The 72,089-nt window shown below is 39.7% G+C and overlaps 1 protein-coding gene, 1 long non-coding RNA gene and 1 other non-coding gene across 4 annotated transcripts; all 3 read right to left on the reverse strand.

The window, feature by feature from the left end:
* Positions 1 to 4,480: 4,480 nt before the first annotated feature.
* On the reverse strand, positions 4,481 to 4,587 carry LOC141624551 (small nucleolar RNA R71). The gene has a single exon (XR_012534357.1). It is a non-coding gene; the product is annotated as a small nucleolar RNA R71 (small nucleolar RNA).
* A 14,718-nt stretch (positions 4,588 to 19,305) lies between these two features.
* LOC141621364 (uncharacterized) lies at positions 19,306 to 23,328 on the reverse strand. Of its 2 annotated transcripts, XM_074437930.1 has the most exons (4): positions 20,098 to 23,328; positions 19,884 to 20,030; positions 19,723 to 19,805; positions 19,306 to 19,637 (listed from the first exon to the last, which is right to left on the reverse strand). In XM_074437930.1, exons 2-4 carry the CDS (start codon positions 19,959 to 19,961, stop codon positions 19,520 to 19,522), a joined length of 279 nt encoding a protein of 92 aa, XP_074294031.1. In that variant the 5' UTR covers positions 19,962 to 20,030; positions 20,098 to 23,328; the 3' UTR covers positions 19,306 to 19,519. The 2 variants fall into 2 exon arrangements, with proteins under 2 accessions (XP_074294031.1, XP_074294030.1); XM_074437929.1 differs by having other exon boundaries at positions 19,884 to 23,328.
* Positions 23,329 to 23,593: 265 nt separating this feature from the next.
* LOC141621365 (uncharacterized) lies at positions 23,594 to 25,878 on the reverse strand. Its single transcript, XR_012532261.1, has 3 exons — positions 25,552 to 25,878; positions 25,183 to 25,293; positions 23,594 to 24,217 (listed from the first exon to the last, which is right to left on the reverse strand). It is a non-coding gene; the product is annotated as an uncharacterized LOC141621365 (long non-coding RNA).
* Positions 25,879 to 72,089: the final 46,211 nt, after the last annotated feature.

The raw sequence follows: 72,089 nt of genomic DNA on the forward strand, positions 1-72,089 counted from the left end.
GTATGGAGTATCTTTCCATGATCTTAAATGTTGTGAGTGAGCAAGATGATTTCAGATTCCATCCCCACTGTGGCACTATTAGATTGAACCATCTCCTTTTTGCTGATGATTTACTATTATTCTGTAAGGGTAGTGCTCCTTCAATTATGTGGATGTGGAGGGCTTTCTCTACATTCTCTACCGCTAGTGAGCTATGTCTGAACAGAGACAAATCAGATATCTACTTTAATGGAGTAGCTGGGTTAGTGATGAGTGACATTATGCAAGTCTCAGGATTTAGAAAAGGTTCATTTCCTTTCAAATACATGGGTGTGCCAATTTCTTCTAAGAAGCTTTCAAAGAATGATTGTATAAAACTAATAGATAGAATTATAGCTAGGATCAGATCATAGGGTACTAAACATCTATCTTATGCTGACAGGCTTGCTCTCATAAACTCTGCTCTCACCACTTTGCACTCTTATTGGGCTAGTATATTCCTTATTCCCAAAGGTGTTATGACTAGAATTGACTCAATTTGCAGAAACTTCCTTTGGGGTGGGAAAGATTCATAGCTAAGAGCACCCAATGTACACTGGGATAAATGTTTCAGTCCTAAAGATGAGGGTGGATTGGGTATTAAAGCTTCTAAGATTTGGAATAAAGCAATGTTGGGAAAGTACATATGGTGGCTTGCTAACAAAAAAGATCATCTTTGGGTCAGATGGATAAACTATGTGTATATGAAGGATACCCATTGGACCAACTACTCTCCTCCCTGTGACTATAGTTGGTCTTGGAAAAAGATAGCTCATACTATGGTTACCTTTAAGCAAGCTACAATCAGGACTGTTGGTTAGCTACTGATAAGTCATATACTGTTTCATCTGGCTATCATTGGTTAAGGCAAGCGCACTCTAGGGTGCAATGGAGACATGTTTGCTGGAGTTCCATGAATATCCCCAAATGGTCTTTTATTTTTTGGGCAGTTTAGCTCCAAAGACTTTTGACTAAGGATCGTATGATACGTATAGGATTTGGATAAGATACTATTTGTGGGCTATGTGGTGGTGCTGATGAGAGTCATGTTCATCTTTTCTATCAATGTCCATTCAGTGCTCGTTGCATACACCTTCTACAGACTCTTCTGGGAGTTCAGTTTCAGCCTGAAGAGTTGTGTAGTTGGAGCTCCAATGGAAGATCAAGAAGTCAACTCAAGACAAAGATCATTAGTGCTTGTCATGTTGGTATCACTTATGCTATATGGAAAGCAAGAAACAAAGCTAGAATTGATTTGTGTGTTGGCAGCCCTCGTCATATTGTGCCAACAAACTGTTAAAGATGCAATCTCCAGATTCAGAGCTAGGAACACTTCAGCGGTAACAGTACAGGAGATGGACTGGCTTGCTCAACTAACTACTTCATAATCTGTATTACATTATTTTTTATCTCATATATTTTTATTTTTGAACAGTACATGGTTGCCCTTCATGTAAATTGTGTTTGATATCAATATATACTTACCTTTTACCCAAAAAAAAAGAAATCAAACCAGATAGTAGTTCTGAGCTGGCTTTCAGAATTGAGATCGAAAGTTGATAATTGGGATGGTTGTGTCCTTGAGGACTGCCTACGTATTCACGTGAAGTGAAATCAAACCAGATCATAGTTTTTAGTGTGTGCCTAAGCTATATTGTTCGAGCCTTAAAGTGCATGCGTCACAAAGGTAACAATCCTTTGGTGACTCGAAGAATCGATTTGAGATAATTCTATAACACCCCCCATCTACCAAGGAGCTTTAACAAGACCTTCCCTGACAGATACGGGCATTACCATCTCGGTTGCCCGAGGAATAGTATATATCATAACGTCAATAAAAGAACTATATGAGTTTATTACAAGTTTAACTGAACAAAAGAAAAGATACAACTGATCAACAACAACTATCAACTATGGTGATACGACGCCATACCAAGACTCGGTGAAAGACGCGTCCCTACAACGTACTCAGATAAGTGATGTGACCATTATTTGAGCACATTTAGTTCCCGAATTAGCCTCGTTCCTATGCTTTTTAGTGCATATTTGGGTCATTTACTATCTTTAGTCCTTTGTTTTGCATATTCTTTGAGGTTTTGTTTCCTTGGTAGGAGAGGAGTGCAAACCTTGCATTTTCATGGCAAAATAGAGCTAAATTGATCGAATCTAATGACCAAGCATCAAAGAGAAGACAAGACTAGAAGGCATTTGTACATATTATAGTAGATGGGCAATGATGAAGAAATCCTTGCATCCCCGACTAAATCTCGGAGGATTATTGGAAGAAGAGAGGAAGAAAAGAAGAAAAGAAGGCTGGAACAAAATCCGCCCGTCCAACCAGGCAAGACGCCCGTCCAACACTTCAGGAATCCGAGCGTCTTTGCCAGAGGGACGCCCGTCCAACCACGCCACAATCCGCTCGTCCAGCGTACCAATCCGCCCGTCCGGACACCATGAAATCCGCTCGTCCCGACCCCTTTGACGCTCGGATTCTCTTACAGGCCCATACGTCCTTTTCTTCCCTCCATGAAAGATGCGCATATTTGTGAAAGACCGGGAAAAAGGAGACTCGCATCTTTTCTGAGAGGAGTGATTCCTCAAGGACTTAATCGTCATTTAAGCCCTTAGTAAACCCTAATTTGTGTACCTAATCCCCACTATAAATATCCCATTAGATGAATCATGTTCTTCTTATCAATCTTTAGTGTAGTTTATATCATTCTAATCTCTTCTTAATCTTGTAATCAACTTCTAATCAAGTCTTAATACAAATCTCATTTCCTTAATTTCTCTTTTGTTCATCTTTTATTTTGGGTAATTGAAGATTATTTGGGTTATTATTGGGAGACTGACAACCTTCTAATCATTCATCAAGTACTTCTATTATTCTTTGCTTTATTTTGGAATCATTAGTAGGTATAATTCTCTTAATCCCTTTTTAATTATTGTTAATCTTTCTTACTTGTTCATCATGTTTTGCTTTGTTAATTTGATTGACAACCTTGTTAACTTGTTAAACTTGATAATGAGTGAGTAGTTTCCTTAACTAGGGTTAATGGGTAATTAGGGGAAACCAACATGGGGATGATTCATGCTTAATTTAATATGTTTTCATAATTTATTTGCTTGCTTGTTGTGATCTCAACTTATGCACATGTTATGTTTGATGAAATGCGAGCCTATGAATCCTTGCATTTTTTACCCATCACTTACCTTTTCAATGAGACTTGTAAGACATAAACCAACTCGAGTCTCATTAGACCATGCATATAGTTGAGTAGGGAGGATTAAGTCGACTTGAAGGTGTTGAACAATCTAATCGATTCGGCTCCGGGACCCAAACCTTCCTAGGATTGTAAGATATAGACAAACTCAATCCATCATAACAATAATTGCTTGCTTATAATTTGAGAATATGTTTGTATGATCAATTCCCTAACTCCCCTATGACCCCATGACACCCTAGTTCTTTTTATCAATTGTTTAATCTCATTTTAATCATCTTGCTTGTTTACTTTTATTGCTATTTAGTTTAGTGATCTTCTCATCTCAACCCAAATCGTGACACCCCTAGACACCGCTACTTGCAATCGAAAATCCTACATCAATACCCGTCCCTTGGGATCCGACCTTTAATTGCCTCTTTACTATTAGTAGAGTTGTTTGTGAAGTTATAAATATTGTTTTGGTCTAGGTGCTCCTAACGACAAGTAACCGAAAATTAAGCTCCAAGTGAGTCCGACCAAAAATGGCGCCGTTGCCGGGGACGGTGTTAACTTGATTTGATTTTCTTAGATTGTTATTAGTTGTGTCTTTCTTTGCCTTGGGGAAGTAAAACTCCTCAAGGTTTGTTCTAATTGTTTTCGAGTTGTTTGATATTTTGCATGTCTAGAAGATCACAAGGTAACTTGTTACCCATTGATCACGAAATTGAAAGGACTTTGACAAACAATAGAAGACTTGCTAGAGGTACTTTGAGAGGTATAGGTGAGGTTGTAGATATTCAACCAAATACTATTGAGTTCACCAACCCTTTTGCAAGATAAGGTGAGGAGAACCCAACACCAAATCCAACACAAAATCAACCACAATGCCTAAATTTTCATCACATTCCATACCAACCGAGGAGAACCTACCCAATGGTACTCCCACACCACAACAGTTAACCGGAAATTTCATTGCTAAATCCGCATTTATCCAATTAATCGAAAGAAGCCAATTTGGGGGAATGCCTAGTGAAGACCCTTACTCTCACATGGAGACTTTTTGTGACTATTGTGATGCGATTTCACAAACCGGTGTGACTCAAGACCAAATTCGATGGGTCTTATTTCCTTTTTCTCTAATCGGCACCGCAAAACAATGGTTGAAAGGCCTTGATAAGGCTACTCTTGGAATTGACTCTTGGAAGAAGTTAGCTCTAGCTTTCTACAAAAAATTCTACCCTCCGGAAAATACTAACCTGCTAAGAGCTCAAATTACGGGTTTTAAGCAAAGGGATGAAGAATCTTTGTATGAAGCTTGGGAGCGATTCAAAGGAATTTGTCGCTCATGTCCTCATCATGGACTTAGCAAGTGGTTCTTGGTACAACAATTTTGGAATGGTCTTTATGAAGACTCAAGAAACATTCTTAACATGGGATCAAATGGTATGTTCACCGAAGTTGACGATAATTAAACTTGGAACAAGATTGAGGAAATGGCAGTCCATAATTCATAATATAGTAGACCTCGCATGGCTACTAGAGGAGGAAAGCATGAAGTGGACTCTATTACTCAATTAGGTGCTCAACTTGGTGCTCATATTGATACTATTAACTTGAAGTTTGAAAAGGCTATGGCTAAACTTGAAGAAGCCTCAAAATCACCAAAGCATCATGTTAATGCCATGGTAGCATCTTCATCAATCCCAAGTGGGATATGTGAGAATTGTGGAACTTTGGGACATGACCAAAGTGAATGTAGGGGAACAAATGAAAAAGTGAATGCTTTTCAAGCATACAAGAGTGGTACCCCTTATTCCAGTTATTACAATGAAAACACCAAATTCCACCCAAATCTCTCATACAAAAGCCAAAATGTTCAAAACCCTCAACAAACATACACCCCACCTCCCATGAGAAACAAAAATCAAAGACCCTTTTTCAACCAAAACCAAGGTTACCAAAATCAAACTCCATACAATCAACAAAACGACCAAGGTTTTGACGTTCAAAAAGCGGTCCTCCAAATGCAAAAGAATCAACAAGAGTTTTTCACTCAAATACAAAAGGATAGCCAATCAAAGGACATCACCATCAACAACATCCTAGCCCACACAAAAATGTTGGAAACTCAATTGACCCAACTAGCATCTTCAAACTCTCAAAGACAAAAGGGGCAATTACCACCTCAAGGTAATCTCCCAAGACATGAAATGGTTAGTGCCATTCGCTTGAGAAGTGGCACGAGGTATGAAGGACCAAAGAAGCAAGTTGAGGATGAAGTTGTGGAAGCTAGTGACAAAGAATAAGTTGTGCAAAACTCTAAGGAAGGAGAACCAACAAAAGAAAAAGTTTCAAAGAAACGTGAAGAGAAGGCCAAGGAGAAGGAGCCCATTGTGATTAGACTTCCATTCCCAAGTCGTCAAGCTAAACCTAAGTTTGATGACCAACTTGGAAAATTTATGGAAATTGTGAAGAATTTGGAAGTCTCGATTCCTTTCACGGAATTAATCAATCACGTGCCGGCCTATGCAAAGTACATGAAGGACATCCTTACGAAAAAGAAGTCGATCCGGAAGCTTGAAACTATCGCCTTCACAAAGGTGAGTAGTGCAATCCTTCAAGGGAGTTCACCTCCGAAACTAAAAGACCCAGGAAGCTTCTCAATACCGTGTACCATTGGCGACACCACGATAAACAAAGCTTTGTGTGATCTAGGAGCAAGCGTGAGTGTTATGCCGTAGTGGGTTAGTAAAAGGCTAGGGATGGGAGAGCTTAAATGTACCAACATCACACGCCAAATGGCCGATAGATCGACGAAGACACCATTAGGGATATGAGAAGATGTTCCCGTGAGAATCGGCAAATTCTTCATCCCGGTGGACTTTGTCATCGTTGACATGGAAGAAGACTCCAATATTCCGATCATCCTCGGTAGACCTTTCTTGCACACCGCGGGTGCGGTGATAGATGTGAAGCACGGAGAGATTACTCTAGAAGTGGGAGACGAGACCATAACTTTCAATCTTGACAAGACCATGAGAGCTCCCCGTTTGCATGAACCATGCTTTATGGTTGATCACTATAGCCGGAAGAATGATAGGAAGAAGTCGGAATTCCAATGGAAAAAGAAAGTTGATGATGCTGCATTCAAAGAGCAAGAGAATAGCAACAAAGAGAGCTTGAAAAGCTCACCCATGACAAGTGAAGAGGATGGCCTCATTGGCCAAAACGAGAAAGAATGAGAGTTGTCTCTATCAACTAAAGAAATTTTTAATGATCAAGTAGACAAATTTTGCGGTCTCTGGGATGATGAGTTCGAAGGGATATTTAATCCCTACATTGGTAATGCTATGAACCAAGACCATCACGGAGAACAACAAGTGCAAAGATCTATTGAGGACCTTTATCATGACAATGAACAAGCTTTTGACTACTTCTTCAAGGTGTTGAGTAACATCAACAACACCTTGAACATGCCCCCTTGACATCTCACATTGGATGAGAGTTTGGTGGAGTCCTCCCTAAACCACCATTTGTAAATATTCTAACTCCCTAACTTGCATTTCAATTTTCACATTGCATTTTTGTCATTTTTGGATTTATATTTTTGTGCCTTGATCAAGATATTCATCATTTTTTAGAGAAGTGAGGGAGGGACTTATGATTTTATTGATGTGTAGTGCTTTGACTTAGTGTTGGGATAGCAATTGCCTAGGCTATTCATGCCTTTGTAGTGCCCCCACAATGAAGAACACGAGAATTGAAGAATGAAAATGTTACGGGTTATGCAGTACCCGCGGATGGACCTGAATCCGTGTGGACAAGGAGGAATCCGAGCGGCCAAGAAGAGAATCCGCTCATCCTAAGGAATCTGAGCATCCAATGTCACCAGACGCCCGTCTGGGAGAGCTGTAGAATTCAAAAAATGGTCTGTCACAGAATCCGAGCGTCGCAATTGAGAAGACGCTCGTCTTTCTGCTGTTAAATTTTAGTGAATCACCCTGTAACAGAATCCGAGCGTCTTTCAAAGAATCCGCTCGTCTCACATTGAGGAATCCGCTCGTCTTTCCTGAAAGACGCTCGTCTGTGCCGTCATTTCCTGAGGTAAAAACGAAGAATCCGAGCGTCCCAGAATGCAATCCGCTCGTCCCCTGCTGCTATTTCAAAATTAACGGGTCTTTTAAAACCCCTTTCCCTCATTCATTTTCATTTATTTTACATTCAAACACTACCCACTACCCAAAAACCCAAAAACCCTTATCCTCTTCATCACTAAAAACAAAATTTCCTCAACCAAATTCAACAAAATCAAATCCAAACTTCCTCACAACAAAAATTAATCACTCCTTTTGCAACAACAATTGATTCAAACACCAAAATCTTCAACCTTTGAGTCGATTTTTAAGATACAAAGCAACATTCTTTCATCTTAAATCGATTTGGGCATAACTAAAAATTGAAGATTACAATCATTCTTTGGTGTAATCAACAATGGCAAGAACTAAAGGAGGTAACAAGGCACCCCCAAAGAAGACACATTCAAAAAGGCAACAAACTCTTCAAGCAAAACAATTATCAAAGGCACTGGTAGTTCATGAGGCAATATTGGAGATTCAACAAGGTCCCCCTATGGAAGCTACAACATCAACAACTCCGGTCATTGAGCAATTATCCAATTATCTGGAGGTAATTTTCACTTCCGACTCTCATAGGGATAAATTTGTTCTCTTTGCTAAGAAGACCATCATGCCTACAAAATTTATCTGTGAAGATGCTTTGACAAAGTTGGGTGTTCTTGAACAAACCAAAACCTCACATTAGAATATTTGAGTTCCTTGAAAGTCACAAGGGTGGAGACTAGAACCCACATCGAGTTTCGTCTTGCAAATGTTAATAGACGCATCACTTTTGGTGAATTGAGTAAGATTTTAGGCCTTAGTGATACCCCGTACTATGAAAAGATCCCCGACAAGTATAACCCCGCTCCTATTTGGGAGGCAATTTCCGGAAAGAAATTCGTGTGCTTTCATGATTGTCGTGCTCTATTAGTCCACCATCCGGGCATTAGAGTGTGGCATAAGGTCATTGGGAATACTTTGATAGCAAGAAATGGCACTAATCATCTTACCAAGCTCGATTTTGTTCTTCTTGAGTCGGCCTTGAACATAGGAAGGGAATATACTAAGCCATATAATGCTCTAAGGCTTTTGGTTGAACGATGGCTTAATGTCGATTGTGGTAAAGAAGGCACCGCTTTCATTGTGAATGGAGAACTCGTTACCTTTTTGGCCAAGCACTTTAACCGAAATTTCAACAAAGACAACACTTATGTAGCGGTTAAAGGAGGTCATCCCATTGATATGGACACCATGATTCACAAGTTTAAGTGGGTCAAGCATGATCCTCTTGACACCAAACATGGGTGGTTAACCAATGAAGCTAGATCCTTCACTTTGTCTTCAAAGATTTGCCGATTAAGTGTTCACCAACCAAACTACCTTTTTCCACTCTCCGAGGAGACCGAGTATATTATTCGACAACAAAGAGGCGAGATTGATGAGCCCTCCTCCTCAATTGTCACACCACCCTACCCATTTGAGTATCACGAGTTCAAACCCAAGGATGTCGAGGTAGGAAATGATTACATGACTCTACTCATGAGGGAAATGCACAAGCAAGCTTACAATGATAGAGTGGATGCTTACAAGGCCCAATATCCGCCCCTCCTACATCTAGCTAGGCAAGGACTTCTTGATCCATCATGTCCTTTGCCTAGTTGGGCGGATAGGGAAGTTTTCTTTCCCAGCACCTCTAGTGGTGGAAGACCGGGTGGAGAGGAGATTTTTAATGAGGGTGTTGATGAATAAGGTGAAGAAGAAGAGGTTCAAGAGAATGCTGAAGAAGAAGAAGCTCAAGAAGAGGAAGAAGAAAGTGTGGAAGAGCAAGGAAGTGAAAGCGGGAGTGGAGATGATTCCACATCTATGGAGGAAGATGATGATAATGATGACATGATGGAGGATTAGCAAACTTTGGAGGCTCCTACATTCTTTCACCCTTCTTATGGTTTGTCTACTTCTTTTTTTTCTTTATTGTATTTTGATCATTTGTTTAAGGAGTCCTAGCATCATGGAGGACTAACACCTTGGCTTCATTAAGGTGTTCTTTTTATTGTTCCCACTTGTAAAATCCAAAATGGCAATTTGTATTTTCATGCATTGCATTCCATGTGCATGAACTACCCCAAAATTCAAGACGTTAGAAATAATATCTATTTTGGTTTGGGGAAGTCCATGCATATGCATCGGGAGGTAATTTAAATTACGCTCTCCGCCATAACAAAAACCATGCATCATGTAGTGTAGCTTAGTATAGTTTGCATTTAGTTTAGAAATCATACATCATGCTTGCATAATTTCCTATCGTATTGGCCATTGATGACAATGCCCATACTAGTGTGGGGATGAGAAATTATAACTTGACTTTTATTCAAAAATCCAAAAAAATTGAAAAATTGAAAAAAATCAAAAACATGTTCATTTCCTTTATAGTGTAGTCTTGTATATATTGTTTTGTATATATTGTGTTTGTTCATCCTTTTTCACATTGATTGACTACGCCATATCCGAGACATGAGGATATTGAAGACCGCATGGCATGATCTTTCCAATCTCCTTTTTCCTCTTTATGTTAATGACTATGTGGCTTTATTTTGATTGATGCGGTATAAACAATGTGAATTTAGGATTTCATTTAGATTATTTGGCATACTAGTTGGTAGAAACATATGCATTAGGTTGTATAAATGTTAGTTGCATCATGGCATGTAGTTTGCATGTTAGCAAAATTTTGTGAAACCGTCTATTTAGAGAGCTTGACAAGTGTATATAGGCCCTAGTAGATGCTTTTTCTTCTTAAGACTTTGCTTGTTAAAATACTTGTAAAACACCCTAGGATGTGTCATGCTAGTATCCTTTGACCCATGGATTAAGGCCTAGTCAAGAGTACCTTGTGGTGTGATAACTCTTTGGCTACCGTTTATTCCAAGGTGACCCTTGAAACCATGTAACCATCATTCATACATGTTCTACCATACATTTTGTCATCAAAGGGAATGGGCACAAAAAGAAATTGTTGAAAAATTTGAGTTCAAGAAATCAAAAGAAAAGAAAAGAAAAAGTTTGCAAAATGCATCAAAAAGAAAAGAGGAGTAACAAAAATAAAACTCCTATGCTTCAAATATAAGGCACCCTCGTTACTAATTGGAGTGACTTTGAAAATGTTCAAAAGAAAATGCAAAAGTTGAAAGTTGTCAAGTATTGAAATGCCAAAAATCAAAAGAAATGGCAAAAAAAAACTGTTCTCAAATGTCAAATGCCACAAGAAATTGGGGGGGGGAACAACAACAAAGCAAACTCCCAAATGAAACTCAAATACTATCGATCCCTTTATCCATCGTATCCATTTTTGTGCATGGTAGAGAGGGGACGACCCTTCTTCTTGTCTAGGCAAGAGGGGGTGATCCTCCAGTGTTTCTAACACCATAGGGAGTCTATTCTTGACAAAAGCATTTAACGATTGAGGACAAAGGTACCCTAGCTTGACACAACTTGGAGGTGATTTATTGGTATCCTTGAATTGCTTCCCTTGTAGATAATTTCCGCCACTTAGATGAGGAAAGTAGCTATTCTTTTGTAGATGCATTCATTACTTGATTTTGTGTGCTTTAATATTTGGATGTGTCACCATTTTGGCAAGACCCACCTTACCTTACAAGAAGGCATCCTACCTCATGGTTGTCTTGTTGTGAGTTGAAGGGGCAGAGTGAGACCTGCTAATTGTCTCATATCGGCTATATTAGTAGGATAGTTTAAATAAGGGTCCTAGTTTTGTCACCTCTTTATTCGGGACGAGCAAATGTTCGGTTTGGGGATATTTGATGTGACCATTATTTGAGCACATTTACTCCCCGAATTAGCCTCGTTCCTATGCTTTTTAGTTCATATTTGGGTCATTTACTATCTTTAGTCCTTTGTTTTGCATATTCTTTGAGGTTTTGTTTTCTTGGTAGGAGAGGAGTGCAAACCTTGCATTTTCATGGCAAATAGAGCTAAATTGATCGAATCTAATGACCAAGCATCAAAGAGAAGACAAGACTAGAAAACCTTTGTACATATTATAGTAGATGGGCAATGATGAAGAAATCCTTGCATCCCCGACTAAATCCCGGAGGATTATTGGAAGAAGAGAGGAAGAAAAGAAGGCTGGAACACAATCCGCCCGTCCAACCAGGCAAGACGCCCGTCCAACACTTCAGGAATCCGAGCGTCTTTGCCAGAGGGACGCCCGTCCAACCACGCCACAATCCGCTCGTCTGGCATACCAATCCGCCCGTCCAGACACCACGAAATCCGCTCGTCCCAACCCCTTGGACGCTCGGATTCTCTTACAGGCCCATACGTCCTCTTATTCCCTCCATGAAAGATGCGCATATTTGTGAAAGACCGGCAAAAAGGAGACTCGCATCTTTTCTGAGAGGAGCGATTCTTCAAGGACTTAATCGTCATTTAAGCCCTTAGTAAACCCTAATTTGTGTACCTAATCCTCACTATAAATACTCCATTAGTCTAATTAGATGAATCATGTTCTTCTTATCAATCTTTAGTGTAGTTTATATCATTCTAATCTCTTCTTAATCTTGTAATCAACTTCTAATCAAGTCCTAATACAAATCTCATTTCCTTAATTTCTCTTTTGTTCATCTTTTATTTTGGGTAATTGAAGATTATTTGGGTTATTATTGGGAGATTGACAACCTTTCAATCATTCATCAAGTACTTCTATTATTCTTTGCTTTATTTTGGAATCATTAGTAGGTATAATTCTCTTAATCCCTTTTAATTATTGTTAATCTTTCTTACTTGTTCATCATGTTTTGCTTTGTTAATGTGATTGACAACCTTGTTAACTTGTTAAACTTGATAATGAGTGAGTAATTTCCTTAACTAAGGTTAATGGGTAATTAGGGGAAACCAACATGGGGGATGATTCATGCTTAATTTAATATGTTTTCATAATTTATTTGCTTGCTTGTTGTGATCTCAACTTATGCACATGTTATGTTTGATGAAATGCGAGCCTATGAATCCTTGCATTTTTTACCCATCACTTACCTTTTCAATGAGACTTGTAAGACATAAACTAACTCGAGTCTCATTAGACCATGCATATAGTTGAGTAGGGAGGATTAAGTCGACTTGTAGGTGTTGTACAATCTAATCGATTAGGCTCCGGGACCCAAACCTTCCTAGGATTGTAAGATATAAAGCAACTCAATCCATCACAACAATAATTGCTTACTTATAATTTGAGAATATGTTTGTATGATCAATTCCCATGAATCCCCTATGACCCCATGACACCCTAGTGCTTTTTATCAATTGTTTATATCTCATTTTAATCATCTTGCTTGTTTACTTTTATTGCTATTTAGTTTAGTGATCTTCTCATCTCAACCCAAATCGTGACACCCCTAGACACCGCTACTTGCAATCGAAAATCCTACATCAATACCCGTCCCTTGGGATCCGACCTTTACTTGCCTCTTTACTAATAGTAGAGTTGTTTGTGAAGTTATAAATATTGTTTTGGTCTAGGTGCTCCTAACGACAAGTAACCGAAAATTAAGCTTCAAGTGAGTCCGACCAATAAGCTCCACATATCAACACCTGCTAAGCTTGACTGCTCACCATAATGGATCACGACAGACACATAACAAGAAAGAAAGACAAACAAATCACACAAGGTTAGTAACTGAAGAAAACACACAACACAAGGTACAACACACACACACACACACACACACACACACACACACACACACACACACACACACACACACACACACACACACACACACACACACACACACACACACACACACACACACACACACACACACACATACACACACACACACACACACACATCTCCAACTCCAATCATCCATCAATGATCTGACTAACCCGAAGGTAAAGTCCTACCAGAATATCTATCGTAACATATATTTCACACCGCCAGTGGGGGACCGCAGCCTTTCCCACCTAAGCCCCGCTCATCTCCATCGAGCGAATAACCCATGTCCATTAATGTGCACATCCTTCTTGTAATGGGAACCACAAGGGGCGAATCAAGGGCGTGAAGCCACTCCTGCAAGTGATTCTACTCAGCTAGGGATGCACCCCGTACACACACACAATAATACTATCACACAATAAACGATGCTACACACCACACAAAATAACCAATCAACAGTACTGAGTAGGAAAACCTACCTTTAGCAATTAGCAGCAACACCGCGTACATCCATAAGACGATAAGACAACCTCCATCAACACCTATCACAACCAGCAGGGGAAAACCCTATTAGTCACAAGCATAAGTACAACAAACCTAGGTGTGATGATGATGACTTACCTATGCTCGGCATTCCGGCGACAAGACCGCTACCCGACTCAAGTCTCCATCTCCATGGTGTCTCCAAGTGTAAAGGATCTCAAGGGGTTGAAGGTTGGTGCAGGAGAAGTTGTATCGTCGATTAGGTTTAGAAAGAAATGAAAAAAAAAAACTAATTTGGGTTTACGACTCACGACTTATATACTTATGCTGAACTCATCATACTCGATCGAGTATGTAACTTACTCGATCGAGTCACAAGACTACTCGATCGAGTAGCCTACACTAGATCGAGTTACACACTCCCAAAGGTCACCAAGTTCTAAGTCTATTTGTATAAAAGGTTCCAAGTGATCTACGATGTGTCAAAGGTAAGTCAACGGCAGCCAACGGTCCCTAACAGGGCGAGTATTACAGTCTTCCCCTCTTATAAATAACTTCGTCCCCGAAGTTCAACTCATCATCCTCCCACAACCGAAAGTGTATTCTAAGTCAAGATAACCAACCACGCCCAACCTCTCGTGCCGACTAATCATCATCATCCTCTCATGTGAACATACTATCAACCACAACTCCATTCCGAGTCATCATCCACGTGTTAACAATTAAGAAGGTACACAGCCACAAACTATTACTTCCATTTTACCAAAAGAATTTAACACCATATAACGTTATAAGCCATACACACCATACCGATTCGACACAACCAATTTACTTATTCAACAAACAATTAAACTATTAAATACTCTATGCACAATTTACCGACTAAATTATTCAACAAGTGTTTAGATCATCAAATCAACAATTAATATTATCTAGCACCTGATTAAATTACTTCACAAATAATTAAATTACTTGAACAACAATTAAATTATTTAACAGAAATAACAAATAAATTACCAATAAAGTGTTGGAGTATGTGTCCTCGACAATACTGCGATCACATGTTTAAATCTCATAATAAGAATACGTAAGGGATGACTCAATTATATAGTCAACTGATCAACATAAATCGGTAATGATTGACTAACTAGAGTTTGACATTACTGTCGTTTGACGGTGGTGATCAGTTGATCCCTTAAGGTCACACCTATAGGACAATTCCCTTAACTGATAAGTTAATTAATTGTATATCGATACAGATTAATTAATCCTTAAATTGAACAAATTTTATCAATGAGTGAGAGTTATATATATCTTATTGTAATTTGATTAAATAAGATTCAATTTAGTAATTAATATGTTAAATTACTAAAATTGATTAATGTTTATGAAACATTTGAGATAAGAGTAATTAGTTAATTATAATTGCAAAATGTTGTAGATTATATTAACTAGACTTAATGTGACCCATTTTATATACATGTAATTGTGAATTACTTGTTAATTTGTTAATTGTAATTTATTTAATATATAATGATATTTAATTAGTTAAATATGCATTTATATTACTATTGACATGTTACATGTCACATGACATAACATATTACAAATGACAAATTACAAATATGGAGGTCCATTTTATGTATGAAAACCGGTTTTAATAGGGGTTAGTGGGTGGTGATTTTGTCATTAGTTTATTGTATGCTTTAGACATCATCATTACACTATAAGCATGCTTTTAACCCTAGGACCTACTCTAACTTATGGGTAAGAACAAAAGATGTTTTGAGAAGAAAAATTATCCTTTCCCATGAGTAGAAAACCGGTCGCCCCTCCCTATTATAGAGAATTAGTTCTCTTATTTTACTTACTCTATGCTCATGAAAAACTCTCTCCCTCTCTCTACATAAAATTGTTTTATGCATAAAATTGTTCATGAATTCTAATATTAACACAATATTACTAGTGTAGTAATAATATGAATTTTAGAAATAATATTTAAGGTTACTAATTTTATTACCTAGTTAGTAATATGATTAGTGTTATGGGTAATTGTTTTGGGTGCAACAATGAGGAGACATTCTACTTTGAATGTTTGAAGTTTTTGGAGAATCATCCTTTTGTGATATAGCTCAAGAACAAGTGAAGGTAGGAGACCTTACTTGTACCCAAATTTCGGTCAACATGCATGTAAGTAGAAATCGATTTTTCTCCTTATTTGTTCATTTTATCATGCATGCAACTAGATCCACTTAAATATAAATTATAGGTAATTTATAAAATGATTAGGTGAGTCTAATAGGGGTATATGAACCTAACAATTGCTATCAGAGCTTTGGTGTTGCATGCATAATCGGTTTAGTTTTTCCGAGTTAAATGTAACTTAATTAAAACTAGATATTTTGTGATTTATAAGGATAAAGCCATGAAAATTATGGCATATTATACATTCTGGTTCTAAAATATTTTTAGGTCATATTGATGATTTATGGATGATTATTGCTTATTTTAATGATTTTTAGTGAAATAATTACACTTTATTGATTAAAATGAACTTTTATTTACTAAAAAAAAGTTAAACTTCATTACTGGACCTGTTTTTTTAGTATGACTTCACATACATATTTTGCATATTGTATGTAAAATTTCGGATCATTTTGATTAGTTTTGCATGTTTTATGATTTTTATGTGATAAAAATGGTATGAATGGAGGTTAAATGACTAAAAATAGTTAAACTTTGAAATAGGCCATGAAATATTAATATGTTGTCACATGCATATTTTACAGATTGTATGTAAAATTTGAGATAAATGTGATTTATTATGCATGATTTATAATTTTAATGGTTAAAATGATATAAATAGTGACTATTTTTAGCAAAAATAGCTAAAATAAATTTTCTGGCATGAAATTTTTCTCTAATGTTGTATATATGATATGAACATCAGATCTAAAGTTGCATGATTAATTTTGATTGATTTAGAATGATTATTGATTTTTATGTGATAAAATAGATAAAAGAGCAACTTTATTAGTCATAAAAATAAATTCGAAATTTTTGGTTGAAATCTTGCCATTTCCAGGTTCTGGAAATTATTTAAGAATGTTCAAAATTTTGATTTTGATTTTTCCATAATTTTTATGTTTAATTTGGATTAAATGGTAAAAGTTATGTTTTATACGATTTATTAATGAAATAAATTATAAACTAGTATTGGTACCCGGCTTCTCCCGGGCTACCTTTACTTACCATTAATTTTTTTTTTCATTAAATAAAATTACTTAAAGTTCCATAACCCATAAATTTGTCATTAATATATTTTTTTATAACATATCCTAATTACGATGAAATAAATTTTGAAACAAATTCACTACTCCCGCTATTAATATTTTACTCTTATTAATGAAACAATAGTAATAACATTTCACTACTTGCACGTAATCATTGTTACTTTCACTACTCCCGCCGTAATTATTGTTACTGTCACTACTGCCGCATTAATATTGATAATTTTACTACTCCCGCCGTAATTATTATTACTTTCACTATTACCGCATTAATATTGATTATTTCACTACTCGCGTTGTTTTTTCTACAACTCTCACTAATCTTGTTGATAATATTGTTACTTTTACTATTCAAATGAGTGATTACTATCATATAACTATATCCAATGTTACTAAAATTCTTTTCTTTACCGACGAAATTACTTATACTACTTAGGCATGCAATTTTAAGAAGATTATATATTTATATAAATATATTACATATATGCATTAAATCATATCGAAAGAATTATGCAATATTATATATTATGAAATCTAACTTGAATTATTTATACTTATTATATTTTTTGTATGTTAAATAATTAACATCTCTATACATCTAATAAATTATAAAGTTTAATAAAATTGCATAGATTTTAAATTTAATATAATTTTATGATGATAATAATTAATACCATAAGTGTGTATATTTATACTAATTTATCATGATATATTCTCAACAATATTTCCCTAATTAGATTATTATCATGTGCCCTAAGGGCACATTTTAGAAAAACCCTTAATTATTTTATTTTCAGGAAATTGACCATGTTCTAGTCTTTTATAAATATTTAGGAAAATTACTAGCCATCTTCTTTCTTTTAGTCTCCTTGAAATTGACCATCTTTAATTAATTATTTTATTTTAACGAAATTGACCATGTTTAGGAAAATTACTAAGCTTCTATATAATTTAGTTTTAACCCAAACTATATAATATTTGCATTGAGATCCCTTAATCGGGTCCATCACAGTGCTATTGATTTAAAACTATATAGTATAATTAATTTGTATAATTTTATTTAATTTCATTGAACTCCCTCAGTTTCTGGATTTAATATATAGTATTGATTGACTAATGCATATATTAAGTATTTATTTCTTTTTTTAATGGGTTGTATTTATCATTTCCCTATAAAAAAAATCGACAAATTTAATTATACTAGTACACAATAAAAAAGAGCATAAAGAAAAATCATTAATTTTTTATCGGTTTCAAAAATATTTATCAATTAGGAACGTAAAATTGAAAATTTTCACACCTTTTGAGAGTACAACTAGTTTTGGGACCCGTGGAAATCACGGGTTTCTTTGTGTTTTGTTTCTTGTTTGGGTTCGTCTTCTGTTTGTCTTGTATTAAGTCGTTAGTGGAGTGCTATTTAACCTTCTCGTATAGGTTGTTTTGTTATTTTTCTATTCCAATATAGTTCAATATATTTGTAGTTTTCGGTTCTACATCACATAATACCATTTCACACAACAGTAGATGTTCCCATCGGTTTTATTTTCCCTTTGTCCGGGCCAAAGAAAGTGGAGTAGTCAATTGAGTAAATGAGAAGTGCGATAGTGTTTGTCTAATTTGGACGGGCAATTTTAGTTTGATTTTGCTATGGTTGAGCAAAAAACTTTGATATTGTAGTTTTGTATGGGTACGATAGGAGACACGGTTTGTTGTCAATTGTTTCCCGTTTATTGGAAATGGTTTAATGTATATATGATACAGTTTTTTAGAATTTGCACCATATCTTGTTCGGGTAATATTGGAATAGTGTCTACGATTTCATGCCGGTATTAGTTTATTATTTTATTTGAAACGTTATTGAAAATAAATTATTTGAACTATTCAATTTATTTTGTTTTGTTACACGGTACACCCACAACATAACCACATCTCATTTTAGATCCTCAATTCTTCCTTCAACCCCCAATCCGATCTTGAATTTGCCATCCGAAGATGTTCGTATTCCATCACACGACCGATCAAGAGTGTTGTTATTCCTTCCCGTTTATGTTGTTTGTTCCGTACCATTACTTCCGGCGGGCATCCATTATTTTCCCCCGAAATCAATTATGTTTCGGAAAATTGGGGAAATTAGGGTTAGGTGAACATGTGAATTGATGCGAGTTTGGGAGCAGCGTTAGCGCAATTATCCGATGTATCAGCAATTAATGAAAAATCAGGCTATCGAATGTTCGGCAGTCGAGAGAGACGTGTCCGAGGTTGGAGAAGCATCAATATTAGTGACGGAGGTGAGGTCAACATATCAATTGATTCGGATCTGGTAGCTGCAGATTTGCAAATATTGGATGAATCACCAGTTAATGAAACATGAGGAACTCGCAGGTCCGCCAATTGTGAAGGACATATCCGAGTTGTCCAAATCAACCCGATTAGTGACCGACTCGATGATGAAGAGCATGCATGATGTTAGTAAGGCGAAATTCAAAACTAAATAGGTACTAATCTTATTGATGTTTTTGCTGATCTAGGTTTGAAAGACACGAGTATTGTTGTTATATTTGATCCTTTTGGTTTTATTCACGCTTTCTAAGTAGTTGCATTGCTTCTTTGTTGTTATCTGTTTCAGGCGTCGGCTATGCATTAGTCTTTTTACTCGAATCTCTGTTGTTGTTAAGCATGTGTTGCTTCTTTCACCGGCTCGGCGTGTGGTTCCTTCTCGCGACGTTGTCGCTTGTTTGTCTCCCATATGTTTTCCACCGGTTGCGTTGTTGTCTTGTCCACATCCTTCCTGTCATGCGATTATGGCATTATTACGTGGGTCTTGTGTATGTGTTAGTCATGTGGTGTGGTATTGCTGATTGGTTTGTACTTACCCTTCACTCATTTTTCCCTTGTCTTTTTCACGTGTCTTTGGCTCCATCACCATGTCAGTCCCTGTTGCTCCAGTATTTGGGTCCTGTAATATGGAAGCTGTATGTTAGTAGCTGAAGGAGATTTTTATGTGTTGTTTTGGTATATTAGTGTGTGTTTTTACCGCTTTTGGTTCGTCGCCCAAGTATGTCTTCACTACCTTCAGTTCTCTTGTATCTTCGTAGTTTGTTGTTCCGATCATGACTTTAAATGTGAATTGTCTCCCAACGCAGTCTTGGAGAATCTCGTATACCTTCTGCTTCCCTTTTTCCTGCATTTTAATTGTGTTATATCTTTGTTTCCTCGAAGTAGTGACCAAGTTTGTCTTTATAGTTTACCTTTTTGTAGATCTCTAGAACCTTTACAATTGGTTTTCCGATGACCTTTTCTGCTTCTTTATCAAAGATGACAATGTTTGCTTCCGAGTTTCCGTCATCTAGTGTTGCAAGTATTCTATACCTGTGGCAATACTTTTGTTCAGTTTGTTTTTATCAGATTTGTTTTGGAGTTGTCCTGGTTTAGCTTTACCTTTGGGTTGGGTATTGGATTTCCTCAATGCATTTTGGGCAGACGTTGTGTGCGTCAAGGCCTTTTTTGCATGTTGGGCAGGATATGTATCTCCATTCCACGTCGGTGCAAACACTTGTTATCACTCCTTGGCATGTGAATGTTTGTTTCTGTTTTTTTATTTATTGGGCATTGGACATTTACAGTCGGTCCTTTTTTTGTGGTGTGCGTTAAATAATTAATTTCTTCAAGTTGCTTACCGGGTCAGTGAGGTCCATCTCTGTGAGCTCCATTAGTGTTTTCCTATTTGCCAGCATAACTTCCTCCGTTTGTTCTTGTTTGTTGTTTTCTATCCGCTGTACAGTTCTTGGCTTTGCAATCCTGTTTCAATTTTTTGTTATATTTCGGTTAACATGTATTTCCTTTTCTTTGTCTATTTTTTATTTTTCCCCTGTTGTTCTTACCTCTCCGGTATGTTTTTGGCTTCCGGTATTTGGAGGTTGATGTAGACCTTTGTTCCGTATGTGCTACTTAGTTGGTATTCATCTGCGTTTTTTTTTGTGTTAGTTTTATATTTTTACGGCTGGTGGTTATATTTAAGGGTTTATTACCTTTGTAGCGGGCTACCCTCGTTGATGTGAGGACAATGATTTTGGTGACTCCCGGTTCTCGTGTATCGTCCTCGTTGATGAAGTTTGCTGCCTCTCCCCATAATGTGGCCCTGACATCATTCTGTCTGTGACGTATGCTTGTTAGGGTCTTCTGTTTTTTTATACGTTGTGTTTAAGTGGGTGGATTGTCTTACCTTTCATCTTCTATATAGATGTTTCGTATCTCTGTTATGCCTTTTTCTGTTCGTACTTCTGTTTTGTTTTCCACCCCACTTAGCACGCCTATGACATCTGTATTTTCAACATGTTGTTAGTTGTATTGGCGATGTTATTTTTCCCTAACCTTTGTGTAACCTTTGGTAATTTACCTATCAAATAGTCTGTCTTGTTGTTCCTTTCGTGAATCAATTCTAGTTGGTGAAACTCGAATTTGTGTTTCTCTATTTTGATTTAGTCTTCGGTTTTCTCAATGATGGATGTAAAAGGTGTGAATTTGATTAGATTTGCATTGGTGTGTACTGGTCTATAACCCCTATTGTTCTTTGCAACCTCAAAGTGTGTTACTTCATATATTCTTCCTTCCTGGATGTCATCTTTGAAGCTGCGTATCCACTTTTGTGGGATTGTCGCGTGTATATGATCTCCATGTTGACATGTATTGACCAATATCATTTTTGCTATTTTTTTTCTTTTCAACTGAAGTTTTATTTCTGAGTTTGTAAGTAATACCTGTGTGTCAAGCAGGACCTTGTCGAGGGATAGTGGCTTGGCGTTTTGGTTTGCTGCGACCTCCCATATACGTGTTGCTCTTGCCGTCAGTTGATATCTCGATTTCGATGGGACCATGGCTGCAATGTTGACAATTTGAGGTGCCATTTTGTTGTTGTTTATATTTTATTATTTGTAGTTCTTTTTGAAAGTTTTTTGTGGTGGAATGTGTCAGTTGAATTTGGTATGCATATTTATAAATTTTATGTTGTGTCCGTTGGTTTACCCTTGATCTGGCTGTTATGGTTTTGTGGTATTTCCCTTTTTTTTGGTTTTATGGTTTTTTTTTTTTTGTTGCAACATTTAACCTTCTTTACTACTGCCATTATTAGTTTGTATATATTCTCATCATGATTGGGTTTTTGTCTTTCCCTTTTTTAAAATGTGTTAATGGTGGTTCTATGGTAGTTATTGTATATGGTATATTTAAATTAATCCTAGTTATTGTTTTTCGTCTTACTGCATTATTCTTGGTTTTTGAAACGGTTGTCTAGTGAATGTTGTCTTGTCAGTCTTCTTTTATTATTATTTTGTTGATCCTTTTTCCCATTATTGTTGTTCGTTTTTGCATTTTTGGGTTATTTTTTTCTTTTTTCCTTTTTAAAAGAACGTAGTAATTATTTAGGTTTATTGTATATATGTTTGTTTTGTATTATTCTTCGTTTTCCTTTCAAATTCTCTCATTGGTTGGTGACGTCGTCAGTTACACATTAATAATGTGATCCCTCTTTAAGGTTGATTTAATCTTATTAGCTTTTGAATAAATGAACGCTCCTTTTCTCCGGATTTCTAATATTGACTGAAGTATAGTATTTTGTTTACGTGGCATAGTAGTCCTTCTGTTTTTCTGTTTGTAAAGTCACCCGTACGTTAAACTTCGTTTACTGAACAGTTCCGGCATTTGAGACGTTAAGTTGGTTAGTGTGTGGAAAATATGAAAAACTTGATAGAAATGACATATTGCGTAATGGTGGAGTCAGTGTCACATACTTTTTCTTTCGGTTTACATAGTTCGTTTGTCGCAGGTGAATAAAATTAAGATTGTTACTTAAACCTTCAGTTGATGTGTATGGACAATTTATCCTTTGCTATATATATATATAGAATTCTCCAAGATTAGTATGAGGTATTCTCTTTTAATTTATATGTTTTCCGTTTTGGCTTTTTGTTTATTTTTCGTTAGGAACGTTTATTTATATGCTATATAGTATTAACCGTGTGTCTCTCATTATTAAATTACTTTTAATTTATAATTGTATTCCCTCTTTAAATTAGACTTTTGGTCCTGCTAAATTGCTTCTTGTTGATTTTTGTTTCACCGTTGTGTTTTTTTTTGGGTGGCAATTTAGCTCGATAACGTAATATAAATTTGTTCTTAGATTAGATGATAAGAAAATTATATCCTAAATGGTTTGGTGCCGTCTCAGTGTTTTTATTTTTTTTACTATTCCCTTCAATTAATGCTTTGTTTACATTGGTGTTATTGTACGTTTTGTGTTGTCCTGGTTCTTTTTTTTAATAGTAGTGGTTATTTTAATTCTTTTGATTCTTTTGTATGTTTTTATTCTCATTGAATTAAATATTAAATTGGAGTTACTGTTAGAAGTCCTCTTATATTTCAGTTTTTCTCTTCCCTTTGTAACGTTGATTTTTTGGTTGTGTTGTGTATTTAAGACGTGGTTATTATTATCGTGGTTGTTCGCATTCTCTTTTATTAATTCTGCTGATCATTTCTCTTTTATTATTTTATCTTTTTGTCTTTTTAGATTCCATTAATTGGTGGTGTTTGATATATATATATATATATATATATATATATATATATATATATATATATATATATATATATATATATATATATATACATATATATATATATATACATATATATATATACATATATATATATACATATATATATATATATATATATATATAACCTATTTTATTCCAAACATATTCTGTTGTATTCATTTTTTCTTTTTGAAGTTTCCTTTTCATTTGTTGTTTATTTTCCAGGTTGATTGTTGTCTCTGCGATGGCCCGCTACAGTGTTGGCGACGTAGTGGAGGTGATGTTTTCCGAGCCGGGTTTTATTGGTTCCTACTTTCTTGCAACCATAGTATATTTGTTGGTTCCTCTCTCTCATCCCAAAACATCCAATTTTATTAGAAATCAAGTTGAAGTTGATAAACGGTTTCTACAATGAAAGTTAACAATCATGATGTACCATCATCAAGGGGATCGTATGATAAATATTCTAGCGTTCTAATTTTCTTGGGGGCCATTTAGCTTAAGTTAGCTTAAGTTTACGTTTCTTTCAAGTTGAACTAAAAATAACAGCAGGGCTTAGAGACTATCGATCAGTATAATCTTGTTCCTCGGGTTACAAATATTTCAATGTAGTACCATCTTTAGGGAAAAATCAAGGAACGATAAAATAACGCCATAGTTAAATTAGTAATAACCAAAACAGTCCAACAGACGGTTCTATGGAATTGTACGAAGTGAATACCTCCAAGGGGATAACGTAGCTAGATTCAGCGTAATACCGTTTCGCAACCTGCAGCAACTGCATTTAAGGCAGGGAAAAATTGAGACGTTGAAAGTGGGGTGAGAATGAAACAAAAGGAAAACATGTATTACGTCTAGAATTCTCCTACAAATACATTAGATAAGTAGATAATTTAGTCATAAAAGTAGAGCAATAGCGAAAAGAAGGGAAGCCAACCGAGAAGAAATTTGGGAATGCAATAAACTAACAAATCTATACAATAGCAAAAACAAAAAAAGGTCAAAGCTTTGCCAATGTGATATTCGTTTGGTTCAATCAAATCCATATATACCTTATGCTAGATAACTATCAGCTTAAAAGTGATCCTTAGCCAGTAAGTAATTTTGTCCTCAATCTAGCCCACATATACACCATTCGGTTAATTGTACCGACGATGAATGTATGTACTGATCAAAATTCAAGCAAATGACCCACCATACAAACAATAAGTGTCTCTTTATTAGGAAAGCGGAAGCTATGTGGCTCGACTTAAGTTTGAGGCGGATTGTGACCTTCTTACACGAGAATTTGTGCCATTTTAAAAGCTAAACATATGAAGGCTTTGGGTGGTTTGATCAATTTGGTTCATGCTAGCCCATATATACAATATCCTTGTGACCGTCTTAAATGAGAATTTGTGCCATTTAAGAAGCCGAAAATGTCAAAACTTTCAGAGGTATGATGAATTTGGTTACTGCTAACCCATGTATAGTTGTATACAATGTCCATGACACATCTTATGTCCCCGACTTAGGCTTGAGACGGATTGTGACCGTCTTAAATGCAAAATTACGCCATCTTAAAACATGGAAATATCAGAATTTTGGGAAGTATGATCATATAGAATATCTATCACATTTTATGTCAAATCACATTAACCACAAAAATGCCAATCTACTTCTACAGGTAACAAATCCAAAACACACAACAATCGTAAATAATTCATATCGGGAGGAAGAGGAAACCATAAGAAAGAAGCATACGTTGGAGTAAGCAGCTGGTCTGAATTTCTTGATTCCTACTTTTGGTCGGACGTCTTCAATGTTGTAACTGAGTGGGGAGAATGGCGATTTACTACTGCTACTGCTATACTTCTTTTACCACCTCCAAGCAAAAACCGAAAAAGTTCAGAACTTGGCCAATTTGATTCTCGTTGGTCATCAAATCAACATATACCCGATGCTAGATAACTTTGATCTTAAAAGCGTTCCGAAATCAGTAAATAATTTCATCAGCAGTCTAATCCACATATACACAATTCGATTAATTGGAAAGATATGTAATTTAAGCAATTGAGAATAGAGCCGTTGATTTAAATTAAAAGCGAGGGATGCGTCGGAACAGAGACATACCCAGTACTGACGTTGTATGTTGTGGACAGATCTTGGAGGGCGGCGGATTGGTGGCTGGGAAATTGCGGTGGATTGGCACAACTTGGGCGGTGGATTGGCCGCTGGGAAATCGCGGTAGGTTGGCACAGCTTGGGTTTCGGTAATCTTTGTTAGTTGTGGTTATATACATGAGCTTCCATTTGAGCAGGTATTCTGATAGTCGGTAATCAACGGTTTTGCTTGCTGAAGGGGAAAGGATTGTGAGGAAGTTGAAAAAGGTTGGAGTAATGAACAGGAAGGAGGTGGTATTAATGTTGTGTTAATAGTGTCCTTTTGTTTTCTTCAGGTAAACGGATGCGATGATTGTTAATTGGGGACGGGTTAATGGGATTGATGTATATTGATGCAGCTGGCAATATTTAGACAGACGTGGCATTCCGTATTCAGACTTGGCTTTTCTTAATCCTACATGGATTTGTCTATGTGGACTTATGAATTATTTTAGATTAGGCTTTTAATAGTATTGTATAGATATCATGTGGGCAAATTTTATTGAGTTTTTGGAATCTTGGTAATATTCTAGTATTTACAAAAATGTAATTTCGAATTTTTCCAATTTTTTATGACTTATTGGGAATTATTTCATAATTGTTATGATTAAAAGAAGTTTAATAAGCAATAATACAAAAACAAGTTGAATTATTGTCAAACATTGAGTGAAAACTAATTTTTGAGTCCTAAGAGAGTTAGAGTAATTAACTTGAGCTTAAATTTGATTTAAGTATTAATTTGTGATTTTAATAAGTTATTATCACGCAGTTCCATAGAACCGGATTATATACGATATAAGGATTGAGTAGGGCGATTTGGCACATTAATTTGGCATGTTAATCACATTTAATAATGCTGCATTTCATTGATGAATGTCATATTTTATTTTGTAATTTTGAATTATGTAATTTTATCTTAGTATAGCCTTAGTTTTTAATTGGTATTACCCGTAATGAAAGGGAATATCGATTTGGTTATAATTTTAATGTGATTTCGCATCACTGTTTTGTAATTTAATAGATTTAAATTTTTTTATTACAAATGTATAATAGGAATAGCTATGTATTTTTATTATTATTTTGTCATTCCGGAGTTTTCTCAAGACGAAGCCATTCGGAAAGGAGTTCCGGTCATGACGGTGTTTTCCTTGGGAGGCGTGTCACTTGAAGTTCAAGGGACCAATCGAGTTGGTTTCCGAATTTGTAATAGATTATTAGATTTTCTATTTTAGGAAGGTCATACTAGGAAATTTATTGTTTTGCATTATTCTTTTATATGTTTGCATGCATTGCCAAATCGCCATAAACAACACATGCATATCATATCAAGTATTCGACCGTGTCAATTATGATTATTGTTAGTTCAAAAATTTAGTTCACTTAAATTTGATAGATAATAAATTGACTCGACCTCTCACGTTATTAAAAATTGAGATTAAGCCTTACCAAATAGTAGGACCCATGAATCCCCGTGACATTTGAGGTAGGTTCGGTTTTCCCGGGGTTCTTTCATTTATCATTGGGTAAGTGGGGTAATAAAACGTTATTACACGCGAAATTTGGTTGGACTCAACGGGACATGAAGACTAGTCTTATGTTTCGGGGCTGGAGATGAACTTAAAGTAATTTCATCGACCGAGAGTTCTAAGTGTAGAATCGGTTAAAGAGTTAACCCACCGAATTATATTAGTAAGGGATGTATCAGTTTCCCCATGCCCAAGTTAATATGGATTTGGATCTCGGAATCATTTATATAATTGGGTGGAGGTCATTATATAAATGCTAAAACATGCTAAAATATTTTCATATATTAACGATGAGTATTTCTTTTCCCACTATTTCGTTGTTTTATGTTGTTCTTTATCATTTCTCCTTTTAAATATGTGATATCAATTCGATTGTAACACGAGTCTCCGCTAAACCACTATTGCAAACGACAAAGGATATCTTTCTAAAAATGAACCGTATCATAGATTGTGGACTAGCTCCATAAGAATCGTTCTATTCGATAGAACTTCATAGGAGTTGTCCTATGTTATATAAGATTAGCATTTTAAAATTCCTAACATACCTATGTATGATTTCTTGTGAAGAAATATGACTAGAGGTAATGATTAGTCAAAATATGTTTTGATTATATCTTCTATGCATCCATGGTTCAAAAGTCTTATTGCTCGACCTAAACACTTGTTATCAAGCACTTAAGTTGTTAAGAATATGACAATGTTAAATTGGTAAATTGATTTGTTAGAAATTTTGATTGACCAAATACCACAATAGAGTTCATCCTTGTGATGGATTAACTAGGAATTTATATGAAGAGTCTTCATCAAGTAGAAATTCTTGAAGTGAGTGGGAGCAATATGAAGTAAAGTTCCTATCTTAATTGTTAAGGATAGAACTAGGCTCGAAAGAGAAGGTGTTAGACACTAAAATAGAGACAAATCCCAAATAAGTAAAGATCAAGGAAGTTGGTCGTGTGACTCCAACATATTCCTTCTTGAATATCTATGACATTGACATTGCATTCTTGCTAATTACCACATCATGTGTATTTGATACAAATTTGTGGATTTTATCATAATATTTGAAGTTATCGTGTGACGACTAGCAAGAATAAATTCAGAAATTTACATGAATGGAAATAGGGTAGTTGTCATTTCATTCATGGACATATAAGTGTTATAGTGTACTCATTTTAGTTTTGTATTTAGAAATGTACCTCAATAATTGTTATGATGTACACTAACTCTAAATAAGAATATAATTCAAGTTTTGTATACAACGCAAAGGGTTTCTCTATTATGCAATTAAAACAAGCGTTGTGCCCTTACATAGCACGATTAAGTTTATGGTGAGACCATACAAATCATGGTAATTATATTCAAACTAGAAATAAATGTCATATTTACAAGACTCAAGTTGGTGACCCCAATCATTTCTCAATTCTCGATTGAAAATCGCATTTATAAACTAGTTTTAACTAGTTTCCCAAACCATTTGATTGGGAATCTTATGGTGTATGCGAATCTTGTATTCGAAGCAAGTTAATTCATGTTTTTTAAGGAATAGGATTATGAATATAATAAGTTATTCACCAAATTACACTTCAATGTGTATGGTCAAATATATTTTCAATCTGAGAAGCTTATTATTACTTCTTCTCTTTTCCCGACGAACTAGGTAGAAACTTGGTATCGATTTAAGGAGGTAAGAAGAGAAATTCTTTGAATAAGTTCAATGAATGTTTAAAAGGTATTAAAACCTAGATATTATAAAACCAAAGTATTAGTACTTTTTTATAATAGGGAACAATAAAGTGAAGACTTTTATATGCACCAAAAGAAGTGTGATATGGTATCACAAGTTCACTTTCATGATGATATGATTGAATCTTTACTATAAAGTTGGAAGTAGTTTCTATCACAATTTGTCTAATATTTATTTATTCCACTAAAACCAAAACATTAAAGCAATCAAGTACAAATCATATGAGATATGGTTAGGCATGGTACCTAAATTGTAGCTTGTTTCGATAGTAAACATGTGCTCATTTTCCCTACAAGATCACGAGAACGAAGGGTTTGTGGCTCGTGATGCTGTCTATTAAGAAATTGAGATTATTTCTTAAAGACAGAGTGGGAGAAAATGTTCAAGAGCCCTAAACTGAGAATAAGACGTAGGAAGATATTCCTTCTTGGTCAAAATCAGTAATTATTTCTTCGAATCTAAAGTGGACAGGAGTCATGTTATTTTTGAAAGTAACAAACCTGTAACTTATTAAGATGCTTTATCTAGTTTCAACTCCGCAAAAGTCCGAAATGAGCATAAACATGAAAAAGTTTATTTAGCTTGGTTGGTTGGTGGCAAAGGGTTTTGCACGCAACAACAACGCTTCATTAAATTTGGATTTTATAGTTGGATTTTAAAATCATCTTGCATGAGTTTTGAAAATCGCAACTATCCTATGGTTGGATGAAAACTTAAGAAAAGGTCTTAAGTAGAAGTTAAGGAGTTAAATTGTATGTTTTGATCATGTAATAAACTTTTCTCGATTTGTCGAGTAGTTTATACATGGAGTTTAGTGGGAGTAAGGTGGTGTTACTAGTCTTATATGTGAGGGACATATTGATCATTGTGAATGATGGAAGACATAGGAGAAGAATAATACATCTCTAAGGTATCCAGACCTATAAAGATAGTTCTAAGAGGATATTAGCGTTGAATGAATATTCTTATGTTAAAAAGAATCTTGACAAGTTCAAAAGTATTGAACATGTAGAAATTGTATCCACATACTTCCGCTGCGGGATTAATTCATTACGCTAAGATGTATCACCATTCTTAAATTTCGTATACTTGGAGTATGACGAGATGTTACAAATCGAATCCTTGAGATAAGTCTCCATGTAGCCATATAGTTCATTGGTTAGTACTCAGAAAAGTACTAAAGAAATGAAGCTAAGAATTTAGAATTGAGATGGATTTATGTGCAAGGTGTTACACGATAACCATATTCTAATCACATAAGGATGGTTGGAAAACCATCTTGGCTATATTATTTAGGGAGGATATCTGCTAGCACATCCTAGGAAGTTGAACAATGAGATACACAATGGAAATTGAGTACACTTGCAATAATGATATATGCAAGAAGGAAGGGATGATATTAGGATTCGGTTTTATGAATTGGAGGAACTATGGTAGTTCATTCCAATAACCGAAGGTCCTATCCCTGCACATGGTGAAGACAGTGGGAGTTACTCAAAGGCAAGAGAGCCTATGTCCAGATTGGATCTAGACATGTACTTAAAGAAGTTCTTATAATACAAGATTATACAAATGAATGGGAAATAGTATATAGTAAGGTTAGGAAAGTGCAAAGTGTTGCTAAGACTTACTAACCAAAGCCTTCTCATAGGGTTAGCATGATAAGTCATGTCATTTCAATTGAATTGAGATGATCAACTATATACAAAATTAAGAATGAATTATAGATTATGAAGTAATTGATATTATATCAATTTTACATATGTGATAATGCACTCATCGTTTGAGTTTTATTTAAAACTCTTTTCTTATAATACTTTGCTTTCCAAATAGGTTGTCGAGACAATATTGAACCCTATTAAAGTGAACTGGATTAACATAGTATTGGCCCCTAGTTGCTTATATGAGGTGATGTCTCGAAGTGACTAGAGTGTGATGCGATTGATGGCAAGTTCAAGTGCCATAGAGTCATAAGAGATGACTGGTCGATCACATAGGCAGACTGTACTGGACACTCTGTCGGTGTAATACTACGGTTTTATGAGTCTCTGGGTACTCTATCGAGTGGGCCTTACTCTGTCGAGTAAGGGTGTGTTGCGTTTTAAAATAGTTCCTGACCTGTTGGGTACTCGATCGAGTAACCTTGATACTCGATCGAGTAGCAGGCACTCGATCGAGTATGTCAGCTACTCGATCGAGTAGCCGGTTTACGAGGGGATGATTTGTCGGGTTTTGTTAATAATGCGATTTAGTATATAATTATTTCCGTCACTTTCTTTAAACACTTTTACAACCTAATTGCTTTCAAAGAGAAAACAAACTACGTTCTTCGCATCAATCGCATTGTTGGCAAATCCCGGAGCTTGGAAGGTCGGATTTCATCTTTCTTTATACCTTTGTAATCCTTGCGTCGAGGGTAAGATCTTGTAGATACCCGTATCCGTCGATATTGGAATTTATAGAGAACCCGACAAACACCCGATGATGATAGGACACATGTATTCTTTAGTTGTCATTGTCATTATTTGGGCTCGTTTTACGATGTAGAATGAGCGTTGTCGACGAAGTATTTTATTAATTTAAATGATATTTAAATTAAATATTTTTTTAAAAAAGTGAATTCATTTTATTGTTTTAATTTGAATTTATTTTCTTAAATTTATTTTATTGAAAATAAAATATTTTTTTGATTTGAAAAATCATTCATTTTAATGTGTTATTTGATTTGAAAAATCGAATTTGAAAGTTGAAAACTCGTTTTAATCACACGTTTTGGAGCTCGATTATAGCTTGGTTTTTGAGCCCGTTTTCTTTACGAGTTGGCATGAATCTCGAGTACACTAACCAACCTAGGATTCTACCCATCGAACCCCAGTTCGAACCCTCATACCCACGTCCTAAATCACGACCAAAACAGCCAATACAAACACCCCAACCCGCGTTAGCTCTTCCCCTCCTTCACCCCGTTTTGTGTGCTTCAAAGCTTGACCCAAACCCGCCACAATCAACACAATTCCTGCTCCTCATTACCCACAACAACCCATCACTAAACCCACCATGATACCCATCCAATTCCCGTCCCAAATACTCCATAAACGGCCCGCAAATAACACAAGCAAGCCCCCTTTTTTGCGTGCTCAAACCCGAGTCCAAAACCCGCTCCAAACACCACTTAAACCCGTGCCCATTAACCCTAAACCATACCCTAGTATCCTACCCATATTAGCTTAACCACCAAGAAAACCCCCCATACAAACCCTAAAAACCCCACGAAATAGCTGATGGACAGCAGCTATGCAAACCGAGCCCGACTGCTTGTTTCTCTCTTAAACCCTATTCTAACTCCCTATAAATACCTCCCATCTGCCATACTTTCATTCCTCTAAGTTCTCCATACATACTACCGTCACTCACAAGCATTAAACTCCAGAAACAAACCCTAATTGCCTCTCAAAACCCTCGACAAAACCGAGACATCCAAACTGAAACAGTTTGTGTCTCTCTCGAAATACAATTCGTTTCCCCTTCAAATATCCATTAAAATTCGAGTTTCTTGTTCCTAATTAACCACATAACATCCATCTACATCTTAAACAAAGATTCACGAGCCAAATTGACCTTGAGAGTACACGAATCCCCTCGAAAAACAGAGTGTCATACACTCTGTTTTCGCGGCTTTTCCTGTCTATCCAGTTCTGTTTGTGCTCGTTTTTCGTGCCCAATAACTCAGAACGAGCGTGTTTGAAAGTTGCTGTCCAGATTTGCAAAAAAACGTGTTGTTGCCTTGTTCCTTCGTCGACGACGGCCTCTCGAGATAAAATCTACGATCGATTACGACCCAAGACGATGTCAACGATACATGTAGGTTGAGGGTGCATCAAATCCTCCTCTTCTCCTTTTTATTTCGTTCTTTTTTATGTTTGATTTTTATTGTTAGTTTTACGTTGTTTATCGTTTTGTTTATCATTTGACATCGTTAACTATGAAACTAGTTTAGTCCGAGTACGAGTTAAAGTACCACCAAGAACACCCGCGTTGACTTGAGATGGGAAAGAAATCCGCCACATCGGTCGGTTGTATCCCCCGTCTCATTTACATATCCTCGTGTTCAAGGTAGGGCATTAATAAAACGAATCCTAACTTCGTTCCTCACTTTTGACCCCTTGCTTGTTTCGTTCAATTCGACCTACCCTAGGACCCTTCGCATGTTAGTTCGACCTCTGATTGTTAACATATGACTTATTTAGACGGTATTAAATCAACTTAATAACCTAATTAGACATGTTAGGTGGCTTCGACACAAGCATTAAAATCGGTTAACAATTCTCTAATCTAATTGAATGCATCTCTCTTTTCACCCGATTTCTCGCTAGTATAAGAGTGTGTGATTAGCACCTTCTTATTAACACTCGACGAGTTAATTTAATTAGCGAACTTGACCTAATTAGACCCTTTAGGCCGTGTAGAGCACTCGGTTTTAGGCGAAGCTTTCTGACCTCTTTTATCATCGTTTTCTAATGTACATCCCGCATCGCTTTGCAAATCTATCTAACCTAATGAATTTAACCTAAGGATTAGGGTAGGCTAGGATATGTTGGTCATGTTTGGCCGTGTTTTTGTAGTCCTTTTCTCGCTCTTTCTTATCTTTATCTCGTCATTCCGTATCTTGTAATTATTTTTGTTTACCGAGTCGTGTTTTGTAATTTGTTTGTAATTAGTTTTCCGTCATCGAGTCAAATGATTTCTAAAAAACCTTAGTCTTGTTTGGTTAGATGGTTGTGCTCCAATTCATGTAAGAGAGTAGTAAATCGCATGTTGTTTAAAGCGACATGGCCCGATTTATGCTAATGCATGCTTTGGTATGTGGCCCTATGTCTAATTCGATAAGATTAAGTGAAAGCATGCATTATGGGGAGTGACCTAAGGCCGTGAGGCATGTAAGCCGTGGGCCACCCCCCTTGTGCACGTTTTCCTAGGCCGAATTGGCCGTGTAGTGTGTCGCGTACGGTTTTGTGTATAGCGTTGTATTTTAGATCGAGTTGTATCTTTAGTTTCTTGTTGTGTCGGCATGAAATGCCATGGTTGTAATAGGATAGATCCCAACGGCTCCCCCATTCCCCTTAAGCCTTGTTTGTTTCGTTTTATGTGTTGTTAGATCAATCAACCCACATGCTAAATTACAACTTTGACAAAGTTAGTTTAGTTGCATCTAAAACGACATAGAAATTGTTGTCACATGTTAGGGTTTTAAAACGATGTTTGCATATCATATATCACAGTAGCTACGACCTTATTTGAAATCCGATACTTGACTTAGTAGAGGCCGTTATTGACGGGCGGGGTTAGGTGTCCTTATGGGCTTCCTAACACGTACCCTCACCCCTTACTCAAGATTTATGGTTTGTGGATCCGTCTAAATACCATTGGATTACGAGAGTCATTCAAATCGAGTGATATAGGGTACAAGTCTTTATCTTTAATCACTCGTAGTCGATTGGCTTTATGCTTTTCGATGAAAGGAGTAAAGTTGACTTGAACGGTTCCAAGTTCCCATAAAACTTGGTGGCGACTCTAATTTGTCTTAATTCGATTCGAAGGAACCTCGAGTCGATAATGCCTAGTGTGGATCCCGCGGACGCAGTTCCCGAGGGCCTTGTCCACAGTTTGGCGACTCCGCTGGGGGAAAGAGGACTAGTTACACTTTGTTTCTAGGGTCTTTTCCTCCGAGGTGAAACTTGAAAAGAAAGTATTGGAAAGTAAAACATTACTCGTAGTGCTAAGATTCATGCATAAACCCTTAAGGACTTTCCCAGGCCGTCCCAGCGCTTCTTTGTGACGCGTGGGGGGCGACGTCCCACTATGCCAGGAACTTGCACATTGCTTGCTTCCACTCCGCCTCGTCCTGGTTCTTGATGGTGGGGATGCTCTTCTAGGTACTCTACCTAAAGGCCCTTGCTCTATAAGACCCAAAAAGGATGGAGGGCATAGACCTTCTTGTAGAATACTTGTCGAGACTTAGAGATGTCTAGGAGCATACATCCTTATAACATGAGAATGACAATGTGCGAAATGAATTTCCCGAGTCTTTTCAAATTTTCCGTATCGATTTCAAAATTGAACTTTTGAACAACTTACTTTCAAAATAGCATGGTTTTAAAAACGCGGAATGCTGCCCAAGTAGGACTAGATTTTTCGGCCCAAAATAAGCTTTTATAGCCGGCATGCTGCCCATTTTAAATATCATTTTCAAATCGATTATTCGTTTTTTTTTTCAAATTCAATCCAAAATATTTCTCGAACTTTAACCAAGCATGAAATGCGTCGAGTCGTGTCCGGGTCCTAGCCGTGTTAGGCTAGGCGTGTTTTGTCCCGAGAGTCTAGAACACGACCCTGTTGGGTCACCCAAGCTCACCTCTTGGGATTCGAGTCATGTGGGTCGACCAATTGGTCTAGGATAGTCCACAGAAACGTCCAAGCTAGGCCATTTCGGGCATTTCACTTAAACCTATGGGCTATGTTAGTCCAATCACGGGTTTAGTCACACCGAGTCCAGTTTAGAATCGAGCTATGACAGCTTGAGTCATGTCGTTTTGTCGAGTCTAAAATGAATCGAGGTCTAAATCCAACCGTGAGTCGAACCTTTTTGGTTAGTCAGTCTTAGGCCGAGTCTTTGCTTGAGTCAAGTTGGTGTCGTGTCCTTAAGTGTGCAGGGGCTCTTACTTTAAATATTGACTCGGTTCGGGGTTTTCTTGAAGAAAGGCCGCCAAAAACCCGACGTCAAGCAATGGAAGATGCTGTTAACAAACTCACTGAGGTCGTGAACCTCATGATGGCCAGAATGGATGTGATCGAATCAAAGCTTGGTGAAGATTCCCCTTTATCTACCCCACCTCTGACTGATCTGGAGAAACGGTTCAAGTTCATTGAGGACCGTCTGAAACTCTCACAGGGGAAGAACATCCACTACGAAAATGCTAGGGCCTATGCCCCAGTTCAGGATAAGTTGCCTACAAACATGGTACTCACTGATATCCCAAAGTTTAAGGGCACAGAAGATCCAGTCCACCATGTTAAGGCCTATAAGGGGTACTTAGCATTGAAGGGAGTACCTGCGACATGCTCTCGAAATTTTCGCTCAATCTACGGATGAACACCGAAGGCGTGGTTCTACAATCGAACCTTAAGAACTTCCCCACTTTCGAAGATATTACGGTGGAGTTCTGCAAGCACTATGCCGATATTGTCGAGATTCAAACCAACATAAGAACATTGGAGGTGATGACACAGAAAGAAAAAGAAGGCTTTACTGAATTCCTTGCAAGATGGCACGCTGAAAGCGTGAAGTTAGCCAAGAAGCCTGACGAAGTTGAAATGGTAGATAAGTTCGTAAAGAATCTACGACCTATTTACCGCAATGCTCTGAAATACCAGAATTTTGGCTCTTTCAAAGAATTGATAAGAATCGGGATAAAGGTAGAAGATGATGTCATAAGGGCAGAGGCTGAAAAGCCGAAAGGGTACCAAGGGGCGTCATCGTCTAAGGGCAAGGCCCAAGCAGCGGCCCATATTGATGAAGCCATCAATCTCTTAGAAGGGCAATCGAAGAAGTCGCAGTGCCAAACACCTAGGGCATTCACCGATATCGGATGCACTTATACATATGCTCTCCAAAGGCTCATAGCCCAAGGAAAGCTGAAGCCTATTGGTCCAACTCCGGACCCTCCTGCTGATCAACAAGGTAAATGGTATAAACCAAATGCCTACTGTGCCTTGCATTAATGGAAAGGCCATGATACTGAAAGGTGCTATCGACTGAAGCACGAAATCCAAGACATGATTGAGAATGGAACACTCCCGATCCCAACTATTAAACCCAATAACATCACCAATCCATTTGGCGATCACGCCAACTTTGTTTCTGTCAAAGACAATGTCGATTATTCCCATCTTATCCGCCCATGTCACTTGAAAGGGGTGTTTATCGGGAAAATATTTGTGGATTGCTTTGAATTCTTGCCAAACTCGTAGAATGAAATTCAAGTCGGGAGTCTTGCTCTAGAATGTACTCCTCTCGTTAACGAAGTTAATAAAAGACAATTCGGTTCACCAACCTTTATCACTGGCGTAGATCCTCAGAGCACTACCTCGGGATGGAGGCAGACCATCAAAGGGATCAAGGACCGAGCCGGGCATCTAAGCCGACAATTTGAACAAGAGAAAGCTCAAGACCAGATTTGAAAATTATGAGTCGGGATCTGTTTTCTTATCTTAGTCGAGTCGAGTCTAGAAGTTTCTTTTTTTGAATTTGAGTCGTTTGTTCCGCGATGACCTAGGATGTGTCCTAGGAATCGTTTCTTCGAGTCTGTTAAGCATTTCTCATTCCAATAAAAAAGTTGCAGTTTCGTTTCCAAATATGTCTTGTTTCCAATCCTCAATCATTCCGAAACATGATAAAACGCACAACACACTCAAAGGAATCCCTGGGGTAGAAATATGTCATGTTTCAAAATGTAAGGTACACTAGGATCCCGTGTTTGATTCCTTTACCTATTCCATGTCTGGTGGTAGAAAACCTCCATCTGAACCAATGTTTGTGACAAGCTTTTAGATGATTCTATGACAAACCCGGACTAGCTCCTTGTTTCCCCTATCGATGATGGAAGGCAAGCCTTTTCCCCAACAAAATCATCCCATCTCGAAGAGAGAAGATATCAACCCGTTCTAACAAGGAATTGTTAGTTCCTACCCAAATTAGTTGGCGAAGCCCAGTTTTCAAGGTGTATCAATTTATGACTAAGAGAATGAATAGAAGATCATTTTCAAAGAGAGAAAAAAGATGAAAAAGAATGAAAAATGAAAAAAAGAGAAAAATGAAAAAAAATGAAAAAAAATGAAAAAAAAAGAAAAATGAAAAAAAGATGAAAGAAAAAGAAAAAAGGAAAAAAAGATGTTGAAGTTATTGCGGAATGCTTTTTGGTTGAATGTCGAAGTTACGGAAGCCAGAATTCAAGTCAAGTACCCATAGTTGAGGTTCAATGGGCGAAGCCCAAAAGCGTAAGTAGTGACCTCTTTACCCTCTAAGTCCTTCCCGAGACGATTCAAAGGGATAGTCGGGAATTTTGAGAATTATTCCGCTTGTGTTGTTACACCCAGCCTTTAGGGTCCAGACATGGAAATTTGAACCTACATCATTTTTCAACCCATTTGCACTCGTGGTTCATCAAACCCGAGACACCCATTCCAACAACATCAGCAGCCATAGCCATTTGGCCTTAGCACCACAAAACAAACCTTCAGAATGATGGTTAAACATTCGAACTTGTTATTACCAAGCTCCACATCCCAAAAGATCCAAGCCTTTTACACCTAACCCTAAACACGGGATTTAACGGTACTTTACAGGCTAGAATGGGATATGACATGATACCTTAGGTGAAACCTTCGAGTGTGTACACCCAATCAAAATGCCATGTTTATGCACCATGATCGAACTACGTCGGATTTGATTTCGCTCCACGCGAATACGTAGGCAGTCCTTCTGAATAAGGGATTCAATCCACTCCTCAACCAAGTTGTCATCTTGTCGGTTTCTTACGGGTCTTAACCAAGTCCAAATGAAGCCACCTTTGTCTGAGTCAGTCTTAGCACTCGATGTAGGCTAGGATAAGGATATAGGTTCAGATGAGTAGTGTCAAGTCTCGGAATGAGCTTTATCTAACGGTGTAGGCAAAGATGCTCAGTCAGATAGATGTGGGTTTTTGTTGGGAACAGAAAATATGAAAAACCCGCTGAAAAGAAAGAAGGCGTGGAAGAAAAATAGTAAAAGCCCGCTGAAAAGAAAGAAGGCGGTGGCAAGAAATGATGAATACTCATTTGAAAAGAAAGGAGGCGAGGAGAAGAGTGGCAGAATGTTCCCAACAAGAGTGATGTGTGATGTCCAACTGTTCTCATAAAATCAGTCTGTGTTTAGTGTCTAGGCGAAGCTAACGTTGTTGCTCCATGAGTTTAATTCACCTTGTCAATGCCAAGTGATCTTGATTCTCATGTGCCCTTGGGAGCACGCCCATGTCATACGATATCTCCGTCCCAAGTCCGACGACCTTGTGATTCCCATTTGCCATTTTTTGGCGCCAGAATGGCCTATTTACATTTCTACCCCCAACAAGTCCATAATTGAATTAAAACCCGTGCACACTTAGGGTTTTATTTTCCTTTTTTGTTTTACGGTAGCGGGCTACGCCCACGTGGTTCTCGAGTCATACAGAGTGTCTGAGTCGTATTTCATGCTCACCCATCAAGGTTCGATTTCAAAAAATTTCAAAATTTCAAAATTCCAAAAACTTTTTGCGAATTATGGATAGATGATCCAAGTAGTGGAATCTTCTTGGGTCGATGATCCAATCCTTCGAAATTCAAAAAAAAAAAAAAATATTCAAATTTCAATTTTTGAAGGGTCGATGGCCCAATACTCTAAATAATGACAAATTCGAAATACGGGTCGATGACCCAATTATTCAATTTTTTTCAAATTCAATTTTCGGGTCGATGACCCAATATTTCAAATGATCCAATTTTAAGATCGATGATCCAAATGTGCTTAGGTGATGATTATTGCTCGTCCATTTTCTATGTTTCAAATATAGCAGGATATGCTTCAACTGGGGGCTCTAAAGTCTTCGACTTTAGAGCCATCACAAACTGGGGGCTCAGAAGCCGTTGGCTTCAGAGACCATTCTCAAGATGTAAAGGATGGCATCCGCCAAGAATTCAATTCAATACAAGAGTATGAAATGGAAGAATTCCTTAGCTGAAAGCAAATGATGAAAGCGGCGGCAACCTCCTCGGAAAGTCCCGTCCCATTTGGGCACCCGCCAGCAGATGATAAACTTTGGGCATGTGTCAGCAGTTGCCGAACTACGAAGCGGGTTTGATTCCGTCAGAAACGGATACGTAGGCGCCTAAGGATAAGGCTCAATCCACCATATATGCAATTTATGGGTCGACGACCAATGATGACAATTTGACGCAACAGAAGCAAGAGTTAATCCCCGACGAAGTTTCAGGTATGATCTCTTCTTATGGCTGGCGAGCTTATATACGCAAGTCTAATGGACTATAAACGACCCATGAGAATCCTCGGGTCGAGAGGGACTGGGGTATACTTTGACTTTCGCCTTGTCCAAGCCTCGGTCAAAGTGGGGGCTCAGAGATACCCGTATCCGTCGATATTGGAATTTATAGAGAACCCGACAAACACCCGATGATGATAGGACACATGTATTCTTTAGTTGTCATTGTCATTATTTGGGCTCGTTTTTACGATGTAGAATGAGCGTTGTCGATTTAAGTATTTTATTAATTTAAATGATATTTAAATTAAATGTTTTTTTAAAAAAGTGAATTCATTTTATTGTTTTAATTTGAATTTATTTTCTTAAATTTATTTTATTGAAAATCAAATATTTTTTTTGATTTGAAAAATCATTCATTTTAATGTGTTATTTGATTTGAAAAATCGAATTTGAAAGTTGAAAACTCGTTTTAATCACACGTTTTGGAGCTCGATTATAGCTCGGTTTTTGAGCCCGTTTTCTTTACGAGTTGGCACGAATCTCGAGTACACTAACCAACCTAGGCTTCTACCCATCCAACCCCAGTTCGAACCCTCATACCCACGTCCCAAATCACGACCAAAACAGCCCATACAAACACCCCAACCCGCGTTAGCTCTTCCCCTCCTTCAACCCGTTTTGTGTGCTTCAAAGCTTGACCCAAACCCGCCACAACCAACCCAATTCCTGCTCCTCATTACCCACAACAACCCATCACTAAACCCACCACGATACCCATCCAATTCCCGTCCCAAATACTCCATAAAAGCCCGCATGCAAATAACACAAGCTGACCCCTGTTTTGCGTGCTCAAACCCGAGTCCAAAACCCGCTCCAAACACCACTTAAACCCGTGCCCATTAACCCTAAACCATACCCTAGTATCCTACCCATATTACCTTAGCTTAACCACCAAGAAAACCCCCCATACAAACCCTAAAAACCCCACGAAATAGCTGATGGACAGCAGCTATGCAAACCGAGCCCGACTGCTTGTTGCTCTCTTAAACCCTATTCTAACTCCCTATAAATACCTCCCCTCTGCCATACTTTCATTCCTCTAAGTTCTTCATACATACTACCGTCACTCACAAGCATTAAACTCCAGAAACAAACCCTAATTGCCTCTCAAAACCCTCGATAAAACCGAGACATCCAAACTGAAACAGTTTGTGTCTCTCTCGAAATACAATTCGTTTCCCCTTCAAATATCCATTAAAATTCGAGTTTCTTGTTCCTAATTAACCACATAACATCCATCTACATCTTAGACAAAGATTCACGAGCCAAATTGACCTTGAGAGTACACGAATCCCCTCGAAAAACAGTGTCATACACTCTGTTTTCGCGGCTTTTCCTGTCTGTCCAGTTCTGTTTGTGCTCGTTTTTCGTGCCCAATAACTCAGAACGAGCGTGTTTGAAAGTTGCTGTCCAGATTTGCAAAAAAACGTGTTGTTGCCTTGTTCCTTCGTCGACGACGGCCTCTCGAGATAAAATCTACGATCGATTACGACCCAAGACGGTGTCGACGATACATGTAGGTTGAGGGTGCATCAAATCCTCCTCTTCTCCTTTTTATTTCGTTCTTTTTTATGTTTTATTTTTATTGTTAGTTTTACGTTGTTTATCGTTTTGTTTATCGTTTGACATCGTTAACTATGAAACTAGTTTAGTACGAGTACGAGTTAAAGTACCACCATGAACACCCGCGTTGACTTGAGATGGGAAAGAAATCCGCCACATCGGTCGGTCATATCCCCCGTCTCATTTACATATCCTCGTGTTCAAGGTAGGGCATTAATATAACGAATCCTAACTTCATTCCTCGCTTTTGACCCCTTGCTTGTTTCGTTCAATTCGACCTACCCTAGGACCCTTCGCATGTTAGTTCGACCTCTGATTGTTAACATATGACTTATTTAGACGGTATTAAATCAACTTAATAACCTAATTAGACATGTTAGGTGGCTTCGACACAAGCATTAAAATCGGTTAACAATTCTCTAATCTAATTGAATGCATCTCTGTTTTCACCCGATTTCTCGCTAGTATAAGAGTGTGTGATTATCACCTTCTTATTAACACTCGACGAGTTAATTTAATTAGCGAACTTGACCTAATTAGACCCTTTAGGCCGTGTAGAGCACTCGGTTTTAGGCGAAGCTTTCTGACCTCTTTTATCATCGTTTTCTAATGTACATCCCGCATCGCTTTGCAAATCTATCTAACCTAATGAATCTAACCTAAGGATTAGGGTAGGCTAGGATATGTAGGTCATGTTTGGCCGTGTTTTTGTAGTCCTTTTCTCGCTCTTTCTTATCTTTATCTCGTCATTCCGTATCTTGTAATTATTTTTGTTTACCGAGTCGTGTTTTGTAATTTGTTTGTAATTAGTTTTCCGTCATCGAGTCAAATGATTTCTAAAAAACCTTAGTCTTGTTTGGTTAGATGGTTGTGCTCCAATTCATGTAAGAGCGTAGTAAATCGCATGTTGTTTAAAGCGACATGGCCCGATTTATGCTAATGCATGCTTTGGTATGTGGCCCTATGTCTAATTCGATAAGATTAAGTGAAAGCACGCATTATGAGGAGTGAACTAAGGCCGTGAGTCATGTAAGCCGTGGGCCACCCCCCTTGTGCACGTTTTCCTAGGCCGAATTGGCCGTGTAGTGTGTCGCGTACGGTTTTGTGTATAGCGTTGTATTTTAGATCGAGTTGTATCTTTAGTTTCTTGTTGTGTCGGCATGAAATGCCATGGTTGTAATAGGATAGATCCCAACGGCTCCCCCATTCCCCTTAAGCCTTGTTTGTTTCGTTTTATGTGTTGTTAGATCAATCAACCCACATGCTAAATTACAACTTTGACAAAGTTAGTTTAGTTGCATCTAAAACGACATAGAAATTGTTGTCACATGTTAGGGTTTTAAAACGATGTTTGCATATCATATATCACAGTAGCTACGACCTTGTTTGAAATCCGATACTTGACTTAGTAGAGGCCGTTATTGACGGGCGGGGTTAGGTGTCCTTATGGGCTTCCTAACACGTACCCTCACCCCTTACTCAAGATCTATGGTTTGTGGATCCGTCTAAATACCATTGGATTACGAGAGTCATTCAAATCGAGTGATATAGGGTACAAGTCTTTATCTTTAATCACTCGTAGTCGATTGGCTTTATGCTTTTCGATGAAAGGAGTAAAGTTGACTTGAACGGTTCCAAGTTCCCATAAAACTTGGTGGCGACTCTAATTTGTCTTAATTCGATTCGAAGGAACCTCGAGTCGATAATGCCTAGTGTGGATCCCGCGGACGTAGTTCCCGAGGGCCTTGTCCACAGATCTACGTACTATTTTTATAGTATTTCGTTAAAGTTAGTTAAACCCTAATATTGGGATTTTGTGGTTTTGTTGTGTTTCTTGATTGGTAGTAATTATGTGATTGTATGTTAGGAGGAGGATTCGTAGAAGAAGCCTTTTGATATCAGCTGTGAGATCGTCTGACTGTGTTGCTTTCCAGGTAGGGTTTCCCTACTCAGTATTAGTCCCATAATATGTGGTGGTGATTTGTGGTTGTTGAATATTACCATACTGTGGACAGCGGGCCGCCCACGGGGGCGCTTGGTGAGAAACGGGGACAAGCGTTTGCATTTTGTATGGAGTCGCCACCAATTTTTATGGGAAATTGGAACCGTTCGAGTACCTCATGTCATGTCAAGACACAAAGTAGTGGCATGAACACTAAGCAATCGTTACCCTTAGCATTCTATGTCTAGAATGACTCTCGTGGATGCCAATGAACACGGGTGCTCACGGAGATCTGGAGTAAGGGGTGAGGGTACGTATTAGGAAGCTCTTTTGATCGAACACCTAATCCCGCCCGCCTCGATAGCGGCCTCTACTAATGATTAGGGAAGTTATTCGTACTCGATATATCGTCGGCTATATGCATGCAATGCAACATCCAACGTTTTAATCCTAACATGTGAAAATTAACTAAGTCGGTTGACACGTAATTAGCATACAATTGGGTCGAAGTTGGAATTTAATGCTCATTTACATGTGAGAAACATACAAACGATGAAAGAAATACAATGATGAAAATTACAATAATGAAAATTACATTAATTACATTGGATTAGACGATTTATGTCGAAAATACCTTTAAAACGGATAATTTGAGAAAAACGAATAAAAGAATAAAAAGAAATAAACTAACGAACAGAAATTAGCGATATTACGGATAATAGTTAGTTAATACGTACTAATTAAACTAGGTCAAGGCAACAACGGAGTTGAGACGAGAAATCATCCTGGAACAGCGCGCAGCAGATCTGCGCCCCTCGGAAGAGGCGCAGCGATTCTTTGCGTCTGTTCCAAGGGTGAGTTCGGGCGTGAAGCCGGAAGCGCAAACCGTTAATGTCGATTGGTAAATTTAATGATTGATTGATAATATTTACTCGGATGAAAGTGATTAGCGAGATTAATTACATATGAATTAGTCATAAAAGCAATAAACATGGATGAGACGGAATTAACGAATTAATTTACAAGAAGGAGCGATGTTAATGAATGAGTCCTCTATTGAAATCAATTAACTAGGTTAGATATGACGATATATGACGAATATACAATGAACATGTGAATAAACAGATGCAAACTATATCAAAGACGAATTCTAGAAACCCAATATGAACAAATTGAATCTCTACAACCCGGAATTGAATTTAATGACGAAAACCCGCGAATATTGGATTATAAGGGATTTAAGTCGGATTTGAATAATTAACACATGTTAATGATGAAGGAATTATGTGATACAATATACATGTGAATATCAATGATGATGAACGAAGAATTTAAGAAAACAAGTGAAAAAACAAATAAACAAAGACGAATTACAGAGGACGAGGAAGAAGAAAAGAAGCAGGAACTGCGGCAGCCTCACGAAGAGGCGTAGCAGGAACTGCGCTCCTTCGAATAGGCGCAGCAATTGCTGCGTCTTTTCTCGACGTCTGTCTACTGGAAATCCGCAAAAACAGGTTTTAACAAAGGGTTTTAGAAATCGATTTTAACGGTGTTTTCGACATAAATCTTACATGAGTGATACAATAAACAAAATACAATAAATAAAAGAGGATTATACACCCTCAGACTTACATGTTGACGAAACAAGATGAACTAAGAATCGACTAGTGAATGCTCGACGCGAATGCAAAGAGAGTGCCCTCGTAAGAGGAAAACGATTGATTAAATTAAGTTGATTAAGTGTAGTTGGTCAAATTGGTCGGTCATGCAACGGAGAGGCTGGTACCGGGAAGGATCCGAGCTTACGTGGTCGGAAGTCCAAGCACGTAGGCTCCAATTAGTAAGAACGAAGTCTAGAATGCAAAGGGAGAAGAGAAGGGCGGACACTCGCGTGAGAAATATGAGGAGCGAAGGCTCCTATTTATACTAATCACGTGAAGGAATAGGGTTTCGGAGACTCTTTGGAAGTTAATCTCGGAAAGATATAAAAAAGATACGTAAATCATGCAAAGAAGGGCCTGGGAAAAGGCGGAGCAGCCACTGCGTCCCTTGGAAGAGGCGCAGCACCTGCTGCGTCTATTCCCAGGAGGTTTTCTCCTGCTGAAGAAAGATTTCCGCGTTTGTGTTATGGTAGGACGGAAATAATTCGATTATCTTATGAATATTACGGGATATTATTTGCCAAAAGATGAAATTTATGAAATATGGAATAGAAATATCCGGAACATTCCAGAACATTCTGACTCGGGATTTAACAGTTATCAGAAAATGGAGACGGTTTTTGACCCGGACTCGAATGTACTCTAATTCTTGCCAAAACGACCGTATCAGGACGTAGATGACAACTAAGAGGTCGACATTAATATTTGAGCAAACACTTGACGATAATCTTACGAACTGTCACAAATCGTTCCGCGAATCAAACATGCGGCCCAATCATCACCGGGTGGTTTGCGAGGGTGCGTAAACGAGGTGTCTCTGAGCCCCCACTTTGACCGAGGCTTGGACAAGGCGAAAGTCAAAGTATAGCCATCAGGTCAATCGAAGATTACAACCTGACGACTATGGCGACGCGAGGCGGCTCGAGGGGTCTGAGCCAAGGACCTATCGTCGGGAACATTTTAGAGTCTGTCGACTATCGGGGAGGGTCGTTTAAAGTCCATTAGACTACGTAAGGAAGCTCGCCAGCCATAAGAAGAGATCATACCTGAGACTTAATCGAACTTCGCGGGGAAACAAGAAATGTTGAAAGCAGCAGAACGTCGGTAGAAACTGCTGGGGAATCCGCTTGCGTCGGTCTCAAGCGAACTCTGGCAAAACTTGAGGTTGAATCTGCTTGCGTCGGTCTCAAACAAACTCTTGCTGGGGAATATTGTGACGACTAGGAACATCTTGATCGTCGTGAAAGAAATCTTGAGTGAGCAGTACTGCAAAATACTACTGCGTCGGATAAAATGATTTGAGTGAGCAGTACTGCAAAATACTACTGCGCCGGACATAATGATCTTGAGCAATACTGCGAAATACTGCTGCGCGGGATAAAATGATCTTGGACAATACTGCAAAATACTGTCGCGCGGGATAAAATGCGGACCGGAACGAAAGAAAATCGTCGAAACGGACCAAAAGAATATAATAGCGTTGAAGAAGAGGCGCACCAAAGATGGGCCCACAAATAACGAACTCATAACGAATTTTTGAAAATTCGTATGGAGGGAACACAAGGAAAAGGCGCAGCAAGAGCTGCGTCTCTTGGAAGAGGCGCAGCACCTGCTGCGTCTTTTCCCCAATTTGGCTATTTCCGCGTAAAAACGCGAAATCAGAAGGATTATGTTTCATTATTTCGAAACTTAATTCCTTCAATTTCTCTCTCAAATCTTCACCATTTCCGTCGAGGTTTGATTCGAAAGCTTGCTTTAAACATGACTAATCGAGGTATGTGTCTTAATCTTGCATTAATCATTTACATTTGTCGAATTTTGAGCCGCGAGAATTAGGATTTTTCGACCCTTTTGATCGAAAATTTGGGGCTTTTCCCCAAATGGATTTGCTTTGCCAAATTGATGCTAGAAATGGATAGTAGGCAATGTTAGGAACATGACCATGTATTTGCTTTGAATTTTCATCGAGTTTTGAGCCCTTGAGCGAATTTTGAGACGGTTTCACAGCTGAACCGTAAATTGCTTCGAAAATAGCCTTAGGATTGTCCATTGGCGATGAAATTTGATATTTGGGATCCTTGGATGATGGGCAAACTTCCTGCCATCTCGAAATTTTGGTTTGTGACAACTTTTTCGGGGCACCTTTCTAGGGCATAATCGCCGTTATAACGAAATGCTGCCGAATTTTCGACTTGAACCCGGAACTAGGCCTTGACTTGGACTTGACTTGACCCAATTCGTCACATGAGTGATTGGGTTGGTGGGAATATGGCCAAAGATGGCACGGAAAGGGCGTTTTGGGGCCCTGGAGGCTCGAAAACTCCTTAACAAAGGCTTGTCGTCATGTGACGCGGCCTAAATTTACTTTAACGTTGCAGGTGATGAGGCTTCTACTTCTGGGAGGACTCCCATGGAGGTAGACGCTGCTGTTGAGGAGGCTTTGGAGCAGGTCTTCACCGATGCGGCGATGGCTACTGGAGACGAGGCTCACGAGGAGGAGGCCGTCGAGGAGGAGGAGGAGGCCCCGAGACGGGCCAACGTCAGGCGAGGAGGTCGTCAGCTGAGGGGAGCTCCTGCGTGGGCCGAGACCTGGGAGAGTAGGCACCTCGTGTGGGCTGCAGAGGGTCACCTTTCCTACAGGATGGTGAAGAGCTTGGTAAATAAGAATTCACTACTCATTACCTATTCTCTTTCATTCTTTTTGTCCAAACTTCTTGCAAATTTCATTCAAAACTAAAGATAGCTTTGTTTCAAATCATAATAGGAGGCCGGGAACATCAGGTCGTTCTCGGGTTACACGACAGCGATGGAGCACTACGAGCGGCTGTCGGCGGAGGAGAGGGCCATGATCGAGCGTGGAGCGTTTGGTCCTCTGGTTCAGGTCTGGAGGGATATCGTGAAGAGGAAGTTGCGGGCTAACCTTAGCCTGGTCCGCGCTTTCTTGGATCGATTCTGGGATACGACTTCCACGTTTCACCTGCCTTTTGGTGAGGTGGGAGTTACTCTGGAGGATTACGGCATGATTTATGGTCTGCCGTGTGGGACCGAGGAGATGGTGTGGCCGGAGACTGCTATGAGGGCGGATTCGGCCGAGGCGAGGAGGTTGATCGGCTGGAACTTATCGCCGAAGGCTGTTGCAGTGCCGGGCTTGGTACCCAGTACCTATGTCCGAGACTACTTTGCGGGGAAGACCCCGGAGCTGGTGACGATCGATGGGAGGGAGACTGCTCCTCCTCCTTGTACAGCTGAGCAGAGAGCTCGTCTGTGGCTTTGGTGGTTCCTGTCTTCGATTTACCTCGGAGACAAGGGCGAGAGGCTATCGACGAAGCTTTTTCCCTTTCTTTCTGACCTGAGTTCCTAGGGCGCTGGGACTGGGTCACTGCTGGTTTTGCGGTCCTCATCCGCTTCATGAGGGCCATGGTTCGTCCGGAGTTGATGGAGAAGGGGACTTATCCTGGCGCTGTCGGACCTGGACTAATGTTGGAGGTATGAACCTTCCTCTAGACCAAAGTAAATTCCTTTTTTTTATTGAATCACGAAAGATCGTTATTGATTATTCTGTTTTATAGGCATGGGTGTACTCTTAATTCCCGAGTCTCGCGCCCAAGAGGACAGAGTCGCTGGAGAAGGCCTATCCCGTGGTGAGGGATTGGGTGATGTGCCGGACGAAGAGCAAGCGCTCTTCTCACAATATCTACCGGCGGGATGTGAACGCCCTTCAGCTGAGCAGCGTGAGTATCCCACTCGTATTTATATTTCTTGTACTTTGCTTTTAATTGATCATAGGAATGATCTTTGCCTTATCTTGTCGCAGTGGATGCCCAGACCTTGGGCGGAGTACGCTGGAGCGCCTCCTTTTGTCGCTGAGGTCCTTCGACCTAGGAGCCCGAGTCGGCTGTTGTTGTGGACGTCGATGGGTCCTGTGTGGTATCTGGGCGAGCGTTTGGCTCGTCAGTGCTCTCGGGGCGCGTTGACGGTTCCCATTGACCATCCGAGGACGATGTTCAGGGAGCCTACCGAGGCTGAGAGGGAGGCGGACTTGGCTGGTGCCAGTGGCGACGACCTTCTTCTGCCTGGCGAGGACTACTCGGCGTTCCTTTACGGGAGGTTGGCGTACTGGCCAGTAGTGATGAGTATCCTTTATTTTTCTTGATTTGATTTCGGGAATTACGACGAAAGATCGTCGATTAATGAGGGCTATTTGTCTTTGCAGGAGGTTGAGGCGGCGGGCATCGAGCCGCCAGTGTACCCCGAGACTCTTGAGTACACTGACGCGACTGGGAGGACGACGATCTCCGAGTTGCGTGACTTCGACGTAGCGTGACGGATCTTTGGCCTAGACGGCGGCAAAAGATCGATTCGGAGGGTGAGCCTCCAGCTTATATACCTTTCGTGTAAGAACACGTTTGATTGAATTTGTTCACTTTACTGAGAATTTCTTTTGAAATGCAGGTCGCGCCATCTCGGTTCGAGGCACTATGGAGGGTGGCCAACCGGCTACGAGCTTTCGCCATTGAGGCACTCGTCGGTGGTCGAGGTCATCAGGTATGAACCTCATTTGATTTCTTTTGATTTTTGATTTTCAGTTTTGTTTGAATTGATTAACATGAGCCAACTTATTTCTGTCTACAGGCTGGTTGTGAGCTGGAGCGAGAGCTGACCCAGTCTCGGGAGGAGACGGCTCGCTTGTCGAGGGAGCTCGAGTTTCGGGACGCCGAGATTGCTGCTCTTACGGCGAGGGTTCTTTGAGTTGGAGGGTGCCCAGCAGAGTCCGCGTAGTTACGTAGACTTGTACATCCGATTTTGGACTTGTTTGGGCGCAAGCCCCGATTACTGGACTTTGGACTTGATTCGGGGCGCAAGCCCCCAGTTTGCTTGTACATTTGTATATATGATGGCCTGAGTGCCTTTGCTGCTGGGTTGTGTTGCTTGTACCTGCAGGTTAGCTCTTGAACAGGTTTGGTAGACAACGGTTTACGCCGTCGTGCTGCCGAAATTCACATAGAAATCACGCCAAAGCATACATTTTATACACATATGGTCTTAATTAGCGCAAAAATGAGACTCAAAAGGACAAAAATGCAAAAATGCAAAAATGCAAAAATTTTGTCGGAAATGACCGGACGGTAGGGAGGGTTACCCCCTAAAAAAAGAAAAAAAGAGAAATCTACAAGTGTAGAAATGAGAATGTTGAAATGAAAACAAAAGAAAATTATTTCCTAAAAAAAAGAAATTTACTTCCTAAAAATGAAAAAAATGAAACAAATAAACGAATTAAAATAATAACAAAAGAAGAATTAAGTGCGATGAAAATGGCGAATGTGTCGACGTCGCCTCGAAATGCGTGCCCGCGAATTTAGAAAACTTGAAACATGGTAAACTGCTCGTATTTACCAAAATAAAATCCCGTAGGAATAGGAAATTATTCGTTATAGAATTAGGAAAGATCCCAACGCGGAAATCACAGAAAGTGAGTCTGGGGAAAAGGCGCAGCATGAGCTGCGTCGCTTTGAATAGGCGCAGCAGGAGCTGCGCCTGTTCCCAAGCTTGTCTCTTCTGGCGGATTTTTGGAAACAGCAATTAGTATAAATAGAAGCGTCGACGAAGCTTTAAATCATATAATTCTTTCGTCTCTTCTCCGTTAATCCTCATAAAAAAAAACTCCCAAAATAAATTTTCAAGAGAAAATTGTCATCATGAATACTTTGGAGATTCGCTTGAAGGAATGGACTAATGAATTCTCGAATATTGAGAAGCACGACATGGGTGCTCATAACCTTGGGTCTCTATTGAGTTTGAAGCTCATTAAGGCTGTAAAACCGTTCTTGGATGCTTGTCTTGACTACTGGGACCCAAATTGTCATATTTTCGCGTTCCCAGGTGGCGATATTTGTCCTTTTCCGGAGGAAATTGCTGCTATTGGTGGGTGGGACCCCGAGCATTTACCCGCTATTCCTTCCACTTCACAAGGGTATAAGAGCAAATTCAGAGACTTGCTTGGACTAACTAGACTTGAGGTGGATCGCTTAGTTACCCCGAAAGGCGTGAGAATGCTGGACTTTGTAGACCGATTCATCAACAGGGCTGACCCCACTGTCTCTTATGTCGCTAGGAGGAGAGCATTTGGCTTTTGTTTGCTTCATGTGTATGTCTTCCATGGACACGTTGATGAAGATTTGCGAGGTGATCCCCGTCTTTTGGGTCTTATTGAGCAAATGGAGCTGCGCAGGAGCCCAGCTTGTTTATGCTTAGGGGAGATTATCTTGGGTTTGGATAATAGGAAATCCAACCGCGATCTTCCATTTTTGGGGAGTCCCGTTATCTTACAGGTAAAAGACACCCTTTCTTTTTTTCTTTTTTCTTTTTTTTTTGTTTTCTTTTTTTTTTTTCGTTTTTCTTTTTTTTTTTTTCGTTTTTTTTTTTTTCGTTTGGTGTCTAATACCTGCTTTTGGTAGGTTTGGCTTATGGAACGGCTCCGACTGCTCGAGCCCCCAGTTCATGCACTTTCCTATCATTCCCGTATGATTGCGATGAGGACGCGGTTGTACATGGTGGACTTCACTCGGGTCTGTGACTATTGGAAGAACAAGCTGAAGAATGATGATGGCCCGTTGATTAGGTGGGTTGTACCGTGGTGGCACCTCAAGTCTGTCACTGGAGTGTCTTCTTTGGATCCTACTAGGTCCGTGCGCATTCCGGGATTGGAGTTCATGGTATGCATCTTTCCGGAAAGATTGATGAGGCAAGTTGGGTTGAAGCAGACTATCCCGAGGCTTGACACCGTCCCGCAGACTGCTGTAGCGCTTACCACCGAGAGCCGAAGAGAGTGGGCTATCAAATGGGCCCAAAGGAACATGTGGTTCTTGAGCTTCTCCGCCAATGCTTTGTGGGTGTCGGATTCCTATCTGAGGTGGAGAAAGGCTGAAACTTCGGAAGAACGCGAGAGACTGAGGAAACGCGAGCCTATTGACTACAAGGTGCGCGAAGGAGAGAAAGAGAAGGAGAAGCATCTGACAGAAGGAGAAGAAGAAGCTGGATTTCAGGTCATTCATCCTTCGAAGAAATCAAAGACTACTCCTGTTGCGGGAATGGTGGTTGGCAAGAATGGAAGAGTCAGGCCTCGAGAAAGACCGTTGGTGATTAGGTCTGAAGTGGTGCAAGAGCGCCCAGCTCGAGGTCGTGACAAGAAATATGACAAGAATGACAAGGGCAAGGGAAAGATGGAGGAATAGCCCGAGTCCTTATTTATTATTTGAGTATTATTAGTATTGTTGTAATAAAAAGGAGGGATTTTTAGAATCCTAGCCTATTCTATTTTTTATTATGTAGCGTACTATTATTATTAGAAAATGAATGAAATAAAAAAGGTTAAATGGTTAAGAAACCGCCGTGATTTTCTTTTATTATTCTTGTCGAATTTCAAATGCAATGCAAATGTCCTTCTATTTACATTTTAGGTATATTGGGTTGAATCCGGTGAAGGATTGCCTACGTATTCACTTAAAAAAAGCGAAATCAAACCCTTGCGCGTAGTTCGAGTAAATGTAAAAGAATAATTGTTCGAAGCAAGAGCTTGTAATGAACATAGAAAATAAGCATGAGCTTTTGCTTGTTCTCAAGGTGCGAATTTAGTTTATTTGATGATATGAGGATGACAATTTTGTCGGAATGCAAGAGCATAGTGACACTTAGCTTATTTCAGCTTGGCCAGGGGCCGTTTATTTAGTGCCACAAGAGCGACACATGGGTTTACGCGAGGCGCGTTTTTGTCCTATTCTAGGCATAGTATCGTTTCAGTTGGTCAAGGTTTGTGGGGTTTGAAAACTCATTCCCATCTAGGTCTGTGATTCTAACCGCACCCCCTGGGAGTATGGACTTGACTAGGTATGGTCCGGCCCAATTTGGTTTGAATTTTCCCCTTGGGTCGACAGGTAAAAGAGCTCTAACCGATTTGAGTACTAAGTCTCCTTCTTTGATGTTTCTTGGCCTAACTCTTTTGTTGAAAGCTCGTTTGATACGTGCTTCATACGTTTGGACATTATGTATGGCGCGTAGCCTACGTTCATCCAGGAGGATGAGTTCTTCATACCTATCCTTCTTCCAATCGGCTTCAGGGATTTGACTTTCGAGTAGAATACGCAAGGATGGTATTTCTAGCTCGACTGGTTGTACAGCTTCCATGCCGTAGGTCAAATAGAAAGGAGTAGCCCCAGTGGGCGTCCTAACTGATGTACGATATCCCCATAAAGCAAAGGGTATCTTGCTTGGCCAATCTCTGTAGTTGTCAGTCATTTTCTTGAGAATTGTGACAACGTTCTTGTTTGCCGCCTCTACTGCGCCGTTAGTCTGTGGTCTGTAGGGCGAAGAGTGGTGATGCTTAATCTTGTATTTGGCTAGCAATTGCTCGGTTTTAGCTTGGAAGTGTGACCCATTATCGCTGATGATCTCATGTGGGCAACCATATCGACAGATGATGTTGTTTTGTATGAATTTTGCCACATTTTTAGCCGTAAGAGCAGTGTAGGAAGCCGCTTCTACCCACTTGGTGAAATAGTCAATTGCTACTAGAATGAAACAGTGACCTCCTGTTCCGGCTGGGGTTATCTTCCCGATTATGTCAATTCCTCATGCGGAGAATGGCCAAGGAGATGTCATCGTGTATAGCAACGAAGGAGGGACATGTTGTACATTCCCGAAGATTTGGCAATTGTGGCAATGTCTCACGTATTTGATGCAATCGGATTCCATTGTGGTCCAATAATACCCTAAGCGTGCGATTTTCTTTGCCATCATGGGCCCACTCATGTGGGGACCGCATTCTCCGTCGTGGACTTCTTCCATCACCTTTCGTGCCTGTGAATGATCAAGGCAACGTAGGACTACACCAAGAGGTGTTCTTTTGTATAACTCTCCTTGCATCAGAATGTATTGGGAAGCTAATAGGCGTATAACGCGTTGTCCCCTCTTGTCCATATTTGGTGGATAGGTACCATTAAGCTTGAAATTCAGGATCGCTTGGAACCAGGGTTCCTGTGCAATTTCTTCTTCATCGGTGATTTGATGGACATAAGCCGGCTCTGACCGTCGTTCGATACACAAAGGCATTTCCATCATGTGGTCTGACATATTTATTAGAGATGTAAGTTTCGCAAGAGCGTCTGCAAATTGATTTTCCTCTCGAGGTAGGTGTAAGTAGGTTACGTGATCAAAGAATTGAGCCACTTGGTCTATCCTAGCCTGATAGGGTGCGAGGCTTTCGCTTCGGATTTTCCAGGATCCTGTAACTTGGTTGATGATCAGTGATGAATCCCCATGTACTCGGAGGTTTTTGATGCCTAAGCTTACTTCCGCTTGCAGTCCGATGAGACAAGCTTCATACTCTGCAGCGTTGTTTGTCACCTCGAAGTCGAGTTTGACAGCGATTGGTGTATGCTCACCTTCAGGAGAAATGAGCAACACTCCTATTCCGAATCCTCTTAAATTTGATGCTCCATCAAAGTATAGATCCCAAGAGTCTATGTCTGTTTGAAGTATATCCTCGTCGAGAAATGACCAAGTATCTATGGTTTGTGCGTCGTTGATAGGATTCTCTGCGAAGAATTCGGCGACGGCGCGACCTTTTATGACCTTGAGTGGGACATATTTGAGGTCGAATTCTGAGAGCATCAGAGTCCACCTTGCAAGACGTCCGTTGAGGACGGGTTTCTCGAAGAGGTATTTGACTGGATCCATTTTGGAATATATCTTGACGGAGTAGCTAAGCATGTAGTGACGTAGCTTCTTTGTTGCCCACACAAGAGCGAGGCATGTCTTTTCGAGTTGCGAGTATTTGTACTCATATTCCAAGAACTTCTTACTTAGATAGTAAATAGCTCTTTCTTCACTTCCTACGGTTTGAGCCAGCATGGCACCCATGGCAGTTTCAGTTACTGTGAGATATAAACCAAGAGGTTGATCTCGTTGTGGCGGCATGAGCACTGGTGGTTTAGCCAATATCTCCTTGATTCGGTCAAACGCCTTTTGACAATCATCATCCCACATGGTGTGGTCTGTTTTCTTGAGTTTCTTGAAGATAGGCTCGCAAATCATGGTAAGTTTCGATATGAATCGACTTATATGTTGTACCTTTCCCAGGAATCCTCTGACTTCTTTTTCTGTTTGAGGTTGTGGCATTTCGATCAGAGCTTTGATTTTTGAGGGATCTATTTCTATACCGCGTTGGCTGACGACATATCCCAGGAGTTTTCCGGATGTTACCCCAAATGTGCATTTCTGAGGATTGAGTCTCATGTTGTACTTTCGTAGCCTTGCGAAGAACTTGCGAAGGTTTGCAATATGTCCTTCTCTTTCCTTGGATTTGACGATCATGTCATCTACATATACCTCAACTTCTTTGTGCATCATGTCATGTAGGAGTGTAGTTGCGGTGCGTTGGTATGTAGCTCCGGCGTTGATCAATCCGAATGGCATTACTGTATAGCAATATGTTCCCCATTGGGTGACGAATGCGGTCTTGTGCATATCTTCCATGGCCATCTTGATTTGGTTATAACCCGGATATCCATCCATGAAGGATAGTAATGCGTGGTCTGCAGTATTGTCCACCAATATGTCAATGTGAGGTAGAGGGAAGTCATCTTTTGGACTCGCTTTGTTTTAGTCCCTAAAGTCAACACAAACACGGATTCTCCCATCCTTTTTGGGCACAGGTACTATGTTAGCTACCCAGTCAGAGTACTCGGAAACTTTGATGAACCCGGCTTTGAATTGCTTATCAACTTCTTCCTTAATCTTTAGAGCCCATTCTGTTCTCATTCGTCGAAGCTTCTATTTCACAGGTTTGAAACCCGGCTTGATCGGAATCCTATGTTCGGCGATATCCCTGTCGATTCCTGGCATGTCTTTGTAGGACCAAGCGAAAACGTCTTTGAATTCATTTAGGAGGTCTATGAAATCGGCCCTTTCGGTAGAGCTCAAGGTAGTCCCTATCCTAAGTTCTTTGGGTTCTAATTCGGTTCCTACGTTGATGGGTTCGGTATCTTCTATTACTGGTCCCCCTTCCCCTTCTTGTAATATTTCTTTGGCTACGTAGGGAGGTATTTCGGTCAAGTCTGGGTCTTGGTCATCCTCAGTATCATCATAAATAGAATCTCACTCGAAAGAACACAGAGAGTAAGCAGAACCTGATTTATTCATATTAAGATTTGAGTAAAGTTGAAACAAAGAAGCCAACTGATCCATGGTCAGCGGCGGCAAAGGGACGAATGGTGGGGCATTCCCGAACTACCGTGAATACTCGAGGCTAAGCTAGGAGAAACGAAGGGAGTGGGGATGACAACAGGAGTAGACTCTCTAATGACTTCTCTAGACTCCGACTCCGACTCCGACTCCGACTCGAACTCGTCGTCTTCTGGTTCTCCTTTGAACATCTCTCCTTCTCCAGTAGTGAGCTTGAAGAGCCTTCCTTGGTTGTTGGTCCATTTGATAGATTTTCTCCATCCTTTCTGCTGCTTTGTGTCGATTTCTGTGATCAACGCGGTGGGGTTGAAGCGATCGTCCTGAAGTATCATAGTAATGATCTCATCCTGCGCGGCCCTAATGAATCGGTCTTCTCCAAACAACAGATTCATGGTGGAGTAGTTCCCTTCATTCTTGATTGCATGGATTTCATTTTCGGTGGGAGAAATGAGGTGTGAGCAATCTAAGGTAGATTCGTCACTTGTAATCACTAGAACTCCAAGAGGATTCTGAGTGTTGTTGGGCTTACCTCCTGGTGGAATTGGAAGTCGACCATCTTCGATCATATCTTGAAGCACGTGTTTCAACTTGTAGCATTTTTCTGTGTCGTGCCCTTTGCCCCTATGGTATTCACAGTAGGAGTTTTCATCCCAGAATTTGGACTTCTTTTCAGGTTCGGGAGTAGGTCCAATGGGTTGGAGTTTACCTTGCTTCATTAGCCTTTTTAGAGCGTTGGAGTACGTATCCCCAAGGTTTGTGAACTTCCTTGGTGGGCTAGTTTTCTTGGATGGCTCGAGAAGGTTAACTTCGTCGGTCTTGGTAGTAGAGCCGTATGAACGACTTGTGGACCCTTGATATCCTCGTCCTACCGTTTTGGACAAGAGTCCTTTACGGATGTCATCTTCAATTCGTGTCCCTAGCACAGTTAAGTCTTTGAAAGTCTTGATGTTTTGATATCTCAAGTGACTGGCATATATGGGTTTGAGATTATCCACGAACTTTTCCACAAGAGTAGCCTCATCCGGGCGTTCAACTAGTTGAGTACTAGTCTTCCTCCACCTACTTAGGAAGTCGGTGAATCCTTCTTTGTCATTTTGGGTAAGAACCTCTAGAGTACGCATGTTGACTTGGATCTCGGCATTATCCGCGTATTGTTTCGAGAACTCGATCGCGGCGTCTTCCCAAGTAGCGACCTTTTTGTGATCTAAAGTGTAGAACCATTGCTTTGGGATGGTGTCAAGAGATGAAGGAAAGATCCTTAAGAACATCTCGGGTTTGATGCCTTTGATAGACATGTAGTCCTTGAAGGCGCGGATGTGGTTCAAAGGGTTCTCATGTCCTTTAAACTTAGGGATATCCGTCATGCTAAAGTTAGTGGGCAATTTGGAATTGACGGCTTCATACTTTGCGATTGTTTTCCCTATAGATGTCATCCCCCTTAAGGTACATCAATTGCTCCTCTAGGTATTGGAGTCTCTTCTCAGCTGCGGTTGTCCCTAGGACAGGATTCTCATCTTTAGACTCGTCATCGGAAAATTGTAGTACTTCACCTTTAAGGGGAGGCAACCTTCCCTCTACATCAAAGATACGGCCTTCGATAAGTTCAAGGCGGTCATAGGTTTGTTCTTGAGTGATTTGCATTTGGGTTATCGCGGCTAGGATTCGATCATTACTTTCTTGAATTTCTTTGGAGGTTTGTTTCATCACTTGACCAGGCATCTTGGAAACTGGATAAGAGATCGGCGACGAATCAAAACACGATCGACCATTCTATCACACTTGCTAAAAGAGGAAAATTTTTGACTCGTGAAGTGGGTGTGTGCCACTTGTGTTGAGTGAGTTTTGAAGAAAGACAAGGTCTTTGGAAATGTGTGTCCTAGTCAACTGTAGTGTAGTTGTAGGAGTGGACTCGAAGTGAGGTTTTGAAATGGGCTTGTGGCCCGAATTTTGACGCGACAAACGGACAGAGTCTTGACCGGATTTTGCGCTAATTAAAGGCCTATTTTTTCGAAATTCTTGTTTGAAAATGAGGATTTTGATTTTTTGAAAATTCGTCATAGCTTTGTTTAGAAGTGGTGATCACGTAAGGTTTACACATTTATACAAGCATTATAACGGGATGCTGAGTGCATTTAAAAGGGATTTGGTTTAAAGGGTGGGTTGCCATACCGAACCATCAAACCCGAAGTCTGTGGAGAGGCTCGTGCCAAACAAGAGTAAGGCCGATTCCTAGTCCATTTCCTCAAGTAGTGAAGGCCCTTGATACAAACAAGAGTAAGCACCATGGTATGGATGACGTCAATCGCTATCCATCCTTAGGCCCAAATAAGAATTAGGACCGTTTAGACGGGACGATTGGTCGAAAGGGTTGGGTTGGGCCTAGGAAGGCCGAATAAAACGGTCTAGGAAGACCGAGTTATGAAAACCGACAATTGTCTTGTACAAACTTATTCCCTAACCTTGTTCAAGTTTCACCCTTGCTACACGTAAGTGTATTCCCCAGCGGAGTCGCCAAACTGTGGACAGCGGGCCGCCCACGGGGGCGCTTGGTGAGAAACGGGGACAAGCGTTTGCATTTTGTATGGAGTCGCCACCAATTTTTATGGGAAATTGGAACCGTTCGAGTACCTCGTGTCATGTCAAGACACAAAGTAGTGGCATGAACACTAAGCAATCGTTACCCTTAGCATTCTATGTCTAGAATGACTCTCGTGGATGCCAATGAACACGGGTGCTCACGGAGATCTGGAGTAAGGGGTGAGGGTACGTATTAGGAAGCTCTTTTGATCGAACACCTAATCCTGCCCGCCTCGATAGCGGCCTCTACTAATGATTAGGGAAGTTATTCGTACTCGATATATCGTCGGCTATATGCATGCAATGCAACATCCAACGTTTTAATCCTAACATGTGAAAATTAACTAAGTCGGTTGACACGTAATTAGCATACAATTGGGTCGAAGTTGGAATTTAATGCTCATTTACATGTGAGAAACATACAAACGATGAAAGAAATACAATGATGAAAATTACAATAATGAAAATTACATTAATTACATTGGATTAGACGATTTATGTCGAAAATACCTTTAAAACGGATAATTTGAGAAAAACGAATAAAAGAATAAAAAGAAATAAACTAACGAACAGAAATTAGCGATATTACGGATAATAGTTAGTTAATACGTACTAATTAAACTAGGTCAAGGCAACAACGGAGTTCAGAGACAGAAATCATCCTGGAACAGGCGCAGCAGGACTGCGCCCTCTGGAAGAGGCGCAGCAGTTGCTGCGTCTGTTCCAAGGGTGAGTTCTGGCTGTGAAGCCGGAACTGCAAACCGTTAATGTCGATTGGTAAATTTAATGATTGATTGATAATATTTACTCGGATGAAAGTGATTAGCAGATTAATTACATATGAATTAGTCATAAAAGCAATAAACATGGATGAGACGGAATTAACGAATTAATTTACAAGAAGGAGCGATGTTAATGAATGAGTCCTCTATTGAAATCAATTAACTAGGTTAGATATGACGATATATGACGAATATACAATGAACATGTGAATAAACAGATGCAAACTATATCAAAGACGAATTCTAGAAACCCAATATGAACAAATTGAATCTCTACAACCCGGAATTGAATTTAATGACGAAAACCCGCGAATATTGGATTATAAGGGATTTAAGTCGGATTTGAATAATTAACACATGTTAATGATGAAGGAATTATGTGATACAATATACATGTGAATATCAATGATGATGAACGAAGAATTTAAGAAAACAAGTGAAAAAACAAATAAACAAAGACGAATTACAGAGGACGAGGAAGAAGAAAAGAAGCAGGAACTGCGGCAGCCTCACGAAGAGGCGCAGCAGGAACTGCGCTCCTTCGAATAGGCGCAGCGATTGCTTGCGTCTTTTCTCGACGTCTCGTCACCGGAAATCCGCAAAAACAGGTTTTAACAAAGGGTTTTAGAAATCGATTTTAACGGTGTTTTCGACATAAATCTTACATGAGTGATACAATAAACAAAATACAATAAATAAAAGAGGATTATACACCCTCAGACTTACATGTTGACGAAACGAGATGAACTAAGAATCGACTAGTGAATGCTCGACGCGAATGCAAAGAGAGTGCCCTCGTAAGAGGAAAACGATTGATTAAATTAAGTTGATTAAGTGTAGTTGGTCAAATTGGTCGGTCATGCAACGGAGAGGCTGGTACCCGGAAGGATCCGAGCTTACGTGGTCGGAAGTCCAAGCACGTAGGCGCCAATTAGTAAGAACGAAGTCTAGAATGCAAAGGGAGAAGAGAAGGGCGGACACTCGCGTGAGAAATATGAGGAGCGAAGGCTCCTATTTATACTAATCACGTGAAGGAATAGGGTTTCGGAGACTCTTTGGAAGTGAATCTCGGAAAGATATAAAAAAGATACGTAAATCATGCAAAGAAGGGCCTGGGAAAAGGCGCAGCAGCCACTGCGTCCCTTGGAAGAGGCGCAAAGACTGCTGCGTCTATTCCCGGAGGTTTCCTCTGAAGAAAGATTTCCGCGTTTGTGTTATGGTAGGACGGAAATAATTCGATTATCTTATGAATATTACGGGATATTATTTGCCAAAAGATGAAATTTATGAAATATGGAATAGAAATATCCGGAACATTCCAGAACATTCTGACTCGGGATTTAACAGTTATCAGAAAATGGAGACGGTTTTTGACCCGGACTCCGAATGTACTCTAATTACTGCCAAAACGACCGTATCAGGACGTAGATGACAACTAAGAGGTCGACATTAATATTTGAGCAAACACTTGACGATAATCTTACGAACTGTCACAAATCGTTCCGCGAATCAAACATGCGGCCCAATCATCACCGGGTGGTTTGCGAGGGGTGCAGAAACGAGGTGTCTACACATACTCGTACTGTGACGATTGTTGGATTTGGTTGTTGATAGTAGTTGTGTTTATTTGTATCTGTCTGTGTTCTTCGGAGCGCGTCCCTGGCTGAGTGGAATCACTTGCGGGAGTGGCTTCACGCCCATTATTCGCCTTCTGTGGAACCCGCCACAGAAGGGATGTGCACATTAAGGAATTTGGGTTTATCGCTCGACGGAGATGAGCGGGGATTTGGTGGTACAGCTACGGTCCCCAACTGGCGTCGTGGAGTGACCTGTTGCGATGGGCACTCTGGCAGGGCTACACACTCTAGTGTGTAGTCAGGATTGTGGAGTTGGGATTGGAGTTTGGAGTATATCTGTGATGATTGAGCTGTTTGTTTACTGTGTTGTTGGTTTATATAAATTGTGTGATTAGTACTGATCCCGTTTATTGTTTTAAAAACTATGGTGATCCATTCGGGAATGGTGAGCAGTTGTTGAGCAAGTATGAGTCGAGTTACATGGGATAGCTGGGATGTGCCACCGTCTGATGATAGAGTCTTCCGCTGTAGCATGATTAGTTTATTAAATATTTCATTTAGTTGAGTAGACAGTTGGTTTTGAGAACATGTAACCGTATTTTGGTATTTGGTTTTGGATAGTATCTTATTCACTAAAGTTATACTCTTTAAATGTTGTTTTGTTATTGTCTTATGATTATCATTGCCTCGGGCAACCGAGATGGTAGCATCTTTATACCTAAGTGGTCCTGGTAAGGCACATGGAGTATGGGGGTGTTACAAAATGGTATCAGAGCGACGATCCTAAAACATGTAACCAATGAATCTAATGAACATAGGGAGTCAATTAAAATGAACCCGGGGTAAAGGTTGTAGGAGCTAATGCAAAGACTTGGGAGACGTCCTAAAGTCGCGAACTCGCCCTACAATTTTGAACCGGTCACATGGGGGGTATATGTCAAGGTCTTATGTGATGTTTGTTAGCTTGAGTGTGGATGTGATGATGTACGTTGTAAATTGTTGGATGTTAGGAGTAGAAGATTGAAATTGTGAATGAAAGGTTGGTGAAGTATATAAAAATGTTGTTTGAATAAGAAGCATGTTGGATGTTTATTATGTGGCATTTGATAACATGAAATACTTGTTTTGTTGATCATATGAAGAATTGTGTAGAATTGCATGCTTAACTATATTATAATGTTGAGTTTATAAAGTTGTATAGTATGTTGGGATATGTGAGATAACATGCGGGTAGTATATGCGAATTAGAATGACTCGATCGAGTAGGGGGTACTCGATCGAGTAGGTGAGGTACTCGGTCGAGTAGGGTTGACTCGATCGAGTGGGTATTTGACGTTGTTACAACCAGAATCGTGTTTTTGGGCACTCGATCGAGTACATAGGGCATTCGATCGAGTAGGGGGTCACTCGATCGAGTAGCTGTGATACTCGTTCGAGTATGTTAGAGATCAGAATGTCTGTTTTGGGTTTGATGTCGGGGCACTCGATCGAGTATAGTGGGCACTCGATCGAGTAGCCTCTACTCGATCGAGTAGGTTTAGGCACTCGATCGAGTATGTTTTGGGCAGTCTGCTTTCGTGTTTTGAGGTTTTAGTGCATATGTTTATATCTACCCTTTCTTATATAGTTTCAAGATGACGCCCAAGAGAAACGCCTTGTATGCGAGAGCTGAGAGCATGAACATCGACGATGTAGTTAAGATGTTGGAGCACCAAGATGCTCTTACTGAGGCCCTAAAGAGAGTGGGAAAGGATAAGGAGTTTGACCACTCCAAGATCGGCCTTTATATAGTGAGGTTTAACCCAAAAGAGTACAAGGGGACCGGGGAGCCTAATCTTCTTGACAACTGGCATCGTGAGATGGAGAACATACTGGACCTGGTACACTGTCCTGATGAGATGAGAGTGGAACAAGCTGCGTTCTACTTGAGGGAAGCAGCTGGTGAGTGGTGGGATAAGGTGAGTGCTAGGGAGATGTACACAAAGCAGGGCTTACCTGCTATACCTTGGGAAGAGTTTCGGAGAGCTATGAGGAAGGAGTTTGTACCTGAGCATGTGAGGAGTAAGCTGAGGGAGGAGTTTGATGGGTTTAGGATGACATCTGACATGTCAGTGGCTGAGTACTACAAGCAGTTTAATGAGAAGTCTAGGTATGTTGAGGACATGGGTTTGAGTGAGGAGAACCTAGCGTTGAGGTTTGAGAGGGGGTTAACCCCTAAGATCATAGATAAGCTACCCGTGGGAGTCCTTACCGATGTTAAGGAAGCTTATGAGAGGGCGGGGAGAGCTGAGTGGTTGGTGGAGATGGCTCAGGAGAGAGCAGTTGAGAAAAGAAAGGCTGAGAGTGAGGGTGGTGGCCAATCTAGTCACAAGAAAGGCAACCACAATCAGGCTAGAGCGTTTTCTTCTGGGTAAGGGTTCAGTGCTGGGACTTCCTTTGGGCGTGGCCGTACAAGTGGTAGTGGTAGTTGGGGGATAACCTGCTATGGCTGTGGCGGTGTAGGCCACAAGAGACATGAGTGTGTGAGTTTACCTGGAGCTTTTCAGAGATCGGCTCAGGGGAGCTATTTTCAGGGGCCGGCGCAGAGTTATGTGACCAATAGACCGTCAGGGTCCTGGTCTAACTGGGGAAGTCAGAGCTATCAGGATGGAGGTAACCGCAATGGCGGTAATTCCTATCAGAAACCTGCTACGAACAACAACAACAATCAGGGGTCGGGTGCTAAACCAACCACATCAGCCAGTACTGTCCAGGGAGGTGGACAGAAGACCAGTGGAAAGCTGTTCATGATGGACAAGAAAGCAGCTGAGGATGATGCACATGTTATCACTGGTACTTTTCTTGTTAACGGTATTCATACCTTTGTTTTGTTTGATTCGGGGGCGTCTCAGTCGTTTGTATCTTCGAGTCATGTTAAACGGTTAGGTTTGAAGGTATATGAGTCTGTAAGTGAGAAAGTTTTTATACCTTCGGGTGAGTCTGTATCTTGTGGGAGGTTGTATAGGGATGTACCTATGATGGATGGGCAGATTGATCTACCTGTAGACTTGTTAGAGTTTCCTTTTGACGGTTTTGAGATGATAGTCGGGATGGATTGGCTGGGAAAGTATAAAGCTAAGATAGACTGTCATCAAAAGAAAGTGTCTTTGAGAGGTCCTAAGGGTGTTAGTGTGTCTTATCGTGGGTTTGTGGTCAAACCCAAAGTGAAGTTGATTGCAGCTGTTACTTTGAAGTCTTATCTGAGGAAGGGATGCCCTTTGATCTTGTGCCATGTGAGAGATGACCGGATAGAGAGTCCGACAGTTGATCAGATACCAGTGGTGGGTGAGTTTGCAGATGTTTTTCCAGAGGAGATTCCGGGGTTGCCACCGAAGAGGGAGATAGATTTCACAGTTGAGTTGAAACCGGGGACGGGGCCAATCTCTAAGGCACCGTACCGGATGGGTCATAAGGAGATGGAGGAGCTCAGGAAGCAGTTAGATGATCTGATAGAGAAGGGATACATTAGACCTAGTGTATCGCCGTGGGGAGCACCACTTCTTTTTGCGAAGAAGAAAGATGGGAGTTTGAGGTTGTGTATAGACTACAGGGAGCTAAACCGAGTGACGGTGAAGAACAAGTATCCTTTGCCAAGAATAGATGACCTGTTTGATCAGTTTAGTGGTGCATCAGTCTTTTCCAAGATTGATTTGAGGTCGGGGTACCATCAGGTGAAGATTAGAGAGGTGGACATACCAAAGTCAGCTTTCACGTCGAGGTATGGCCATTATGAGTATGTGGTGATGCCGTTTGGGTTATCTAATACACCGGCTGTGTTTATGGATTTGATGAACAGAATCTTCAGATAGTTTTTGGACAAGTTTGTGGTGGTGTTTATCGATGACATCTTAGTCTACTCCAAGACTAAGGAGGAGCATGAGGAGCATCTGAGGATTGTGTTGCAGACTTTGAGGGAGCATGAGTTATATGCTGTCTGTCTAAGTGTGAGTTCGGTTAGAGAAAGTTGCTTTTCTGGGGCATGTGATCTCTAAGGATGGGGTAGCTGTGGATCCGGCAAAGATTGAGGCAGTGACAAAGTGGGAAGCACCAAAGAATGTTGCTGAGATCAGGAGTTTCTTGGGTTTAGCTGGATACTACAGACGGTTCGTGAAAGATTTCTCCAAGATTGCTAGACCTATGACAACGTTGATGAGAAAAGAGAACGGGTTTCGTTGGGATGAGAGTTGTGAAACGGCGTTCCAAACATTAAAGGAGCGTTTGATTACCGCTCCTATCTTAGCATTGCCTGAAGGGATCGAGAACTTTGAGGTGTATACAGATGCCTCAAAGAATGGGTTGGGATGTGTGTTGATGCAGAACGGTAAGGTGATTGCCTATGCTTCTGGGCAATTGAAGCCGTATGAGGAGAACTACCCTACACATGATCTGGAGTTGGGTGCAGTGGTGTTTGCTCTCAAGATATGGAGACATTACCTTTATGGGGCGACCTTTAAGGTATTTTTAGATCACAAGAGTCTCAAGTACATCTTCACTCAAAAGGAGTTGAACATGAGACAGAGGAGGTGGATGGAGCTGATTGGCGATTATGACATAGATATTATCTATCATGAAGGGAAAGCCAATGTTGTTGCAGATGCTTTGAGTAGGAAGAGTGTACATTCTTTGTGTACAACTCTATCTTTGATGAGATTGAGAGATGAGGTGGAGAGGTTTGGGATACATATGATGCAGAGAGGGGATGCCATGGGAGATTTGATAGTGCAGCCTGTTCTTTATGATGATATTCGAGGTAAACAGGCGTTGGATCCTAAGATGGTTGAGTGGAGAGCTGGAGTAGAGAAAGGGACAGTGTCTCGATTCTCTATTCATACAGATGGTAGTTTGAGATTTGATGGTAGGTGGTGCGTCCCTAATGATGAGGAGCTGAAAAAGACAATCATGACAGAGGCACATTGTACACCGTATTCAGTACATCCAGGTGGTGACAAGCTGTACAAGGATTTAAAGAACACGTTTTGGTGGCCTGGGATGAAGAAAGAAACAGCTGAGTTTGTGGCCTGTTGTTCGACATGCCAGAGAGTTAAAGGGGAAGAGCGACGACCACAACGTAAGATTCAGTCTTTAGAGGTACCTGAGTGGAAGTGGGAATCCATTTCTATGGATTTTATCGTGGGTTTGCCAAAGAGTCAACCGGGTAACAACATGATATGGGTAATAGAGGATCGACTGACCAAGTCAGCTCACTTTGTGCCAATGAAAGATACATGGACTAAGGCACAATTAGCTATGGCTTATCGGAAGAATGTAATAAAGTTACATGGAGTCCCTAAGGACATAGTATCTGACAGAGATGCGAGATTTATCTCAAGGTTTTGGAAAGAGTTGCAGGAATATTTGGGAACAACTTTGAAGATGAGTACAGCATTTCATCCTGCGACAGAAGGTCAGACTGAGAGAACGATCAAGACTCTTGAGGATATGTTGCGAGCTTTTGTGATGGACTTTGGTGGTAGCTGGGAACAGAGGTTGGATTTGATAGAGTTTTCTTACAACAACAACTATCACACTAGCATTGGTATGGCACCGTTTGAGGCCTTATATGGGAGGAGATGTAGGAGTCCGATTTGTTGGGACGACAGTGCTGAGGCAGTGGTTCTAGGACTAGAGATGGTACATGAGATGGTTGAGCAGATTAAGATGATCAGGGAAAGGATGAGAGCGGCTCAGGATAGGCAAAAGAGTTATACAGATCTACGTCACCGGGATATAGAGTTTCAGGTTGGGGACAAGGTTCTTTTGAAAGTGTCTCCTATGCATGGGGTTATGAGATTTGGGAAGAAAGGCAAGCTGAGACAGAAGTTTATAGGGCCTTATGAGATCTTAGAGCGGGTTGGAGAGGTTGCATATCGTCTGGCTCTACCAGCTGCGTTAGAGAGAGTGCATAATGTGTTTCATGTATCTCAGTTGCGGAAGTATGTGAGTGCCCCGTCCCATGTGTTAGAGGCAGAGAGCTTAGAGCTTAGAGCTAGATGAGTCCTTGTCATATCTTGAGGTACCTAAGCAGATTCATGACCGAAAGGTTAGGAAGACTAAGAGTGGTGAGACAGTTTTGCTTAAGATCCTTTGGTCTAACCACGAGTCTGAGGAAGCTACATGGGAGGCAGAGGAGGCCATGAGAGAGCGTTACCCTTTCCTTTTTGATCAGGTATGTATGGTTACGGGGACGTAACCTTGTTTCTTTTAGGGGGATAGGAGATGATCGCGAAGAGTTTTTAAGAGCTTTTTATATCTTTTTATGTTGTGTCGGTATATTTGTTGCAGTTGAGTAGGGTTGAGTTTGGGTTGGTAACATGTTTTATGTTGAGTTTTGTTTTGGTTGTTGAGTCGGGAGTGTAGTAGTGCGTGTCTTTGTTTTGTTGTGGTTTGAACTTCGGGGACGAAGTTCTTTTTAAGGAGGGAAGACTGTAATACTACGGTTTTATGAGTCTCTGGGTACTCTATCAAGTGGGCCTTACTCTATCGAGTAAGGGTGTGTTGCGTTTTAAAATAGTTTCTGACCTGTTGGGTACTCAATCGAGTAACCTTGATACTCGATCGAGTAGCAGGCACTCGATCGAGTATGTCAGCTACTCGATCGAGTAGCCGGTTTACGGAGGGATGATTTGTTGGGTTTTGTTAGTAATGCGATTTAGTATATAATTATTTCCGTCACTTTCTTTAAACACTTTTACAACCTAATTGCTTTAAAAGAGAAAACAAACTACGTTCTTCGCATCAATCGCATTGTTGGCAAATCCCGGAGCTTAGAAGGTCGGATTTCATCTTTCTTTATACCTTTGTAATCCTTGAGTCGAGGGTAAGATCTACGTACTGTTTTTATAGTATTTCGTTAAAGTTAGTTAAACCCTAATATTGGGATTTGGGGGTTTTGTTGTGTTTCTTGATTGGTAGTAATTATGTGATTGTATGTTAGGAGGAGGATTCATAGAAGAAGCCTTTTGATATCAGCTGTGAGATCGTCTGACTGTGTTGCTTTCCAGGTAGGGTTTCCCTACTCAGTATTAGTCCCATAATATGTGGTGGTGATTTGTGGTTGTTGAATATTATCATACTCGTACTGTGACGATTGTTGGATTTGGTTGTTGATAGTAGTTGTGATTGTTTGTATCTGTCTGTGTTCTTCGGGGCACGTCCCTGGCTGAGTGGAGTCACTTGCAGGAGTGGCTTCACGCCCATTATTCGCCTTCGGTGGAACCCGCCACAGAAGGGATGTGCACATTAAGGAATTTGGGTTTATCGCTCGACGGAGATGAGCGGGGATTTGGTGGGTACGGCTGCAGTCCCCCACTGGCGGCGTGGAGTGATCTGTTGCGATGGGCACTCTGGCAGGGCTACACACTTTAGTGTGTAGTCAGGATTGTGGAGTTGGGATTGGAGTTTGGAGTATATCTGTGATGATTGAGCTGTTTGTTTACTGTGTTGTTGGTTTATATAAATTGTGTGATTAGTACTGACCCCGTTTATTGTTTTAAAAACTGTGGTGATCCATTCGGGAATGGTGAGCAGTTGTTGAGCAAGTATGAGTCGAGTTACATGGGATAGCTGGGATGTGCCACCGTCTGATGATAGAGTCTTCCGCTGTAGCATGATTAGTTTATTAAATATTTTATTTAGTTGAGTAGACAGTTGGTTTTGAGAACATGTAACCGTATTTTGGTATTTGGTTTTGGATTGTATCTTATTCACTAAAGTTATACTATTTAAATGTTGTTTCGTTATTACCTTATGATTATCATTGCATCGGGCAACCGAGATGGTAGCATCTTTATACCTGAGTGGTCCTGGTAAGGCACTTGGAGTATGGGAGTGTTACAGTCGGGCAGTGACCGTTTATGGAGTTCTGATAATTTTTACAAAGCCTAGTCGTGGCGAGAGCTACTATAGTATTCTTTTGAGTCAATTCTTTGACTAGAGACTGTTCGCCCAAGATGGCACAGTTTCTGAGTGACTTTGATTTATGCTCTACGATTTTTGTAACTGGGGTCAAATGGGCATCCTTTGGGTCATGATGAGCTGTGGCTATTCAAAGGGAATGGTGCGATAGGAATTCCCTTGTCAGGATTATCTTAAATCTCAGGGCCACTCAAGGAGTAGTGAACTGAAAATGCGTGGCCACGCTCGGAAGGTATCTATGGTAGATAATTCCGGTCAGACAGTTACTCTCCAGATCGAGGAAACCACTCAAGATATGATCAAATGCAAGTACGACCTGCAAGACACCTTGCATTGAGTGGGAGATGATGTAATAGGACAAGAGAATTGGTGACACAAACTTGTCTCGGACAAGTGGGAGATTGTTGGAGTATGTGTCCTCGATAATACTGCGATCACATGTTTAAATCTCATAATAAGAATACGTAAGGGGTGATTCAATTATATAGTCAACTGATCAACATTAATCGGTAATTATTGGCTAACCAGAGTTTGACATTACTGTCGTTTGACGGTGGTGATCAGTTGATCTCTTAAGGTCGCACCTATAGGACAATTCCTCTAACAGATAAGTTGATTAATTGTATGTCGATACAGATTAATTAATCCTTAAATAGAACAAATTTTATCAATGAGTGAAAGTTATATATATCTTATTGTAATTTGATTAAATAAGATTCAATTTAGTAATTAATATGTTAAATTACTAAAATTGATTAATGTTTATGAAACATTTGAGATAAGAGTAATTAGTTAATTATAATTGCAAAATGTTGTAGATTATATTAACTAGACTTAATGTGACCCAATTTATATACATGTAATTGTGAATTACTTGTTAATTTGTTAATTGTAATTTATTTAATATATAATGATATTTAATTAGTTAAATATGCATTTATATTACTATTTACATGTCACATGTCACAACATATTACAAATGACAAATTACAAAGATAAAATGGAGGTCCATTTTATGTATGAAAACCAGTTTTAATAGGGGTCAGTGGGTGATGATTTTGTCATTAGTTTATTGTATGCTTTAGATATCATCATTACACTATAAGTATGCCTTTAACCCTAGGACCTAGTCTAACTTATGGGTAAGAACAAAAGAAGTTTTGAGAAGAAAAATTATCCTTTCCCATGAGTAGAAGACCGGCCCCCCTCCCTATTATAAAGAATTAGTTCTCTTATTTTACTTACTCTATGCTCATGAAAAACTCTCTCCCTCTCTCTACATAAAGTTGTTTTATGTATAAAAATTGTTCATAAATTCTAATATTACCACAAGATTACTAGTGTAGTAATAATATGAATATTAGAAATAATATTTAAGGTTACTAATTTTATTACTTAGTGTTATGGGTAATTGTTTTGGGTGCAACAATGAGGAGACATTCTACTTTGAATGTTTGAAGTTTTTGGAGGATCATACTTTTGTGATATAGCTCAAGAACAAGTGGATGTAGGAGACCTTACTTGTGCCCAAATTTCGGTCAACATGCATGTAAGTAGAAATCGGTTTTTCTCCTTATTTGTTCATTTTATCATATGATGGTTGTCGTTGTGTGCACCAAAAATAAAATTTGTAGTCCAAACTACTACTATAGTTAGTGGCAGTCAGGGTCGAACCACAGGGAGGCGATGCAATTAATAGTTGTCTGATTTTAGTCTTTAAAGTAACAAGTGAGTGGGGGTTTGCTTTGATTTGGTCTATAGCTAAAGGCAATAAAAGACAGTAAACTAAATAAACGGATGAAAACAAATATTAAAAGGGTGCTAAGATGGTCGGTTCACTATAGTTTCGGCGGCAGTAAACTAGGTAGGTCTAAAACAAACACGTCAGACGGGAAAACAAGAAGTCCTCTCGGTCCATTCTTACAGGTAGCATCTTTCGATCTCGCTACAAGTCCCTAATATCACTAATACTAACTTTCGCCCTGAAAAGTGACTAAAAAGGCTAAATTAACTCATCTTTCGATCTCATTAATCTAGTCGTCTTAATTAGGTAGCCTATCTCCCTTCCCTTTCTTTCGATCTTTATTGGGTCGGTCAATTCCTAGGCATTCAACTAGTCGCGTGCACTCGATTCGTCAAACATAGCAATTAAATTAATTAAAACGAAGGTAAAACTCACGTGGCCAGTCGATCGACCAAGGTGTGCAGTCGATCGACCGTGGCGCGATTCCAGGTCTACTATTCTAATGCCGCCTACTTCTACAGATTCCCTACATCCTAGCACAAGGTATTTAGCTACTCATACTGGAAATAATAACAACAATAAACTTAACAATTAAAACATTCGAATTCATACTTAAACTAATTAAACGAACAATTAACATAAAATAATAATTTGGCTTCGGGAGATCTAACCTAGCAATTCTATACTACGAATGAAAGCAATGAAACTAAATATAAGAACAGGAGAGTACCGTGAAGGAAATCGCAGAGGAAAGATCAAAACCGAATGCAAAAGAGAACTTTTTTAATGAAAGAACCTAAACTAATGTATGTGTAGAACTTGATGATAAAACTGAATTAAAGCTTGATGATTATTCTGAAAACCTAGGTTACGTTATATAGAATATCGCGTAACACTAATTCCTAAACCTAATATACAATGGGCTTTGAAAATCTCGTTCTATTAATTCACGTCAGAATTAACGGTTTTGTCGATCGACCATATTAGCTGGTCGATCGACTGAACTATGCTGAACAGTAGCTCCTGTAAGTCGTGCGTTGGTCGATCGACCATGAAGACCAGTCGATCGA

The sequence above is a fragment of the Silene latifolia genome, chromosome X, assembly GCF_048544455.1.
Source record: "Silene latifolia isolate original U9 population chromosome X, ASM4854445v1, whole genome shotgun sequence".
Taxonomy (NCBI): Eukaryota; Viridiplantae; Streptophyta; class Magnoliopsida; order Caryophyllales; family Caryophyllaceae; genus Silene; species Silene latifolia.

Excerpts from the sequence above, each read along its gene's own strand:
- LOC141621364 (XM_074437929.1), bottom strand. The coding sequence starts at position 20,036 with ATGCAGGAAAAAGGGAAGCAGAAGGTATACGAGATTCTCCAAGACTGC. Across the intron at positions 19,806-19,883 it reads TGGGCGACGAACCAAAAGCG|GACCCAAATACTGGAGCAAC; the intron begins GTAAAAACACAC and ends TCCATATTACAG. Across the intron at positions 19,638-19,722 it reads AAGGGAAAAATGAGTGAAGG|GAAGGATGTGGACAAGACAA; the intron begins GTAAGTACAAAC and ends ATCGCATGACAG.